This window comes from Miscanthus floridulus, chromosome 10 (genome assembly GCF_019320115.1).
Source record: "Miscanthus floridulus cultivar M001 chromosome 10, ASM1932011v1, whole genome shotgun sequence".
Classification (NCBI taxonomy): Eukaryota; Viridiplantae; Streptophyta; class Magnoliopsida; order Poales; family Poaceae; genus Miscanthus; species Miscanthus floridulus.
In genome coordinates, this window is record NC_089589.1 from 122462984 (window position 1) to 122534694 (window position 71711).

Sequence of the window (71711 nt, forward strand, 5' to 3'; positions counted from 1 at the left end):
GACCGGCAGCTGAGCCTTTTGAGACCAAACACAACAAGATCCTTAGGTTTCCATCAAACCTTCGCAGGATCGGTACAGAGAGAGACTACATCGTCCACTACGGGATACTGATTAATTACCGAGTGTGATAAACACTCGGCAAATATGGAGAAACACTCGGTAAATTGTTTACCGAGTGCCACACTCGGTAAACATGACTCGGTAAACAACGACTCGGTAAAGTTAGTTTACCGAGTGTCAACTAACGGGGCACTCGGAGAATAAATCTTACCGAGTGCTAAGCCGGCACTCGGTAAACAACTACGACGTGACGGTCGTCAGTCCCCAAGCTTGCCGTTAACGGCGTCGTTTACCGAGTGTTAGACATAGCACTCGGTAAACAGATAACCATTTTCATGATTAAAACAATTCCGCAAATATTTTTCCCTAATATAGTTTACCGAGTGTACCAGTAACACTCGGTAAACATGTAACTCGTTAACCGAGTGTTCCACTCGGTAAAAAATGGCACATATATCCGAGTGGGGTTGTGGCACTCGGTAAAAAATGGCACCACTCGGCAAAATTAACAGAATCAGAACCAATTTGGTTCTGTTCTCTGTTTTACCGAGTGTAACACTCGGTAAACATGACCATTACCGAGTGTAACACTCGGTAAAACTTGTCCACAGTATTTTTTTTGTTTGTTTCAGTGCATATCCAGCCACAATTAACAACAATTATAACAGAATATCACAGTTACCAACAGATAGACAATATATATCACATATATGTCCACAAATGTCACATCCACTCATTATAACCAACATATAGCTACAACAAATGTCACAAGCACAATGCAAAGTCCACAAACACCATCAACATGTCCAAAGTCCACAAAGTTCAACCCACTTCTAAGTTCAACATACAAACAAGTGAAACATGGTCCTGTCACATGGTCGGAGCCCTACCGAGAAACGGAGACAAGTCCAAGTCTTGATCGTTGTTCGATCCAGCTGTAGAAGGTCCCTGGAATGAGGGAGCAAAAGAAAATAAACATATTTGTCAATTAATCATAAGGTAGTATGCCAAATTCAAATATTCCTTCGAAAGACCAGTTAACAGTGACATCAATATATAGGCATATAATAGATAACACATATCAAGTTAGTTGCTGTTTAGGTCTCCTCTATGTGCAAGATATCGTCACACATGGTCGAGTAGACTGAACATGAATTGGGCAAACACCTATGTACTCATGTAGAACCTAACATGATGCCTTTCAAGGTCTGAACAATATTACTAATAATCTAACTTATACATGTATGTATCCTACTCTCTTCTAGGTTCTAACATGATAGTGTTGACTGTAGCACAATCTGAACTGAAAAAGCCTTTCAAGATGAAGAGTGACTCACAGGAGTGCCGTCGCGCGGAGGTGGAGGCACCAACGGTATCATCGGCGGCGGCGGAGGCGGTGGAGGCTGGCCCATGCTCTGAGAAAAGCTGGCCATGTACTCGTACCAGGCCTTCTGCGACTGCTGGAAGGCCTCAAGCTGGGCCTGCACTCGCGCCCTCTCCTGTGCCAACTCGGCCTGGTGCGATAGCTGGAGGGCCTGAAACTGGCTCTGTGAGGCCTGCTGTGACTCCTGCAGGGCTTCAATCTGGGCCTACAATTATTTATCACATAGTTAGAATGCAAATAAAGAACGGGTAGAAAATGAATGGACAACGAATGCAACAGAACTAACCTGGAGTGCTACCACCTGGGGCTGTGAGCGTGGGCGTATGGCCGGGCTCGAACTCGTGCTCCGGGCTCTAATCTGGGCGAGTGTCTGAGTGTTGGCCGTGTCTATGGTGCTGTTGCCCATATAGTACCTCCCGTGTGGCTTACCTGGTCCCAACCTCATGACGATGTCACCCTCGAGGTCAGCGGTGCTCGGATCAAATTCTGGCCCATGGATCTCTCTCGCCATCGCCGTGTACTCGCTGAGGCGACTGTGCACGCTCAGGTTACTGTATGCCTCGGGCGGGTCCTCCGGGTTGTAGACGAGGTCGGGGTCCTTTGCCTTGCCCTTGTGTGGAACCGCGTCTGCAGGAAGAAGCACAACAATAAGATATTATGCATTCAGAAGTTAGCGTAGCAACAACGAAATGAAATCCGCGTACATATCTGGCTGCATATTCCTTGAGGGTAGTGGGCCCTTGTTTGTGCGAGGAACCCCGCATCATCGCACGGCAACGTGAGCGTACGGCGTGATATTGCTCGTACTCCTCACTCAACCACGTGTCCACAATGGCCTCCCAGCAGTTGTCCATCCCCGCACACCAAGCAGGAGGCACCTGCACGTACACGAGCACATGACAAATCATAAATCAATTTCAGTGCAATTAATCACAGACGATGTAATCTCATGTTTACCGTCAAGTATTGCTCCTTAGTTAGGGGCAGGTGCACTGCCTGCGCTCTGGTGACTCTGTTTCCTCTGCGGGCATGGTAAATTCTTCTGCACAGGAGCTTTGTCTCGTAGAAGAGGTCCTGCACTCGGTGAACACAGACTCTGTTCACCACGTCATCCGCGTCCTCCCTACGTACTCCCTCCGCCAAGGTGTAGTAATCCTACAAGCAAATACAGTCACTAATATACAATTAATATGATGTTATTATCAGCATAGTGCGATGAACACGTACCCACAGCTCTTTCATCACCCGGTCGGCCTTGCTGTTATAACACCTACCAGCTCGATCAGTCTGATCGCTGGCGGCGTGCCAGTGGGACCACTTCATGGCGGGCTGCACAACACCATCGATCCTCACCATCCCGGGGTAGTTTGCCCTGCACAGAAGACCCAGGATCCCGTTTACTCGGCGAGAGTGACTCCCTGGGATCACCATTTCCCAATCCCTGCACAAAGTTATTGAGATTGAATATTAGTTTCTGTTATAACTTAAAAACCTGTGAATTAGTGTTAACATTCAAAAATTACTTACTTAGTTCCGGATGGTCGAATCACTGGCCGTCTCTGTATGGGTAAGTCTGGGAGGCGCGACGACCCTCGCATCCAAACCGTAGGCACCCCATTTTCCTCTGCCACCAAGTCGGCATCCTCCTCGCGCTCAACCCGCTCGGAAGCATCCTCCCTCCGTGCCTCCTCCACCGCCTCCGCTATCTCCTCCCTGGTCTCCTCCTCCTCCTCATCCTCCTCCGTGGCCGCTACGAACTCGTGGTCGTCGTCCTGTGGAGGAGGTGTCGGCTCTCGACGCCCTCGTCGTCGCCGTCCTCCTCCTCCACCCTGGGCTCCTCCATCCTGGGCTCCACCTCCCTGGGCACGCCCTCGTCGTCGTCCTCCTCCTCCTCCCTGGGCACGCCCTCCACCCTCAGTCTGTGCACGCCCTCCTCCTCCACCCTGGCTGGACCCCTCGCCACCAGCCAGTAAGGTCATAACCGACCTAAGCTTCCTGATTCCACCGCCCACCATCAATCACCTGCAACAAAAGGAATAAACTATCAGTACGCATATACAAAAGTAAATGTATCATACATGTATAAAAGAGATGCAAAATAAGTAAATGTATCATACATGTATAAAAGAGATGCAAAATAAGTAAATATATCATACATGTATAAAAGAGATGCAAAATAAGTAAATGTATCATACATGTATAAAATTGCCATAAGTACTACAGATCTTACATGTACTAGAAATAATCATCAAGATCATCGATAGGTGGGCCAAAAATCTCATCATCGCTATTGTCGACGTAATTATGATCGTCTCTCAAAGTCTCATCACTAGCGACACTGCCTGAATGGTGTTGCTCAAGTAATAACAAGTCCTTCGCGTTGTGAACCTCCTCTCCATCATCCCCGTCAACAATGATCGTATCATTGTCTACTTCCATTGCGAGATCTACATCTAAGACAATCTCAAAACTCCCTTCTAATCCTTCTTCTTGAAAGAACTCTCCATCATATGTGTTTGCATCGATGTTATAATCATCATCGTTTGGGACGGGTACTTTACCATGCGGCGATACCTTGTACACAACATCATACGCCTTAAGACGGTCTTTGGTTTGGCACGGGTATGAGAGATAATAAACTTGCGTGGCCTGTTGGGCCACAATGTACACGTCGTCTCCTAACAAGACGGATGACTTTAGAACTTCGACTAACCCAAGCTCAGGGGTCTTTATCACTTCTTTGGGATCAAACCAATGGCATTTGAATATGACAGGATGAAGAGGTACACAACCAGGAAACTTGAGTTTGTATATTTCTTCAATTATTCCATAGTAGTCCAACCCATCTGTGCCTGGCGTGAAAACACCGGTATTTGTGGTTCTTTGATTCGGCCGACTCTGCTCATGCCGAGTTGTGTGAAAGCGATATCCATTGACATCGTACACAGAGAATGACTTGACCCTAAATTCAAATCCATTGGCAACTTGCCTCAACTCGGCACTCATAGACATGTCAGTTTTGGCCTGCTAGTTCAAGTAGGATGATTCGTTATATATTTGTCAAGTTGAGAGTTAAGTACAAACAACAAATGAAATTGAACAGTACCTCCTCCTTGAACCAACAAATAAAAGTGGGATTTCGTTCTCCCGCGCCATGTCTTAGAAGGGTTTCAACTTCCGCTTCGGTGGGTTCCCTCCGTGATGGACGATGGTAGAGGAGAACAAATTTGCTGTAACGGACGTTAACAAGAGGGTTGGATGGGTGCATGCGAAATACTGACAAGAAAAGAAACAAGTTTGTGTAAAACTTACGCAATGTACGGGCCAACCTCTTCAAGGTTCCGCAACACATACAGCTGGATAGAGCGCCACTCTTATAGGCTCAACATCTTCAAGGTAGGTTCACTTGCACTTCCGAGTTGCCCTCGGAAAAGGCTGAGGGTCGACTGATTGTCGGCAGCATTGTAACGTGGGGGTGGATTATGCACGTTAGGAAGGTTGTCGGCATAGTATCTTGTTGTGAAGTATGACACCTCCTCCACAATGGATGCCTCTGCACAGGAAGCTTCAATTTTGCATTTATTTTTGCATTTTGTTCTAAGAACCTTTAGGCATCGCTCAATTGGATAGCACCAACGGGCATGCACAGGGCCCCCCATTTTTGCCTCATATGGTAGGTGCAAGAGCAAATGTTGCATCGGATTGAAGAAGCCGGGGGGAAAGATCTTCTCCAACTTGCAGAGCAACACCGGGGCCATTCTTTCCATTTCTTCAATCTCGGTCCGAGATATCTCCTTAGCACATAGCTTGCGGAAGAACATGCTCAACTCAGCCATCACTCGCCAGATGTGATCAGGGAAATAGCCACGAACCATCACCGGAAGAAGGCGCTCAATCCATATGTGGTAATCATGACTCTTCAGCCCTGTGATTCTCATGGTACTTAAGTTCACACCCCTCCTCCAATTCGCTGCATACCCGTCAGGGAACATCAACGATTGGAACCATTGAAGAACTTCTTTCTTTTGGGCCCTCGTTAGGACGAAGTCGGCCTTAGGCTTCTTCCATGACTTCCCGCGAAAGGGAGGCAACATGTTTAGCTTTGGTCTATCGCACAGCGTTGCTTGATCCAATCTAGCCTTGACATTGTCCTTTGACTTTTCCCAGTCCATGATTGTGTGAAGGACCGCCTCGGCGAAATTCTTTTCAGTGTGCATTACATCAATGTTATGTGGAAGAAGGAGGTCCTTAAAGTAAGGAAGCTTCCACAAGCACGACTTGTGTGTCCAGGCATGCTCTTTTCCGTATCCCACGAAGCCCCCCTTTTTATTGTCGACCACAAGACCATCTAACATCTCAAAGACCTGGGCACCTGTCATCATTTCCGGTGCAGAGTCTTCCACTGTGACACCTTTTCGAAAGTTCTTCTTGTCTCTCCTGAATGGGTGGTCAAGAGGGAGGAATTGTCGATGTTTGTCAAACGAAGAAAACTTGCCCCCCTTCTCCAACCGAAAGAACTCCACAGCTGACTTGCATATCGGGCATGGCATCTTCGTGTGAACACACCAGCCACAAAATAACCCATAAGCCAGGAAGTCATGCATGGAATAATGGTACCAAATATGCATTCTGAAGTTTGTCTTTATGAATCGGTCGTATGTCACTACCCCTTCGTCCCATGCACGGACCAAATCGTCTATCAAAGGCTCCATGTACACACTCATATTAGCCCCCGGGTGTCCTGGAATTATAAGTGACAAGAAAATATTTTGCCGTTGAAAGGCGACGCCAGGTGGGAGGTTGAGAGGGATGACAAATACGGGCCAACATGTGTATGGTGAAGAACCCATACCATAAGGATTGAACCCATCAGTTGCCAGTGCAATGCGTACATTACGAGCCTCGTCAGCTTTGTCGGTATGCTTCCGATCGAAGCTTTTCCATGATTCACCATCGGACGGATGTATCATCTTGTCAGTGTATCGGTGTCCAGTTTTGTGCCACGTCATCTGTTTTGCGGATTCCTCGCTCATGAAAAGTCGTTGGATCCTCGGTATGAAAGGAAGGTACCTCAGGATCTTTGCGCCGACTTTTGTTTGCGTCTTCCGACCATCACCAGATTCTAACTCAATGTACCTAGATGCCTTACACTTCGGACAGTACTTATCGTCAGCATGTTCTCCCCTGAATAAGATGCATCCGTTCGGACAAGCATGTATCTGCTCGTACGACATCTTGAGTGCACGAAGGATTTTATTTGACTCATACGTGTTCTTTGGCAGAACGTGATCATCCGGAAGTAGGGTGCCAACTACTGTCAACAGTTGATCGAAGGATTCTCTACTCCAGCTAAACTGGGACTTCACAGCCATTAGACGTGCAATGGCATCCAGTTTAGAAACATTGGTGCGCCCGTGAAGGGGTTGTTGTGCCGCATCCAACATGGCGTAAAACGCCTTTGCAGTTTGCTCTGGCTCCTGCTCTGCACTTCCTTCATCGAAAGCCATGTCATGGTCATTTAACATTTCTGCCACCCCGGCTTCAGAATCAAACTCCTCGATCCGTTGTCTCACGACCTCTTCTCTCGCACGATGGCGTTCACCATGCATGGTCCACCGGGTATAGTTCTCTACAAATCCATTGTTGACAAGATCTTTACTCATCTCCTCATATGTTTTCATTGCCTTGTTCTTACACTTCCTACAGGGACACCAGGCATGTCGTCGTACGTTTGCAAATGCCTTCGTCATGAAATCATTGGCCTTCTCAATCCATTCATTTGTGTATTGACCCCTCTTCTGATAGCCCGTGTACATCCACTGACGGTCATCCATCCTAACATATAGACGATATTGCAGTTTAGAGCAATAAAACTGGAAATAAGATCAATGGGACCTAAAATGATCATAGTCACCTCTCAGTATAGTCAATGTACCTATACTTAATAAATTTGGATACCAAAAACACATGGAAAATTTATCAGCTTTGCATGTGATGGAATATATGTGGCCTTTCCAGGATTGGATTGACATAAAGAACGCCACCAATCAGGATATAACCACAACTATCTAGAATAGCATGTCGCGTCCGAGCCATTATACAAAGAGGAACAGAGACATCCTCCAGAATTGGTAATGGACGCATCTAATGGAAAAAAAAGGAAAAAAAATATCTACATCTAAAATGACAAAGATATTGCTCACTTGTTAGATGAGTTCAGACAGCCAAGGGTTTGGTCTTCAACTACCACAAGTAGTATCAGAAACTCTAGTCCAAAACACAATTGCTCATCACCACTCAAAATCTAACTTCTCAGAGCAGGAAGTAAAGAAAAATGTATATAAACTAATAATAAAAAGGTTGAGAACTGGTACTTAGGAGCTCAGACAGCCAAGGGTTTGATTGTCAAATACTACCATGATAATATCTGAAACTCTAGTCCCCAAAAGTTGCTCTTCACCACTCTCATTTCAAATGAACCATTGTAACCACACAGAAAAGAAGACACGAATCCAGTCTATGATGCTGCCTGGAACAAAGAGAAAATAGCATCTACTTAGGATAATGAAATCCAGTCTATGATGCTGCCTGGAACAAAGAGAAAATAGCATCTACTTAGGATAATGAAAATAGCATCTACTGTAGCTTTCTTAAGGCTCAAGCAAGCTTTCTTAAGGCTCAAGCAAGCTATCCTATATGTATCCCAACCCTGCCATAGTTGTGGCATGGCTAATGAAATCTGAAATTTAGCCCCAAACCTGTGTTTTGGTTCTAACAGTAGCCACTAACCAGGCCAACCTAGCAAATAATTCCAATGATTTCTATACAAGCTCAAATCAATTTGGTCAGTCCTGTTATAAATACAACTAGTCAATAGAGGGCGTGAGCTACATGCAAAGGCAGCCAAAACTACAGAGGTTGTACATCAGACAGATGAATTAGTCTGACATATAAGTAGCTAACTTCCTTGTTCTGAAGGCTGAAAAAATAATTATGTTGCAACGAAAAGGCAAAATATGTGGCTTAAACCCACAGAAGTAAACAATCTTGTGCTGTTATTTAACTCCCAGCTCACAGTACAGAGCCGAAGCTGATGACAACACACACTCTTCGAGTTTTTCAGCCTCAACACAAATCAGAAAGCACTAGTGCAAGGATAGTTAAACTCGGTTCCGATTTACCCAGTATAATTATTTGAGAGAAATAACTAAACTACAATACTATTACTAAACTGCAAATGCATTTGGACACCGCCCAGTCTTGTCATGCGGGTGCAGCAGCTCCAAGTAGGAGCTACGCAGGAACTTGAGCCGATTGCAGACTCCAAACACTGGACGACTTCATGAGTGGCCAATGGGATGCAAGGTTTGCACCAAGAAAAATTCTCAAGTTGGACTTTGAGAAAGACTGACAAACAGAATTGAGACTTCCTTTTTGAATGTCTCAAGCAAAGAGGTTTTGGTGTTAAATGGTGTGACTCGATTAAGTTAGTAATGAGCTCTGGCACTGTTAGTGTCAAGGTGAATAATTCTAATGGAAGTTATTTTAAATCTGGTAGAGGGGTTAGACAAGGGGATCCCCTGTCTCCCTTCCTTTTCAACATAGCTGCTGATACTTTGGCTAAAATGATTTCTCTTGCTCAAAGTAATAATCTGATTAAGGGGTTGGTTCCTGAATATATTGAAAATGGGGGTAGCAGTTCTTCGGTATGATGATGACATGATTCTGTGCGTCCAAGATGATAAAGAGCAAGCTGCTCATCTCAAACTTCTTCTTTACCTTTATGAGAAGATGTCTGGTCTGAAAATTAACTTCTCTAAGAGTGAGGTCATTAGATAAGTCAAGATGACACTAAAAGCCTGGAATTTTCCAATATGTTCAACTGTGCAATTGGTAAATGGCCCATTAAGTACTTAGGAGTTCCTATGGCTAGCTGTAGACTCAAATCAGGCCTTAGTGGTGAACATATATCAGTTGTGTCATGTAGTTGTAAACAAAGGTTCCTTACATTCAGGTTGAACAAATCATGACCTACTTAGAAAAAAAGGACACTCAATCAAATGAAAAGCATCACGGCGCCATGATGTTTGCAGCCATCTACTAATACTAGTTGCATCACGGCGCCACCAGACGGAGGGGAGAGGTGGGCAACAGGGCAGGTACCTGGCGTCGACGGGAGCAGGCAGGGGTCCCTTGTCGCCACCGGTGCGGCGGGAGCACGTACGGAAGGGGAGGCCGCGGTCAGGGGAGGGGAGAGAGTGCTCGCCGTCGCCGCTGCTGCTGGGGCCCACCCCACCCCACCTCGCGGGAACGGGAGCGAAGGAGGGAGCACGGGGCGGCGTCGGCGGAGGGGATCGTCGTCCGGTGCGCCGGTGCCGCTGTCTCTCTCTCCGTCTCTCTCTCTCTCCGTCTCTCCGGTGGCGGCGGCTGTGGGGGACCGCCCGGTGGCGGCGGTGGTGGAGGGGAGGAGGCGGCCGCGGCGGTGGGGAGGCATGTGCGGTGTGTGTGTGAAAGTAGGAAACGATTTGAGGGAGAAACGGCTTGTTGAATGCTTCTGTTTACCGAGTGCCTAGATGTACGACACTCGGTAAACTCAAGCACCGCAGCCCTGGTACATGTTTACCGAGTGCCCCGATCTACGGCACTCGGTAAACATAAGCATGGCAGGCAGGTGGGCCGTGGCTAATCTTTACCGAGTGTTTTAGGTCACACTCGGTAAAAGTCTCCATTATTTCATGCAAAACAAAAATGAAAAAATGCCAATTATTTCATGCCCCGAAATTGCTTGTTTGAGGCCCTAAATGAATTCAAATCAAAAAGTGGTCAACTACAAAGTTTCATAACTTTTTGAGATCTACAATTTTCATTTAGTAAGTTTTTCCATCCGAGGTCGTTTGAAAAATTTGAATTTTAAATTTGAGAGATTCAAACGTAGTTTTGCATGATAAGATGATTTCAAATCAAAAAGTTGTCAACTACATAGTTTCAGAGTTACATGAAACTATGTAGTTGACTACTTTCAGAGTTACATGAAACTATGTAGTTGACAACTTTTTGATTTGAAATCATCTTATCATGCAAAACTACGTTTGAATCTCTCCAATTTAAAATTCAAAATTTTCAAACGACCTCGGATGGAAAAACTTACTAAATGAAAATTGTAGATCTCAAAAAGTTATGAAACTTTGTAGTTGACCACTTTTTGATTTGAATTCATTTAGGGCCTCAAACAAGCAATTTCGTTTTTTCAATGGTACACAGGTCATTTTGAACTTTTATAATGGCACACAGGTAAAAAAGGTAATTTTTACTCTGGTTCGTAGCCACCTCCGTTAGAATTGAACGGCAAGCTGACGGAAGTGGTATACAGAGCAAAAGAAATTTCAAAGAGGGTATTGGAGAACCTTTTCAAATTTCAATGGTACACAGGTCATTTCAATATTTTATAATGGCACACAGGTAAAAAACTCAATATCATATGTGGATAGAGGGAAAAGAATGAAGGGAACAAACAAGAAATTTGGTTGAATTTTACCGAGTGTTGCTACAGTACACTCGGTAAAAGATAGTGTTTACCGAGTGTTGTGAACTTACACTCGGTAAAAGATAGTGTTTACCGAGTGTTGTGAACTTACACTCGGTAAAACTGTATTATTACCGAGTGCAAATACTTCTACACTCGGCAAACATGTCATGCCGTGACGCCGTTTAGCGCACGGTTGGTACACTAGGAGACGTGGCAGCTCAATACCGAGTGTCTCTTTTTACCGAGTGCGCCCCTTCGGTAAAATTGTAGTTCTACCGAGTGTTTGAGGTTACCGAGTGTTCGGACTCGGTAAAGATGTATACTACCGGGTGTTTATGTTTTCCGAGTGTTGGCACTCGGTAATAAAATGTTTTCCGAGTGTCCCGACTTTTGACACTCGGTAATTATCTGGGCACTCGATAACTATACAGTCTCCGGTAGTGGTCCCAAGAACCGTAGCTTTGGGTCCATACTACCATGGTGTGCCCGAGCTCCAAGCAATGGAGGTGATCAAGCACAGTGCTGTCGACTACTTCTTCGAGAGGCTAGCTACACCGCGGGAGGAAATCTACAAGGAATTCATCCCCATCGCACGTGCAGCCCGCAGTTGCTATGTGGATGTCAGTGCGTTTACAGGTATCACCGATGATGAGTTCTTTTCCATGATGTTTGTGGATGCAATATTCTTAGTGCAGTTCATCGGCAGTCTTGGGTCTGATCATCGGCTAGATAGTATGGTCAGCCCGTACTTGGTGGACATCTGGAGGGACATCTTGCTCCTCGAGAACCAGATCCCCTGGTTGGTGACCCACTTCTTCATGGCCCTGTGGCCCTTATCGCTGGACGTCATGATCGGTACTCTGATGATCTCAATGACTGGCTCCTTCTTAGAAGAACCCCCAGCGGTCGACCTCGGCGAGAGTTACATGCCATCACATCTCCTTTGCCTCATCCGGACCTACAGAGCTGGCCGCAGCGGACGTCGTCCTATAGTGGAACCCAAACGCCTCTCTGGCCGGAAGTCGACCACCAGTGCAGCGGAGCTCACACAGATGGGCATCAAGCTTCGAGTCGGCAAGACGATGGCCAAGTTTTCGGACATGGACCTCGTCAGAGGCCACTTCTTTGCGGACCTCTCCCTGCTGCCGCTGTATCTGGATAGCGTCACGGCTTGCTGGCTTGTCAACATGGCGGCACTGGAGACGTACACGGAGAATTTTATGACGGGCGGCGACTGCTCCATCACCTCATACCTTACCTTCGTCTCGACCCTGATGAACCGGGAGCAGGACGTGCGCGAGCTGCGCGCCAGGGGCATCGTGGATGGTTTCAGCGACAGACAGACGCTCGAGTTCTTCGAGGGCCTGGCCTACTTTAGAACAATCCTAGCCATTCACGAGTATACGCAGGAGCGGCGGCTGTGGACAACCGTCTACAGGTTCCTGTACAACAACAGGAAAATCATTGCTACGGTGTTGCCCATCATCGGCGTGCTCGTGGGAATCTTTAAGACGCTCCTTTCTCTCAAGCAACACTAGCATGCTTAGTTGCTAACCCAGGAACTATACTATATTTGCATGTAAGCTAAGCCATATTGATCTGTCCTAGATATGTTCCCATCATGAATCATGTGTGTGCTATGCTGTGATGGTGTTTGGTTTAATTTTGTTGTACTTATTACCTGTACTTTGTTTCCATATATCACATGTTTATTTCATGGTTAATTGTTATGTTCGCAGTAAGAAATATATGGATAAGGATTAGTTCACTAACACACCACGCTCTACATCATTCACTACATGAATGGTAGAGTTCTCCTAGCTAGTGCACTAAGTAGTAATAAGAACACTCCCACCACTCCTAGCACATGAGAATTCTCGCTAGGAGACATTTGGTAGGGAAAAGCTCATACTAATGCTAAATGATAAACGCTAGAACCCCACATCACTAGGAGAAGCTGCAATTTCTCGTTGTGATTATAATATCGCCAACCATATATACACTCCATGACCTTGAGCCAATATCGTTTTCATGTACATCTTGCTATTCTTTGTCTATAAAGTAGACGAGACAGCCCCGTCTAGTTGGGCCTCTCGAGTAGCCTTCTTGATTTACCCCGTCCCATTTGGGTTGTCTTCCATTCGGTGAAGTACCCTGGGTACTTATCACACTGACAGTAGTCCCCAAGCCTTCGTGCTATTTGGACAACCGGGCAGATGGTTAGTCGCTTGATTGAAATCTGAATGCAAGCACATTTTTGTTTGAATGCTCTCTTGCTGCCATAGTCGATCAGATCCACGCAGTGGACCCGGTGGGTCTAGCCCTCGAGCCTCCAAGCAATTTGGAGAATCAGACAGACAATAAGCTTGAAGCTGTTGTCATCTTCTAATCCTGAGCACGCGTCGAGCATACCCAGTGACAATGCGGGTGAATCCTAACGATGGCGTGTCCAAGCAGTCATGGTCGAGAACATTGCAACTGGCCATGTGATCTGCTCGAGGGAGTCCAACGGTGGCTTGCCCGAGCTGTCGTAGTCGATGAGGTAACTAGACACGACATGACCAATGGTGGCATGCCCAAGCTGTCATAGGGTGTGTTTGGTTAGGTGGTCAACCCCTGACCTGGTTCCCTGGAGCTAAGATGGGCTTGTTTGGTAGGCTGTAGATGGGCTGGGGCCTACTTTTAGGGAGCCATCCGTACACCCCTGTCCTGGCCAGGAAAGAACACACGTGGAGGTCATTTTTCTGGGGCCTAGCTTGGCCAAGCCTGTATCGGTTCGCGTCACCTTCCCTGCGGTGCGCGCCGCCGCTCTTCCTGCTCGCGCACTGCCACTCTCCACCTCACTTATCTCCACCGGCTCCTCATCCTCCTCCCCTGCTCCTCCCGTCCTCCTCCCCTGCTCCCCTCCACCGGCGGTGGCCCTGCTCCCCATCCCCGGCGGCAGCGTGGATCCATGGCGAGGAGGAGCAGAGCCTCGGTCCATGGCATGGGCGGAGGACTCCTCCCCGCCGGTGGTAAGGCCTGACGTGCTCCACTTCAAACACATATCCTGAGTGGATGGGGCCACGAGCGCACTCCACTTCCGCTTGCCCTGATCCCCGCGCGGCACCTAGGGCACCATGAAGGCCGGCGTGCCGCCGATGATGGGGGCACATGGAGGCGGAGGCAGAGCTGGAGCTGCCCACCGCCTTGGCGCACTCGAAGTCCGCGAGCTTGGCGTGGCCGTCGGTGCTGACCACAATGTTCCGCACCTTGACGTCTTCGTGCAAGAGCGCGCCCGAGGCGTTGGCGGCGGCGAGCGACACCACCGCGCCCGACGCGCCGCAGCCGAGCATGCGGACGCACGTCCACTGGCCGCTGATGACCGCTGTTGTTGCCATGGCGCTCGGGCTCTGCTTATCTCCTGTTTTTCTCGGCGCTCGTTTGTTCGAATCAATTGGCTCGCTTCGGCCGATTTCATTTTGTGCGATTTGCTGCCCCAAGATGGGCTTGTTTTCGCTCGTTTGCTGCCGGTGGTAATGCCTGACAAGGAGCTCAGCCGCGTGTAGTGAGCAAGCCAGCTGTTCGATGAAATGCCTGACAAGGGTAATCTTACCAGAATGGAGAAGAGGTAATCCTATGCAAGGCAAACCAGACAACCAAACATACCAGATGCTAGCTAGGCTTAGACAATGCATCCAACCAAACAACTATAGATTGGCTTGCTAGAGGCAGGCTTCGGCTGTCCAGGCACCAATCCTAGCTAGGCTAGGACTAAGGCAGAAAACCAAACACACCCATAGAAGCCATAGAAAGTGTCTCTCCAATGTTTTTAACTTTGATGGGCATATCCATTTGTGTCATGTACCGATCATCTTCCACTTCTTGACAGCAAACCTTCCTCGGTATTATAACCATTGTTGGAGGACATGTTGGAGGACATTTGTGTCACTTTATTGTCCTCCTCTTCTCCAAGTTTAACTTGTTACAAAACAAGACGAACTCCACATGATATGATTATAGCTATTGCAGCGCTCAAGTTGATCATATTGCTGCACAACAATAGGAGATTTTAGATTTTTTTTGACCAAATCAGCAGGGGAGTCCCCTACCTATATTTTTTCTTTTCAGAAATGCTATACAACACATGTGTGTTTTAGCGCAAAAAAACACATGGATTTTGTCTCTACTCTCTCTGTCTCCGTTCTGCTGATCCCGCCCGCGTCCGCTGGCTCCGCAACGTCTGCTAGCACTTGTTTGGTGGACCAAGCTGTGCGCCCGCGTCCGCTGGCTCCGCGTCCGCTGGACCAAGCTGTGCGATACGCGTCTGCTAGCACGCGTGCGGTTAATTTGTCTTTTTTTTTGTCCTTCCATAGAAAAAAATTGTTTCTTGTGATATGTGGATCTGTGATCTTGTGATTTGTGATTGTCTAGAGATAGAAGAAGACTGAAGGTTGAAGGTAGAAGGAGGGTGGAGGCTGTTGGATCTTAATTCTATGGTGAAAAAAATTCATGTGTTGAAACTGCATAAAACACATGGTTGTTAGATAGACAGACTCTTTTCTTTTTCCATTAAATGAAAGAATGAAAGTTACAGCATGTACAAAAAGGGAGAAAGGAAGGCAACAAAGTTACAAGGCTTTGAAGCCCAAAGAAAGAAAACATTCAAATGGAATAGCTATCTCTCCAGATCCTGAGTGGGTTCTGTCTTCTGGAATTGGCCTTAGTGCACACTTGACCAAGCTCTTCCTGTAAGCACCTCTTCCATTCATTAATATTGATTTGTCCATTATCAAAGATCACAACGTTCCTCGTGGTCCAGATAACCCAGCAAGCGGTGATGCAGATCTCTCTAAAGATGTGGCTTCCAAAATTTGTTCTAGCATCAATTACCCTGTCCAGTGGTGGTAAATTCAGGTTCCAAGAGATGGGAATGGAATTCCTGCATGTTTGACTGAAAGGACACTCAAAAAACAGGTGAAAGTTCGTTTCTTCATGGACAGCATTACACAGGACACAATTGTAATAATCCAACTCCATGTTCTTTCTTCTCAGTTGGTTTCTTGTGTTCAATCTGTCTCTTAGAAGGAGCCAAAAGAAGAACTTGTGTTTTCCCAAATTGCTTGATCCCCACATCCAAGCAAAGAGAGGGAAGCTTCTGTGTGTCCAATCAGGATGTTGTAAGCTTTCTTGCTGCTGAATCTCGAATTACCCCATGAATAGCTCCAACTGTCAGTACCATTGATGTCCCAATTTGTTTCTTATACTAATTCAAGTACCTCTTCCAGCTGTGCTGCTGCTAGAGCTGTTAGTGGTAACCTGAATATTCTATCTGCATCTTGATCAAGAAAGAATCTGATGGAACACTTAGGTTTTCTGTTGAAGGAAAATAATTGTGGATACTTATCTTTGAGAGGTTGGCCTGCCCAACCGCCAGCCGAGAATAACTCAGTATTGCCCTTTATAGGATTACAAATGGAGAGGTTCTGAAACTTCTCAAACAGTTTAAGGATTTCTTTCCACCAGAAAGAGCCCACTGGACTTCTAGCCTGTGGAGGGGTTGTGTGTTGGAGTAGAAGCTGGACCATGTCAGGGATACCCAGGGAATGTTGGCATTGTTGTAAAATTTATCCAGGTGATTCATCAATAGAGCATTGTTCTGACTTTCAATGTCAATTATTCCTAAGCCACCTTGGTTTTTGGGTTTGCAAGCTGTTTCCCAAGCCACAAGACGTGAGCGTTTTCTGTTGATACCCCCTTACTCCAAAGACAATGCTTTCTATAGATGTCTATTTGTTTCACCACCTGTGGAGGAATCTTAAGACTGCACATGTAGAAAGTTGGTAGGGCAATCAAAACTGAGTTCACCATAATTAGTCAACCATCATAGGATAGGAACTTGCTGATACCTAAGAGCCTCCTTTCAATTCTGGTTAACAATGGAGAAAACTCATGGAAAGTTGGCTTAGTGGTTCCAAGGGGGAGTCCCAAGTAGGTAAAAGGCATGTCACCCAGTTGACATCCAAAGGTCCTAGCCAAATGCATGGCTCTATTTTCTGTTAGATTTATAGGAACCAAGAATGATTTCCTGAAATTTACATGAAGCCTAGTAGAGATTTCAGATTTGAACAAATATAAAAACCGCTTCATCTCGGACTCGACAACTGTAAGGTGCTGCCCCAGACTATGGCTGGCTTCTTCTACGACATCAAGAACAGCAAGCGACACTTCACCGGTGTCACCGGTGATCGCCCCTCCTTGTCCTTCTTGCCCTTCCTCATGGATAATGTAGCTATCTCAGATTGCTGCAACGGCCTCATCCTATGCTGGTGCGTTGGGGCTATTGGATACCGCTATGTCGTCTACCATCAGGCAACCCGGAAGTTGCTGGTATTGCCGCCTAGCATCTGTTCTGTTGGTGAGGCTCGATTGGGATTCGATCCGATAGTCTCCTCGCACTTTCATGTGTTTGAATATGTGGAGGAGGATGATTGTGTAATTGTGGAGATCTACTCATCTGAAATAGTAGCATGGATCTATAAGGAATCTGAATAGGGCAAGGAGATTGATGTGCTACATTAAAAATCAGCGAGTGTGTTTCTTAATGGTTATCTACACATTATGGGGTACTCTTTGATACTTGCTGTGGATATGGAGGGAAAGACATGGAGGAAATTTCGTAAGCCTCGTGGTGCTTGTTGACGGTAGTTAACAACCATTATAAACCGTCAATATAACATGAATAAGGGCATAAGTATGATCACCAACAAAGGTATAGGAGTTTAAACTAATAAATTCCACGAGTTTTGGTAAAGCTGTATTTTCTGCTAGGTTTAACCAGAAAACCGTAAAGGTGGACCTATATGTCATATTTAATTGCGCTTATCCGCCGTGAAACAGACACTGCAAGGTTCTAGATGACACCAAAGGACACCATGTCGAGGTAGAGAGGAAGAGGCTGTCGGCCCCACCTACAGGCCGCCCGGCCCCTGGGCCCACCTGTCGGTCTCTGCGTTGCAATGTCGGTTCTCCACCGCCTCCTAGGTGTAACACCTCTGGTGTTACGAGCTTGCTTAGCACCTAGGTTAAGGTCTTAGGAAAATTAGCAAAATAAGTTCTCGAGTTGAAAAATTTAAAATCACGCATGAAATGATAAACAAACCCTATGCGACCTACCTTTAGTGGTCGAGAGAAATCAAATAAATATCTAAGTTAATTTACTTAGCGCGTAAAAATGCTAATGAAAATCCTAACAAGAAAAATAGGATAAGTAGTTTTAATTGTTTGGCACGAAAAACAATTTCTATAAAAAAATAATATATAACTTGTATTTAGTACTTAAATAAAAATTGAAGTACAAGTTTAGTAGATGGAAATGCAACTTTAACTTTTGGAAAATAAATGTTGTTAACTAGTGTTTTTGGGAGCTCAAAAAAATCAAATATGAAATTAAAATCAGACCTTTTCATTGAATCGACAAGAAGTTGAACTTGTGATTGAAGTGCCATTTTTGACGAATTATATTGAGCAAAATAATTAAATAGTGCTTAAATATTTTGTTCCTATGGTTTAGTATAAAGTATGGACTATTGCATGAAGTATTTGTTGGTTGAAGTTAACAAGGTTTAGACCAATTAAAAATTACGACAAAAGAGTTAATGGCTACTTAGCCCCAACTGAAACCCTTAACTTTTCTAAGTATGGAAGGGTAGTAGACAATGCCATTTTGGCATTTAAATTCTAACTAAAATGTTTAAACACTAGATCCATGTTTTTGTACTATTAGTTGCTTCTAAGTTAGCACTTGAGCATGGTGTAGGTTGAAGTTGTGTTGGATGTCACGTTGCACGCTCTAAATTTGCCTAAACCTCAAAATGCGCTCGGTTCGCGAACCGGCGTTCAGCGTGACGAACTCATGTTGGCACCTCCCTATCTCCCTCTCTGGTCGCTCTCTGGATGTGAGGATTGCTTCGCCAATTGGGTGTTAGTATCGGCTTTAGGTTAGTGGAATTCGTTGAACTCCGGTCATGTTGATCAGCAGCCTTTACTTCGCTTTAAAACACGTGCACATCATCGGTTGCTATCGCTCGGCCTGAGTCCGCAGTCACCGTGTGCATGCAAGCGCTGCTGGCGCCGAGCTCAAGCCATGGCTGGGCTATTGCCGCTAGCCAGCTCGCACGCCCGGTCGGTGCCGCGCGGCGTCCCTAGCCCTGCATTGGCCGGTCTTGGCTGGATGTGGCCTAGCTTTCGCTGCTGCTTCGCTAGCACGCCATGCTTGAGTGGCTGGCCGCTGTGCCGCGTGTAGGGTTGAGCTGAGGCTACGACTATCGTCACTCGACCAACCTGGCGCTCGCCCCGCCCCTCGATTCAACTACCACGTTGAGCCTCCGGGCATGTGCCACTGCCGCCGCGTCTAGGTCGACTGACCCCGGTCATAGTGGCGATGGTGATGCCTCTCTGCCTCACTTTGCCTCTGCTAGCCGACGCTGGGCTCAGGTCCTACCACTACATTCCAAGGCTTCGCGCCAAGCCTCCATGTCTTGTCATCTGGGCGCACGTGCTGGTGCTGCCACCATTGAGCGGAACCACCCCATCTTAACCTGCTCGGGCTCGCTCATGTGCCCTCTCCATGACCTTACCATGCGCAGGGTCACTGCTCCTTCCCTCCTAGCGTTAGCGGGCTTTGCCGCATAATTCCTCGCTCCAGTGGGTAGCTTAGGAAGTCGGCTAGCCGTCTCTTTCCCCTCAAGCCTGTCTGAGCACTACCGACTGGCAATTTGGCATTTTGCTCGCCGCCGGTCATGTGCGCCACCGAGCGGGTAGGTTTGGGGGTAAGGCCCGTAGGGTTGATAGCAGTTTAATTGCTCATAACCCTGAACTTGCCTTGACTCCCTCTATCTGGTGCTCACGCTATTTTGGCGGGGCACTCATCGGTGATGTGGTGACGTGTCGGTGTCAGCCTTGGGACATCACCGTTGTGCCTGGGCGCACGTGTCTAGACCACCTTGGCCCTCCCCTGCTTCGACCATCGCCAAAGCGTGCACCATAGTGAGCTACTGATGCTTCTCCGCTATCTTTACCCTTTTGTGGGGGCATAGGTTCGCCAGAATGCTTGCGCCGTCATGTTAGTTGGTATGCCGATGCGAGCAGTGCATTAGCAGTCACCGTCTAACTTCTAATCACCGCCCAAGGTTTTGTCTTGGCTTCACGATGCTCGTCGGCATGCTTGTTTGATCGGTGCCTCGCTCCATTATCCGGCGTACGTGTGTAGTGTCGGTCGGAGCCGTGCTGTCATGCGCAGGGCATTGAGGACCGACTCAGTGAGAGGGTAAGGTTATTGAGGGTGCTTGATGCAAAACTTGTCTCTAGTGCAATAGTGCGCGGAGTCACCGTGTAGTAATCTGATAAGCCAGGGACCTTTTTGCTAAATGCACGAGTACGCTCGCGTAGCGGGCTAGTTGGGCCGGCCTGCTGGCGCACGGCCATGCCCTGCGCGGGCCGCAGCGGGCGGCTAGGCCGAATTGGTGGTTAGTGTTTCCCTTTTTCCTAAAGTATTTTCTAATTTAATTTTTAAGGCAAACTTGTAAATTCAATATAAATTTGTGTAGTAGACAAAAAATTGTGAAACGAATTTTGTTGGGTTCCTAAAATCACGATCTATCTCCTAGTATATCTTGTTCGCATAGTTTTATAGTATTTTTAGCAGTTATCTAATTAAATTGAGATGCTTAATATTATTAAGATATAAACTTATAAGAATTTTTATGATTAATCAGTGCTAGTGTTAATTCTAGAAATTTCACAGTAAGTTCCTAATATCATGAGGTGCTCACTATAATTTTTGTATCTCCATAATAATTAGTTTGCTAAGATAGCTAATGAGTCCTAGTTCGAATATATATTAAATCAATGAAATGAAGTAAAAGAAACACCTTGGGATTTTAGAACTAAAACATTTTTCTGGGAAACGACGCCTTACTCGACAAAGTGGATACATAGCCTAGTACGTTAGTCATAGAGTTAGCTCGTTAGCTTGAGAGGCATCAACGTATTTTAAGAGTTGCGGTTGCCATTGGTTAATTACGTTTCTACGTTGCATCCACGTGTATAATAGGAACAACGACGACTTTCGGAGTCATTTGGAGTAGTAGAAAGGATGGTGCCCTGATGATTGGGTCACCATGATGGAATGCTAACTTTTGGTTATATCTTACCTAGGCAAGCCCCGATGCATAGCCGCTATTATTCTGCACTTTATCTTATGCTTGTGCATTAAGTTTTAAGGAGTTGAATAAAATCCACTTGAATATATATATCCTTATGCTACGAGTCCTACTAGTATGTCAGGATCATGTAGATTGCTATGCTAAAGGATTCCGGTAGAAGTCGAGTGATTACCTGTCACTCGTGAGAGTTAGGAAAGACATTATTGTTCTTATTATCATATAACTATCACATGGAATATATATGGATGATAATTGGAGACCGAGCGGGACTGTGCTTTGGATTTGGATTTGGACTTGGTTAGGCAACCGAGCGAGGCTCCGGTTGCATTTGTCCCGCTTGTGTCGATTATGGACCATCCGTTGCTGTGGATGGTAGTCAAGTCACAGACTTATTAACCTGAGCACATACTTGCTTATGGGAGCGGGAAGACTTGTTGCTCTCTTGTCATGGGTTTCGGCTCTTTTCGGACCAACTTTTAGGGGTGGGTATTAGGTGGAGGTCTAAGCACCATACTGAGACCGGGTCTCAGGTGTTGGGGGCTTGGAGTCCAAGTTTGGACGGAGACCTGGACCCCTTGATAGGAGTGGAATGGGTTGGTCTTGTTTGTGCCTAGGGTACAAGCAAGGAGTGTGTTTCAGGGTATCAGCTAGGATACATTGATTTGCGAATAGCCATTTCTTTTGAGACAGTATGACTTGGCTATGGTCTAGCATCGTAGTAAGAACTGGAACATGGAAGGTGATAAAATGGTTCTAATTGCTTACCACATGCTTGAAAGTAGCATAGGTGCTTACCTAGAATGATTAGCTAATTAACTAAAAATAACTGCTAAAAACTCTGAACATAAGGTTGCACTATTAGTAATGTTTCCTGCAAATGCAATTAACCAGCAAGCCAAAATAAGCCTTGCATATCCTTGGAGTCTTTTATTTTCCTCCTATCAGGTAAGTCTTGCTGAGTACAATCGAGTACTCAGGGTTTTATTCCCCCTGTTGCAGGTGATAGGTGGATGCTGGTAGAGCTGACCTTGTGTGTGGAAACCTCCTGGTGGGCTCAGCGAGGGTTTCCTTACATTGCGAACATAGAGTTTTAATTACAACCTTCACGAATAAAGTTTTGGAACAAAAAGCTTATGATTTGCTATCCTCACATGTATATAATTATGTTTCATGCTTAACGTTCAATAGATTACAAGTAAACTTAATTTCCACTGAAACTCTAATCACGTGTTTTATACCACTATCGTAATTGTCTTGTTTATCATTCTGATGTTGTAATAAAGTGATGTAAAGAAATGCCTAAGAATGTTGTAAGCTTTATCCTCTCATTTATTATCCTGACGAAAAATGTGGATTTTTGAGTTCTCTCTTTGGGTGTGCCCGATGGAAAAACATGGTTTAGTGCACTCTCTTGGGTACTTAGGGTCTAATGGAAGACAAATACTCTATAGAGGGCATTAGATCAGGCGGTTCTGCCACACTAGGTTGCATCTACGCCGTTCCTTAAGTCGATTTGATCCAAGGGCTCACATTTGATGCTCTGGTCTATATATACCAGCCCCTGCCACCCCCTGAGGTATCAAGTCATTTGAGAAGACAGAAACCCTAATCATCCTCAGAGCTCCACCAAATTCTAGGGCATAGTTAGCTAGGTTAGGTCTAGAGGGAGGCAAGCAGGCTTCGCTTGGATTCCCGATCTTGTCAAGAGAGTGGTTTGGTATAATCCTTGTACCCCCTCTCTTTTATATCTCCATTATTTTTATATGCTTGCTATAATTGTTATGACAATATTAGTATTCATCTTATTCATGTTCTTTGTTATAATGTTCATCGTCTACTTTGATTATATACTTAGTATAGCTAGTTTATCATTATGTTTATGCATAAGTTCGCAAAGCGCTCGCTCCAAAGTACATGGGGTGAGTGGTCGACATTGTGTAAGTGTGGTGCTTATACGTTGTTTACCGGTGGATACACCCTACATTCTGGGCCATGTGGTAGATTACGGATGTGACACTCCCGTTGAGTCCTTTCTAGTCCACTCCCCGAATATAGGTATACAAGTAGGATCTAGTTACAAAGGATGACAAGCTCTGTTCTTAATCTTTCTTAGTAATATCTCTTATGTGTAGATATAAAGATGATCTTAGCCATAATTACTAGGTGTAATTGCACTAATCAATGTATGCTTTGACTTGTAATTAAGAATGACTTAGGAACTATTCCTCTAATATTCTACCTGACCATGCTAATGCCATAGAAAGGAGTACTCTGAGTGATTTATCATTATTGATGATCAATACTTATCATATATATATATATATATATCTTATCCTATGACTTACCCCTGTTATGAGTAGAATATTGGTATGGTTTACTTCTCCATCAATAGTATAAGTTATCAATACATGTCGATGCTAGACCTTCCCTGTGGTAAAAATATAAATAACGATACCTGGAATACTCTCGGGTGAAGTGCTACAATGCTATAATTATCTGTGCGCTTATAGATTCCTTTTCATTCATATATCTTTATATGCTTTCTGGTCACATAAAATGATAAAGAATTACTTAGTATCATTCTAGTAGTGATGCTAGGCAGTACCAACAAGCATCTCTGGCACCATCACTAGGGATGACAACCTAGTAAAGTAATGTTAGGAGATGTAGGTAATTAATATGTGGCTGCTAAAACAAGTGACAAGTCAATAAATACCAACAAGCATTTCTGGCGCCGTTGCTGGGGAAGGTAGCTAGACAAAGGAAGTATTGATAAACTTATACTTATTGATGTGATCAAGATAAACCACTGACCTCTGCTCAAACAGGCTTACCCTTGTTTTGTCTACTTGTGTATCTTATGGAGGGTAATGTATGATCGGTTTTAACCTTCCGACAAACTACGTTGAAGATCCCAAAGCATTAATTAGGAGAACTAGAGCCAAACTCAAGAAAGTCCCAGCTTCAGAATCGGAAGACAACCGGATAAGGCAAAGCTTAACACCTAAATTTGAAGCCATGACTGACAAGACTCTTCATGAATTCTCTACTCCAACCACTGCCAGCATCGTACTGGACCTAATGTCAATGTTGGAGACAATGGATTCGAGCTCAAGCCAGCTCTTATCAATATGGTGCAAGCAAGCCAGTTTTGTGGAAAGGCACATGAATATGCAAGTGCACATCTCCAACACTTCCTGGAGATCTATAGCACTTTCACCATCAAAGGAGTAACCAAGGATGCCATACTACTTTGCCTCTTCCCATTCTCACTTTTGGGGAAGGCGAAGTAGTGGTTCTACGCCAACAAAGATAGAAATACTACATGGGATAACTGCTCCACTGCCTTCCTAGCCAAGTTCTTTCCCATGGGCAAGACCAATGCTCTGCGTGGGAGAATCTCAAGCTTTCAGCAACAACATGATGAATCTGTCCCTGAGGAATGGGAACGCTTTCAAGACTACATTGTAGAATGTCCTCATCATGGGATGGAAAATTGGCTACTCATGTAGACCTTCTACCATGGTTAACCAACAGTACCCGTGAGACTGTGGATGCTGCTGCTGGAGGTGCATTTCTGTCACTCACGCTTCCAGCTGCAACAACTCTTGTAGAGATGATGGCCTCCAACCATGGTTGGAATGAAGAACAAGTTCAAACCCGCAAGAGGGGTGGAGGTATGCATCAACTTAAGAAGGTATACATGCTGTCTACCAAGATGGACCTACTGATAAAGAAGCTCGAAGATCGAGCTAATGAGAAGAAAGAAGTCATGCACATTCATGATTCCAGCATGACATGTGAAGAGTGTGGAAACACTAGGCATTCAGGGAACAACTGTCCTGAAATTCATGAGGATGTGATCTTCGTCAACAATAACTACTATCATCCTCAACAAAATCAAGGATGGAACCAGCAACAGAGGCTGAACTACCAAAGTAACTACCAAGGTAACCCTCAAGGTAACAATTATAATAACTTCAATCAACCACCCTTGAGAGAATTAATTGCTAGCCAATCTAGACTCATGGAACGATTATTTAAGAAGGTAGCTACCAATGATAAAATTCTAGAAAATATACGTAATAGAATGGATAGTTTTGCTTCTGCCATTAAGAATCAACATAGCTTTAATAAAATGATAGAATCACAAATAGCTCAGCTGGTGGCTGCTGTTCCTCCATCCGACAAAGGTAAAATTCTAGGGCAACCTGAAGATCTAGAAACTGCAAATCTTGTCGATATTCACAATGCAGCTTACTAGTACCCGGAGCCATCGATAGGAAGGTGGATAGATTATACCTTGCCAAAAAAGAAGGGCGATCCAGGGAGACCTGTCATCCCTATCGCCATTAGACCTCACATCTTCAAAGAAGCTGTGTGTAACTTTGGAGCAAGTGTCAACATCATGCCAAAGATAATCTATGAGAAAATCTTAGGAGATCCTTTGTTGTACACAAATATGCGTTTGTAGCTTGTAGATCAGTCACTCTGCTACCTCAAGGGAGTTCTTGAAGACGCCATTATTCGAGTGGGACAATCATATGTTCCGTAGACTTTGTGGTTTTGGAAACAAGTGGAGATAAAAGGGCACCCATCATCTTGGGCCGACCTTTCCTAAGCACCGCAAAGGCCATCATCTACGTAGATAGTACAAAGATCTGCTTCATAATCAAGGACAAGAAAGAGAAGTTTTCTTTCAAGAATCGTATCCTGCAATCTCCTAGACATCCGCAGACACCGTACCCATCCAAAGAGACAACAGTGACTAAGAAGAAGAACAACAGAAGATGAAGGAAGAACAAGGTCAGGCAGCCACAAGAAGAATCAGTTAAAATGATCAACACACTCAGATCAGAGTATGACGACCTCCTCGCTTCACCATTCCTTGCCAAGAAGGATGATCCTGGTGTACCAACGATCGAGTGTACCATTGGACAAAGAATCTTCCACAAGACCTTCTGCGACATTGGATCGGGTGTCAACATAATATCCAAGGTAACATATGAATATTTATTTGGTAACGAACCCTTGTACCCTACATATATCTAGTTGCAGATGGCAGACCAATCAATCCGATTACCGGAAGGAATAGCAAATGACATTATGGTAAGAATATACGACCACTTTGCCCCTGCCGACTTCATGGTTTTGGACATGGGAGAAGAAGAAGACGATACACCCATCATCCTAGGGAGACCGTTCCTCAACACCACCAACGCGATCATCTACGTCGGATCTGGACAAGTCCACTTCTAATTCCCTAGAGACAAGGTATGTTGTTATTGTTGATGGTAGTTAACAACCATTATAAACCATCAATTAAACATGGATAAGAGCATAAATGTAATCACCAATGAAGGTTTAGGGGTTTAAACTAATAAATTCCATGAGTTTTGGTGAATCTATGTTTTCATGAGGGTTTATCCAGAAAACCGCCAAGGAGGACCTAATCATCAAAGGAAATTATAGAATTTCGCCGTGGTACCTACATGGGAAGACTCTAGAAGGGTCTAGAAGGCAAATCATCGAAGTGGGGCTTGACCCACTGCCATGTGGGGTTGACCGACCTGTAGGTGGGGCCGCTCGGCCCTTGTGGGCATCACCTATCAGCCTACTTCATATGTCAGTTCCCCACTGCCTCTGAGGATGCATCTAAGCCATTGCTTAAGTCGGTTTGATCCAAGGGCTCATGTTGGACCCTCAGGGCTATATATACCAGCCCCTGCCCCTCCCTTAGTAGAGATCCTCAGAGATCCTGAAACCCTAATTTATATTCTCCTCATGAGGATCAGAGCTAGCTATCAAGAGAAGATTGGACCTCCATATGATCTAGTCTTTAGAAATAGAGAGATAGAGAGTGAGGGAAGAGTTTGGAGGAGATGCCAGCCTGTTGGTGCTCTCTCTATGGTTTGTACCTTGGTGGAAGTCATCCTTGCATCTGAGATTTCTCTGGTAATCTAGTTCTGATTTAAGTAAGTAACATGTTTATATTGTTCTTCTGGTTTGCGAGTGTATTTTGAGTGCTTTCATCTAGTAGCCTTAGGTTAAAGTATTATTCATAGTGTAAGCATGGTGCTTAGATTCGGGTAACTCGTGGATGTACCCTACATTCCGGATCAGTGGTAGCTCACGAGGGTGACTCTTATAGCCTCGTTGAATCCTCTGTAGTCCACCTTCCGTTTGTAGGACTAGTAAGATTTAGTTATTATAGGAAACATACTCTGTCTATGTTTCCCTTAGTAATATCCCCAGTCGAACAATAGAAGACATAGCTTATCGAGATTAGAACTAGAAGACCTTAGCGGTCTCGTCTACACTCCTGACTTTCTTAGGCCATGTTGCTACTCTAGGTTAAGTTGGACCATAGTTAACCTCACATGTTTTCCTATGGATACGATACTTGGAATACCTCCGGGTGAAAGCTACAGCAGTATCCATGCGCTTGCGGATTTATCTATGTGTGTTAAAATATACCAAAAGTTATTTCAATAGTTATATTACTTATGAGCAGCCGAAGAAGAACCGCTCCTAGAGGAGACATTGATCATCCTGATGTCAATGGAACCAACCCCTGTGGAATGAATGGGAGGAAGATGAACAACCTAAAGAATTTGTGAAGATGGAACCTACACCGCCTAAGGCAAGCCCACCGGCCAAGCAGGTGCGGAAGGAGAAGGTCACATCATCAGAATCACAAGGGGTGCAACCATCAGGGTCTCCATCACCAAGATCGGATGATGCACCCGAAGAATGAATAAGACTGGAGTAAAGTCCTGTCCGGAGGACTTAAAAATCCGAACCTTTGTTGTGAGGTAATATCGGTAGTTATCCATATTTATTTTGAGTGTTGCATGAATTGTTCTTACTTTAGCATATGTACTTTTCTACATTAGCATTGCATTTGTTAAAAATATATGCATACATCTAGTTATATTTCATTTTTTGCATATAAAGAAAAATAAAAAAGTTTTATTACTGCAGATCATCATCGCATAGGAAAAGAAAATAAAAATATTATTGCGCCCTTAAGCCCCATGTGAATAATTGTCATGGTGTAACAAGCCTAAGGAATATTCACCGTGGTGGCATAAAAATAATATATATATATATATACATATATATATATACACTATGCCTACATATTTTCTTTCTTGCATATAAAAAAATAGAAAATCCAAAAATATTAGATAGACATCCTGTTAAAATTCTGCCATTAAAAAATCTCGCCTGAAAAAAAGAGAACAAAGAAAGAGATGAATATGATAGCCCATGTTTTCTTGCAAGGTTATGTTTCCAAATTCCAGAAAAAGAGATAAGTTTTCAAGGAGCAAAGTAGAATTAGGTTAGCCACCATATATATACCATACATTCACAGACATGCACATCTTGATTTGATTGTATGACTCAACTCTCTTTGGATCCGAGGTTTGACTTCACGATATATGTATTGCAAGTATGCTCTTTCATGCTTTTTCCACTCCTATGAGCTCCGTATAAGCTTTAGTTGTAGGAAGAGAATGGCATAACATCACAATTGCCTTTGGTAAGGATCCAAAAATACCACATATATTGAGAGACTTGAGAGTGTCATACAATGAAAGCTCTGAGTTTTATTTTAAAAACTTACAAAAACTCTAGAATACTGGTTGAGCAAAGAACTTGAGACATAGTGCTTGACTTGATCGTTCTATCTTTCAATTGCTCAAGACCCAAGTGAAGGCTAAGAAGTCCCATGGTTTAAGGTAATATGGGTGAGTTTGAAAGTCAGATCGGTTTATTCTAATCCAGAGGAGAATTCTTGTTTGAACGCACATGTACTTTTGAGGAGTGAAAGCAATGAAGTAACTCCTAATCCAATTTTTGCTAAGTTTAATTTTGCTAAGGGACTAGCAAAGGTTAAGCTTGGGGGAGCTTATTGATGGTAGTTAACAACCATTATAAACCATCAATATAACATGAATAAGGGCATAAGTATGATCACCAACAAAGGTATAGGGGTTTAAACTAATAAATTCCATGAGTTTTGGTGAATCTGTATTTTCTATAGGGTTTAACCAGAAAACCGTCAAGGTGGACCTACATGTTAGATTTAATTGGGCCTATCAACCGCGAAACAGACACTAGAAGGTTCTAGAGGACCCTAGAGGACACGACGCCGAGGCAGAGAGGTAGAGGCTGCCAGGTGGGGCCGGCCGGTTGCACCTCTAGGCCGCCCGGCCCCTAGGCCCACCTATGAGTCTCCATGTTGCAATGTTGGTTCTCCACTGCCTCATAGGTTGCATCTACGCCATTCCTTAAGTCGGTTTGATCCAAGGGCTCATGTTTGATGCTCTGGGCTATATATACTAGCCCCTGCCACCCCCTAAGGCATCAAGTCATTTGAGAAGACAGAAACCTTAATCATCCTCAGAGCTCCACCATATTCTAGGGCATAGTTAGTTAGGTTAGGTCTAGAGGGAGGCAAGCAGGCTTCGCTTGGATTCCCGATCATGTCAAGAGCGTGGTTTGGTATAATTCTTGTACCCCCTCTCTTTTGTATCTCCATTATTTTTATATGCTTGCTACAATTGTTATGTCAATATTAGTATTCATCTTATTCATGTTCTTTGTTATAATGTTCATCGTCTACTTTGATTATATACTTAGTATATCTAGTTTATCATTATGTTTATGCATAAGTTCGCAAAGCGCTTGCTCCAAAGTACATGGGGTGAGTGGTCGACATTGTGTAAGCGTGGTGCTTATACGTTGTTTACTTGCGGATACACCCTATATTCTAGGCCATGTGGTAGATCACGGATGTGACACTCCTGTTGAGTCCTTTGTAGTCCACTCCCTGAATATAGGTATACAAGTAGGATCTAGTTACGAAGGAAGACAAACTATGTTCTTAATCTTCCTTAGTAATATCCCTTATGTGTAGATATAAAGATGATCTTAGCCATGATTACTAGATGCAATTGCACTAATCAATGTATGCTTTGACTTGTAATTAAGAATGACTTAGGAATTATGTCTCTAATATTCTACCTGACCATGCTAATGCCCTAGAAAGGAGTACTGTTAGTAATTTATCATTATTGATGATCAATATGACTTACCCCTGTTATGAGTAGAATATTAGTTTTGGTTTACTTCTCTATCAATAGTATAAGTTATCAATACATGTCCATGCTAGACCTTCCTTGTGGTAAAAATATAAATAATGATACCTGGAATACTCTTGGGTGAAGTGTTACAATGGTATAATTATCTGTGCGCTTGTAGATTCCTTTTCATTCATATATCTTTATATTCTTTCCGGTCACATAAAATGATAAAGAACTACTTAGTATCATTCTAGTAGTGATGCTTGGCAGTACCAACAAGCATCTCTAGCACCATCACTAGGGATGACAACCTAGTAAAGTAATGTTAATTGATGTAGGTAATTAATAGGTGGCTACTAAAGCAAGTGACAAGTTAATAAATACCAATAGTGCTCTACCCTCCATCCATCAAGCTCAGGGTCACTTGTGTGTATGAACCGTTGGTGGTCGCAGTATACTAATAAATGGACATTGAAGCATATTGTCAGCACATTGAAGGTGTTTGGAAAGGCTAATTGAATTTGGTTACGTGGATTGTGATGTGGACTATACAACAGTTATAGTTCACCCATAATGGAATTTGATTTTCTTTTTTGGGGAGGAAAGAACAATCATCTCATATGACATGGACCACAGAAAAGTTCATGTCATCTCTGCCCGTGTCATTCGGTATGGTAGACGTAGCGTCCTGACGGAGTTCATCAGCAGACCTTACTATCTTCCTTATGTTCCCTTGTTCTCGGAGTCATTAGCATTGCAGTAAATAAAGCTGCATTTGATGTATCTCTTTATCATGACATGTTTAAATGGACCAATGTTGTTTGATTGTCTATGGACATGTTAATTTCCTCTAGGATGGATGTTGTTATTATTGCAGTAAACTAATGTGCCATCTTTGTTTTGTTTGGAAGTTGGATTATTTCTCTAGCACGAACAATACATTACGGTGGTGTTATAGCTCCCGTCGCCGTTTCATATGGTGATTCAGCATTAGTGTTGGATCGCCTAGAGGTCCATGCCCTCCTTTGCGAGGAGGAAGAAGAAGGACTACGAGACAATGAAGAAGGAAGAAGCACTGTAGTAGAATACTTATATTGATTTCTAATGATATGGGTACATGGGGAATGCTGATGAGGGCACTCCAAAATACACAAAAGTAACACCTCAAAAGCACTACAATGCACCCACCATTGTACTACTGGGCTAGGCTACTAGTACTAATTAACTACACCTAAATGTGACTTAGTCTTGCTCGACAGCGCTGCCCTCACCATTGCTAGAGGAGGATGCCTCCGACGTAGTGTCATCGCTCGAATCGTCATCGTCCTCCTCGTCATCATTAGACACGATCTCGATGGGCAACAATGGAGGGATCTATTGGTGGTCCTTAACAACTATTTTTAACCACCAACTTTCACACAAAATCCACTAAAATTAACACTAGACTTAGAATTAGGGCTTATGACTAACAAGTTCCATAAGTTTTGGTGATTTTATCATTTGCAGGAGGACATTTGTGAAAATACATAAAATGCGCTAAGAAAAGAGGAAGAAAAGGGAAAAGGCCACTTACCAAATGACCCTAGGCCCAAGCACTCGTGAATGGGGCCTAGGCCCAGCATACACCCCACCAAACAAAGGTGGCTGGGGGTGGCCTTTCCTGGGGTCGGCCGACGATGCGCCTTGGCCCCATCTCCCACGTGGCGGTCTAGAGTTATTACCTAAGGGCGGTGTGGGGGTGTATCCAAGGAATATTCCCCCCAAACCATCTTTGGAGCACTATATAAGAGGGGGAGCTCTCTCTCACACAGAGTAAGACACAAGAGCAAGAGAAGAATAAGAGCACCACTCCAAGGGCATAGTCCCTAGCTAGCTAGAACTAAGAGATAGGGAGAGATGTGAGTAAGAGTACGGGGAAATGCCAGGATTGTTGGTAGTCTCCCCAAGATTGTACCTTGACAAACACCTACTTTGTACCTCAATAGATTCTTCCTCTAAGTAAGTGTTCATGATTCTTATGGTGGTGAGTCTTTTTGGTTATTTAAGCTCTATTCTTATTTATTTGTGGGTTCATCGTCCATTCTAGTGGCGAATGCTCTAGTAGAGGACTCCTAATGAAGACAGAAGTTCCTGTATGACGCTAGAGTAGCAATTGATAGCGTAGGCATGGTATCTAGGCAAGAGGTTACCTTGGTTTATCTCATTCCCCATGGTTGAGGGGTAGACAACAGGTGGTGATAGCCCTATCCATCCTTTGTAATCCCCGATGTTCGTGTTCGGTGTAGGGCTACAGGCCAGGATCGCTTGGTAGACTAGGTGCGGTACAATGCCTGAAGTAAGCGAGTAAAAGTAGAGTTTATCGTTCCTTAGACCCTAAAGCCATAAGGATCCATCTCTATCCTTGCCAGCTTATCCTTGTGTTGTCCTTGGACAAACTCGCTAGAAGAGTACACACATTCCCTGTGGATTCGATACCCTTGAATACTCTAAGGTGAAAGCTACAATGGTATCCATACGCTTGCGGATTTATTCGTGACGTAAGAAATACCAACAAGCTTTCTAGCGCCGTTGCCAGGGAACAGTTGCCGTTGTTGACACCAAAATTTGGTTCGGGGTGTGAAAATCCTAAGTTTCAGGGTTTATCAAGGAAAGCCGAGATATTTAGCAAGATCAGCTAACCAAATTACCATCAGGATCAGTTGGGTAAGGTGACATCATCTCAAGGGGTAGGCCCTATCAAGAGAGGTGGCATGGCATGAACCAAAGAGACACATCAGACTTCACAGAAAGGAAAGGATTGAAGTCCAAGTTATCTCAATTTAGAGTATTTTATTTTCCAAGTTTTGTAACTGGTCTTGTTCGACCAGGACTCATAGTCAAGCCTCGGGTATAAATATTGAACCCTGGCTATTGTAATAGACATCTCTCATTGATCAATCAACCAGTACCTTTACTTTTTGGCTTACGCCACCCCTTAGGAGTAGGAGTAGAGTAGATTTCGGTGAGTTCTTCGGGCAAGCAGGGCTGCATCGGTTAGGTCCGACCTCTAGTTTGTTTGTGAGTATCCGTCACGACTTATACTTTGTTTACAAGGTTGCATCGGTACGTCTCGACCTCTTGTAAGCTTTGCATAAGTTAGTTATCATCAGTTATTGTAAGGTTGCATCGGTCCGGCTCGAATCTCTTACAATCTCTGATATAAGTTACCCTCGGTTCTTATCAAAATTTGTACTGTTGCATCGGTCCGGCTCGATCTCATAAAATTTTGACACGGATTAGTTATCGGTTGAATCTATTAAGATTGGTAGGGTTTCCTTGCTGTTTTTAATAGATTCGCTAGTTATCGATCTTGTTATAATTAGTACTCTTACTATTTATAACAACATCACCCCTTGCCCGATTAAGATTGAAATGGATCGGCTTTATATCTCTTTGAACTATCGTCTTGTTGGTTTATCCTGTTCATATCCCACTTTGACAATGGTTCCGACTAGATTAGTCATTTTGTCCCAATATTGATCGAAGATAGCATGTGATCAGGGCATGCTTAACCCTAAATAAGCTTGCTAGTTGATGAGATCGAGTCTAGAACTGCTATTATGGCTGTCATCGACCTGGTCGACCCCCACTGTTAGCACTGTAGATTGGAAATCATCAATTAATAAGTCTTGTTTATGGTCAAACATAGCCTCTAGCTGCATGCTATGTTCGCATCGGCTATTTAGCCGATCACCTATGCTTTTACGATCGTAACATGGTTTCATGATTCTGTTAAGTGTGGATAGACTCATATTCTCTAAAGGTTTAATCTGTTATCTTTATTATGGCTGTCATCGATCCGGTCAAACCCCACAGTTAGAGATAATATGTTAGATTTGATAGGTTTATGGATCTGTCTATGTTTAATGGTCGAGTGTTTGCATGTTATGAACCTTCTTTCATCGGAATCGACTATTTTTGCCGATGGCCTGGTTATTGAGAATTCATTGGCTATTCACATGATTGTACTTGGTTTTATCCTAGTTAAAAGCTAGTATGTTTTCTCAATTAATATAAATGCTTTCATGTTTATCCATCACACTTTTGCATGTTCTCATGATCATTGGCTGTTAAGATCTATACATTTAAATATTTGATAATTACCGATATGCTTATTTTATTCTTTTCGCATCATGGACATGCTGGATATCGACTCTCTAGTCGATAGCCTTATCTCATCGGCTATTCAGTCGCACATTTGGAACTGTCTGGAGCAACACCAGCATGTTCCACCTTTAATTACTGATCAATCTTTCCTCCTTGTCAATTGCAGGGTCAAATTGACTAGCATGCCCTAGGTCACGACCATCCAGTTTGGTGTTTCCCTAAGCCCGAGGAGAGCCCGGGATCTACTCCACGCGGTTTCTCTCGGTTTGCTTGCATGTGCATCCCGGCGGTGAGGCGACCGACCGTTTTCGCCGTCAACAACTATATTATCTTTGAACCTAGTTTGTCCTCATATCTTTTATCTTTTCTTTTCATTAAAAAATATATTTTCATTTATCCTTTTCATCATGAAGCCAACACCAATTCAAAATCTTTCCACTTCAATGGGCGAGTTGTCTTTGCCACCACCTTTATTACCAACCCTTTCATCTAGCTATGAACTCCACCCTGGCTTAATAGCCATGGTTTGGGTACAATCCTTCTCTAGGCTTGATAATGAAGACCCTTGTCATCACCTACAAGAGTTCGAGGAAATGTGTTCATACTTGAGCATCTCTGGCATGACACAAGAAACTCTAAAGTGGAAATTGTTTGCCCTCTCTCTCATAGAGAAGCCAAAGCAATGGTATGCTCATGCCGTAGGAAGTGCAAATGGGGATGGGATGAACTTAAAGACAACTTTTGTCTTGTGTTCTTCCTTATATCTCATATCGTCTCTCTACTCAAGGAGATTCTCAACTTTGAGCAGTACGAGAAGGAGTCTATAGGTGCAGCCTAGTGAAGGCTCTAGTTTGGTTTTGGTGAATTGATGAAACCCTATGTGCTAATCTATTTACTCTAGTGATTATGAGATAGGTGGCACATTCTAAGTGGTGAAGCAAATGGTGTAGATCATGATGATGATGTGACCATGGTGATGATCAAGTGTTTGGACTTGGAAAAGAAGAAAGAGAAAAACAAAAAGATCAAGGCAAAGGTGAAACTTGATAGGAGCTTTTTGGTTTGGTGATCGAGACACTTAGCGAGTGTGATCACATTTAGGATCGATAGCCGTTCTATTAAGAGGGGTGAAACTTGTCGTGAAATGTGGTTATCAAAGTGCCACTAGACATTCTAACTCATTGCATATGGATTTTGATCTAGTGGAGTGCTAACACCCATGAAAATGTTTGTGAAAATATGCTAACACATGTGCACAAAGTGATACACTTGGTGGTTGGCATATTTGATCAAGGGTGGCGAAGTTGGAGATGTGTTAGTGCTGTTTAGCATTGACCGGATGCTGGACACAAAGTGACCAGACTCAGGTGGTGAGCGTCCGGTCAATTTTAGCGAAGGCGGCGCTCGGGAGTGTCTGGTAAATGATTGGACGCTGCACAGTCATTGTGACCGGATGCGCAAGGCTTGCGTCCAGTCAGACTGTGACGTACGCTGACGCAAGCACTGAGAAGAGGAAGTGAGGACCAGATTGGGTGTGGCGTCCGGTTGAGCTCGATCTTTGGTTGCAGTTTTGGTGCTCTAGAACCTCTCTAGAAATGACCTGACACCGGGAAGCCACGGGGAGCGGCGCGTCCAATCACTCATTGCTGGTGTTGGCACGTGCTGGTGCCGACTGTGGATCAGCGTGTCTGGTCTCCCTAGCCGTGCGTCCGATCATCACTTAACATGAGGAGGAGGGCTGCCGACCGTTGAGATCGTGTGGCTATGGTTGAACGTGGGGGACGCGTGGCAGCTGATGCGTGACCGGACGCTGGGGTGTTTGCGTCCGGTCATACCGATCGGCACGTACGGTCACCCCGAGAATGCTGCTGACAGAGACCCAATGACTCTATTTCGAGGGGGCATCTATTTAAGCCCCATGGCTGGCTCAAGCTCACTCTCTTGGCCATTTGCATTGACATAGCAACCTTGTGAGCTTAGCCAAAGCCCTCCCACTCATCTCCATCATTGTTTCATCATCTTTGTGAGATTGGGAGTGAATCCAAGTGCATGGCTTGAGTGATTGCATCTAGAGGCACTTGGTGATTGTGTTTCACTGTGGGATTCACTTGTTTCTCTTGGTGGTTGCCGCCACCTAGATGGCTTGGTGCAGTGAGGATCATCGAGCGGAGGTTGGTGATTGTCTTCGGCTCTGATCGTGGTGATTGTGAGGGGTTCTTGACCTTTCCCCGGCAGAGAGCCAAAAGGTACTCTAGTGGATTGCTCATGGCTTGTGTGATCCTCATCTTGTGCTAGTTGTGCGGCACCCTATTGAGGGTTTGGCGTGTGATGCCAATTAGCATGTGAACCTCCAAGTGAGTGAATCGCCACGAGGACTAGCTTACCGGCAAGCAAATGAACCTCGGTAAAAAATCTTGTGTCATCTTGTCCCGAGGATTTCTTGATATTCATTGTGATTGATTGTCATCATCTTGTGATTGGTTCATTCCTCGACACGCCGGTATAATCCACTATCCTTCTCGTGTATTTACTTTCCTAGTGTAGGTAAGCTCTTTAGTGTAATTAGTTTTGAGAGCAAGCTTGTGTCGGGTCTAGTGGTTAGTGATGCTCTTTAGTTAGCCTTTGAGAGCTCACTAACTTAGTGTTGTTGTAGAAATTTTTATAGGCTATTAACCCCCTCTAGCCATTAGGACCTTTCACCTAGGATAGGTTCTCAGTTTTAATACACTCTGGCCCAGACTTGTCTTTACCCGATAGCGTGTTGTTGCATCTCTTTTCTTCGGATCTTGACATAGAGTGTGATCTATACCTCAACGTGACCGCCGGAGCTAGATTTACACATAAAACTATGACAGAACAAATGAAATTCCTTGAACACTTCCAAGAAAAATACACTTCATCATAGAAACCAAACCCCTCTAGGAGAGAGTCATGTCAAGCTTTGAGGAGCCCTCATTAGCCGAATCCAAACCCATACCTTCCTTTTCCTTAGATTCAACTCATGAGCCCTCACCTGAACCACGAACACCGAATAAAAGATTAATTCATCCTTCGGAGCTCTCTATTGAATTAAAGGATTATGGAAAAACCTCGAATCACTTTTGGCACAAAAAGCCTATGACACCTCCTCTCTCTTATCCTTCTGATCTTCACGAGGAAACTTCCCCAAAGTGGAACCATCAAAGGAACGGTTAATGGAAGTAAAATGCTCTTCTAAAGCAATTCAGATTCTTTCACCTTCCACAACCATGCCTTGTTTGTTAAGGGGAACTATCGTAGAAGCCCTTCACACCCCACTATCGAGGCTAATATCATATCGGATTTCCTTGCAGAAACTCTCTTGAGAAACATGCCACTAGTCTTGACCAACAAACTCTTCAAAAGTCCCTCGGGACTCATATTCGAGTGTTGTGGGATTGCTAGGGCCATGTGTTGGCATTTCTTAGCGCAATCACCAAGTGAGGAGGTTTTAAGTTCATCACCGACAACGGTGCCAGAAATGCCTGTTGGTATTTCTTAACACCATTACTAAGATTGAGTTAATCTTAGCACGCCACCAAGAAACACCAACTATGATAGTTCTTTAACGATTACAGAAAATATCCGCAAGCGCACGGATCTATTATTGTAGCATTTCACCCAGAAGTATTTAGGGTATCATTATTTATATTTTCCCAAAGATGGGCAAGGAATGCAGAGTCTAGCATGAGCATGATTAAGATTACACACATGCATAGTGGACCATAGTTAATGACAGGGGTAAAAACAGTATTCAAGGATAGTGGACACACATCTAGGCCAACCTCAAGGATAAAAGGAAAACAAAGAATGAAAGAATATTCCTACATGGAGCCGGCATGTTCTAATATAGCCATGCAAAGAACAGTAAATGATCATACAAGTTATATGATTACAGTTAGAGCTAAGTTTAAGATGGATGGGGAGATCTCCGAGCACTGGTCTGCCAGTAAGCGCGAGAGACTTTAAGACTCCTACACAATACCTAAATGTGGGGGATTACAAGGGACGGATAGTCTATCACCACCTGCCACCTACCCCTCAACCGTGGGATACCGTCATATCCGAAGGTTCCTGTGCACCCGAGCACCACGCCTGTGTACAAGGAAACTACGTATATCCCCCCGGGACTCCAACCCTACGGATTGACAAGCAAGAATATATGCAAACCCAAAGGAACGACAAACCGCCACCTCAACCCTAGTTCTACTTCTACTCATACAATTTATATGAATGATTAAGCATAAAGTTGGACATGTTAAGATCATAACACACAAACTATATGCTAGTTCATATATCATGATTATAACATGAAAACTATACTCTAGTTCATATGCACTACTATATAAATGATATGAGAGCATGACTATGGAAGAGCTCCTCATAGTATTATCCATACCAAAGTTGCTCTTCTTCCAAGGAGACAAGCTCTCCAAGTAGCTTTTGCCTTGCACACAATACTACTAAAAGTAAAAGTACAAGAGGTGGTAGTGAGGTGTAGCTCCAAATGATGGTGTGTTGTAGAATGAGCTCTAGCCCTCAATTTATAGTGGAGTGTGGTCGGTTTGGCGTCAATAAAATAGGAAACACCCGAGAACCGCCTATGCATGGCGGCATGCAACCGCCAAAGAAAGGTGGGGCCGAGAGGAGGCGGCGGGGGTGCGGTCACACCCAGGGTGCGTCTGCACCCTAGTGGGCCCGCCTCATGACCGCCTTCGCCTGGTCAGTTCCTGGGTGCGCCTAGACCCTGTCCACGTCGGTGCCTGACCCAGAATTGGCTTTTGGAGGGCTTTTGCTTGGGTCTTTGGCATTTGGTTACACGAATTTGCTTTACGCTTCTTGAATTGCGCCTTTTGCTTGGTTTTCCACTTGTATTTGAATGTGTGTCCTGCAAAACATGTTTTCTCCAATACACGTGGAACTAGGTCAATAGTAAAGGCATGTGTTAAAAGTTTGTTTATTTCTCCTGTTTTGGACTTTATTTGGCGATCGGATTTGATCGTTAGTGGCCGCCAACAAATCCCCCAAACTTAACCTTTGCTCATCCCGAGCAAATAGTTAAGTACTTGGTTGTTGATCAGGAGTTGCTACTATGCCAATTCAATTCACAAGTGCCATGCCTATAACAAAGTATTCTTCCACAATTTAAATAAGTTGGCATTTTATCCACCCTTTACCTTGATCCCTATGGGGCGTATAGCTTTTCCAAGTTCTTGGGCGGTTGCAAGATAGAACGGTTGTAACAGAATCACCAATCATTCATTCCTTGATTAACCATCTATCCGGAGGTTTTATGAGTTTTTGTAAAACAAATGTAAGTTCCTCAAATGATTATCTCGATCGCTCAATGTGTATGAAACCTCACCAAGACATTTGATATTTTGCCTTCTTTTTCATATCCTACCACTAAAGCTTTTGAGTGGAGTTTTGGGTAGGTATGAAAGTGGGGCATACTTGCATCATATATTTTGCTAAGTCAAAGACTGGACCTCAAGGAGATGCAAGTCATACACTTTGATCAAGACGTGGAAGTATGTGAATTTTTTTCATAAAGTCCTAATTCTAAATATTTTTGGTACTCCTTGAGTCATGACTCTCTCTCTTTTGGATGAATGCCTTTATTCGAGAGTATGGGCTATCTTTCTTTCTTTCTTTCTTTTTCTTTTCTTTTCTTCATGTTCTTTGGCATGCATTTTTTTTCTCTGATGCCTTTTGGCATGGATATTTTTCTTTTCTTTTCTTTCTCTCTTTTTAGCATAGCCCATACTATTTTTTTGGCATATGAAATTTTGAGAGAGACACATGATAAATGAATAGAGTAATTATTTGGTGGATGGAAAAGCATATTTTTTCATAACTCTCAGAGTAAGAGTCAATAGTTTATTTGTGGGTCTACGCGAGTCTTGATCATGGGTGCATGATGAGAATCTCAACAAGGGTCACAACAATTTGACAAAGCTCAATGCAATAACAAGTAGCATATGACTAAGGTTTGAGTTTGAATCATGTCATATGGCCTTGGTAGGTATTCATAATCATTGAAGAACTTTTGATTTTAGCATTTTTGAAAATAAAATCTCGGGATATCAAGTTTCTCTTAGAACAAAGTCATAGTAAATTTTATTTGTACCATATCATAACTCGCAACAACTTAGAAAAGGAGCATGCATTTGCAACCCACAAGTTTTCAAGTTTTAGGATGATACAGTTTTTAGCCATCAAACTTAAATCTTGGGGATTACTAAGTTATAACCTAGGCACAGATGAATTGTAGACAGAGCAACTATTCATCATTTCAACTTAGGAGAAACTAAACATTCTTAAAACACATATGAGAGTGGAATTCATATTTTTGGTGTTTTTATCATATTTTATTTTTTTAGATTTTTTATATGCTAATAAATAATAAATGTAGAAATTAAAATGCAAAAATTAAAAAGATACAAGGGTACCTCTGCGGGGGTCCTCCCCAAAGCTAGCTCTAGGCCTATGGTCCAGGATTGCTTGGTGTTGACTCCGAAGAAGGTATATTATTTTTATTTTGTTGAACTCATCCATGTTTATACTCAGCAATTTTAGTTCAATGATCAAATTAATTTGATCAAGGTAGACTAATCAACCTAAGCACCATGCTTAATTTGAAAAGTCTATGCAAGTATGTACAATAACCATACTTCAAACCAAATCATACTTGTATAAAGCATGGACAAAAAACTAGGATTTATTTAAGAGGGAATATATGGATGGATGAACTAATCTATATTATTATTATTTTTGTTTTAGTATGTATATTTTATAGATTTTATTATATAGAAAGTCTAAAATATAAAGGATAACTACCGATTTACCTTTGACAAGGACTCATCATTTTAAGTCCAATGAGCAGGACTCTCTTTCACTTCTTGCTTGATGATGGGACATCCGTGCCTGGAGGAGTAGGCGAGGATGATTGCACCTTCTTAGGTCTCCACACCATTTTGTTTGATTTGGGTGGTGTGGAGGTGGACTTCAGAGCTTCTTGCTTTTGTTTCCACACCTTTTTGTCCTTCTTAGGCGGTGCAGGAACAACCTTTGGGGTTTCTTCCTTTTTCTTTGGGTTGTTCTTTTTCTGCTCCGGCCTCTTTTTTATCTTCTTTGTTTTCTTGGCGAGGCTGTCCACTAGTTGAGGTTGTATCTCAACCTCTTTTATGCTTTGTGGATTCGGCCCATACTTGATTCTGAAAGGAGCATTGCTCCTGTCGGGGCCGAAAGTCAAACTTTTCTTCCTTGCCGTTGATGTTGAAGCAGATTTCTCTAGCTCCAACATCAATTTGAGCTCCTGCGATGCTAAGGAAAGGTCGCCTAAGGATGAGGGGCGATTCTTTCGCTGTTTCCATATCTAGCAGCACGAAGTCGATAGGGACGAAGTAACCCTGGATTTTTACCGGGATATCTTCAGCAATCCCTACCGGGTAACGAACCGTGGAGTCGGCTAGCTGGAGCATCATCGGCGTAGGTGCGAGATGAGTGAAATTCAACTTGTCAAAGAAGGTCTTGGGCATAACGCTTACGCCTGCCCCAAGATCACACAAGGCATGATCAAACTGCTGGGTGCCAATGGAGCATGTGATGATGGGACACCCAGGGTCTTTCTTCTTTTCTGGTAGACGGTTGAGTATAGCAGCGCTACATTCTTCCGCCAGCTTTACGACCTTCGTGGATGGCAATGACCATTTGTTGTTGATGATGTCCTTGATGTACTTTGCGTAAGAAGGTACATGTAAGATGTCCATTAATGGTACGCTCACATGTATCTTCTCTATCATCTCGATGAAGCGAGCAAATTGCTCATCCACGACTTGTTTTCTCTTCCTTGTTGGGAACGACAAGTAGCTTGTATCAACAAAATCTTGTGGTGCCATTTCCTCATCTTCTTCTTGATCCTTTTGTGTTTTTGTTGATGCTGAAGGTCCTTCCTCCTGTTGCTTGTGTGCTTTTCTTGCTTTATTGTTAGGATTTGGTGGATCACGAGTGGACTTACCACCCCTCGTGGTCACCGCATTAACCTTTTCAAGAGAATTCTTGGGTTGCCCCGGGATCTTCCCTTCATTATTAATAGGAATAGCAGCAGTAATTTGAGCTAGTTTTGATTCTACCATTTTGTTAAAGCCCAATTGATTTTTAATAGAGGAAGATAAACTACTTTCGCCACTTCTATCTCTCGCCTAGAAATTCCAATGGCAAAGCATCATCCCAACCATGACCCATTCGAGAAGGTGAAGTTCATATCCCCGTTCATTTCATCTAAGCTTACTTCTCATCCTTATGAAACAGAACGTCCATCATTACCCTCACTTGAACTTAAGCCATGTCCCTCTGGCCCTCAAAACATTGTTCTCGATAGTGGTCAAGAATCAACCTTGATCCCACACAATGTATCTCTTGATCGAGTGTTGTTGCGTTGATCGGGTGGTGACACCACTTTTGTCGAGAACTTGGTTCCCGATACGTTTGGATATGCCGTGTAAGCTTCAGTTGTTGCGCATCATTGAGTCCTACTCACAGAATGGATTGGTAGATAGGGTTGTTCGTACCGCTTCAATTTTCTCATGCAACAATGTTTTAAATCGACTGATTTCGAGATGACCCGATTCGGGTTGATGTTTGTCAAATGCCAAGTGCTTCATGTTTTTCTTCGTAGCACGCTAAGCAGCGAGACCTCTAATTTTTGTGGGCATCTTAGCGGAAAGTGCGAGGCAAAGTCTCATAGCCCAGAGGCCAACATAGCAGTGTCCCAGGTCGGGAACCACCGCGTGCGAATAACGAACGCGTGAGCAGCTGTCGGCAGTTGCGTATGTTATTCTTTGAACTAATAGTGGGTAGAACGAGTGAGCGTCCGCGTCCAAATGAATAGGGGAGACAGGACCAAGCCTGACCATCATGGGTGTTGGCGGTCGTTATTGACCATATTTGACCGCCAAATAAGGGGAGAAACTAGCATGATTACACACATATGTTATTCATATTAACCGGCCAATTCCACATGTCTTAGAGAAATAGTGCCTTGCAGGGTACTTAGATCAAAAACATGGAAATGGAGGTCAAAAGTGCGCAACCGAGGAAAGCCTAAAGCAAATCAAGCAAAGAAATGAAGAAAAGGCCCTTTTACCTAGAGATTTTGGGCCTCAAGCGCACGTGGATGCAGCCCAGGCCCAACCAACAGCCCGCCAGCCAAAGGCGGTCGGAGGAAGGCGCCAACCAGGGGTGGCCGCACCCCTGTTGCTGCGCCTCAGGCCTACCTCGCGCGTGGCGGATGGCTGAGGAGGGCGGTTTGGGGTGATTCCCTTGAATATTCCCCCAAACCGCCATTAGCTTAGTATATAAAGAGGAGGAGAGCTCTCACACCACACAGACCTCACTCAAGAAGCCTCTCTCCCTCTCATTTGTACTTTTACACTCTTAGTAGTACTTTTGGAGCTAGGCAAGACTCTTGTGAAGAGCTTGGACATCTTGGCAATTCTTAGTATGAGAAATATATTTGATTCCAATATGTTCTGGCTCTCATTTTAGCAAAGTAATTATGCTATAGAACTAGAGAAAAGTTCTTATGTTATATCAGCATCTTAGAAGAGAAAAAATAGTATACCAAAACACTTAACGATGGATGTCCATGTCTGTTAATTGAGGTATTGGAGAAAACCAAAAACCATTTAATGTTTTAAATCTAAAACATTCAATAGAATATGTTTCAATGTTGCTTCCATAACCACCAAGTGATTTTTAGTATGACAAGGTATCGATGAGCCTCATCATACACAGAGAATATAATGTGATTAATATCTTGTTTGTCATCTCTCCTAGGTTATGATAAAGTTTTTTGTAAATTGAATTTTGTTGTTGTTGTAGTGGCCGAATTTAATTAGTCAGTCATGATGAAATCAACATTTATCTTTTCATGATTGCTCAGTGAGTATTCATCTTCTCCTGACTGCCCAACCACTATTTTAAACAAAGAGTGTAGCTTTTAAATTTTAATGACAACAAAGAACACTAAGAGAAATGCAGAGTTGTGTCTTGTTCAACTTAGTTTTGTAGGTCTCTGTGTGCTATGTCAGTTAATGAGATGTACGAGTAGAAGTTTTAGCAGATTTGATCAATTGTTTAATTCATATATGATATAATTTGATTTCTAAAGTGAAAACAAATGGAGCTTTCACTTCCTCGCCAGTCACTGACTACAGATGCAGAACATTGGAGCTTGGTCACATCCACTATCAATGGGGATAGAGAAAAGCATGGATAGACATTGATTAATTGTTGATGGCCTGATGCCACATCGAGGGGAAGTACATGGATGCGTGACTGGTTGCGAATGTGTAATGCAGACGTTGGATGGGTAGGAAAAGACGCCGAGGATCGAGCGGGTTTCAATGTAGGAGACGCACCACAACCCCACCACCATAGTGCCATCACAGTCAGCGTTGGCGGCTGAATTGTCTGTTTATATGCCATTGTAGCAATCAAAGGCGCAACCTAAAACCTAAAATCTAGATTCTTAGCCAAATCTAAAGAAAGGATCTAGAACAAGATGTTAACAAGCACTAGGATCTTAAGGGTTTGTTTGGTTAGAGCTCCACTCCTGGATTCATAGTTCTAGTCTCCTTGATTCTTTGATGCAGTAATTCTGGTGGGGACCAAGGTGGAGATTAGGTGAGAATTGATTCTACAATGATTCTGGTTGATTGAAAAGGATGCAGTGAGAAGCGGTTTTTTATCTCCAAGCTCTCAGTGTAAATGGAGAAGTGATTCTGTGCAGAGAGCATTAGCACAGGCTGATGGACCAATTTATATAAATAATGAATATGACACTTTTTTTTTTGTAAAATTGTTGTTTCATGTTTTTTCCATCTATATTTCCCATATTTTGTCATTTACTCTAACGCTTGAAAATAATAACAACCATTCATTTAGCAAGATCTAATGGTTAAAAATTAGGAGAAATAACGGTGCTCTTATATAAGAACAAAATAATAATAAAAGGACATTTCCAGCTATTTCAAACACTAGTTGGGGTTGGGGGAAAGTCTTACTTGTTCTGTTCCAAATTATAAGATATTTTCTCTTTTCTAGATACATTGATTTTACTATGTATCTAGGAATTTTCTATATCTAAGTTCATAGCAAAAGTTATGTATTTAGAAAAGTCAAAACATCTTATACTTAGAATAGAATGGAGGGAGTACCATTCATTTAGATTACAAATATGGCGATCTAAGTCTGTGAAATGTTGTTTCTTGAGTTTTGCAACCTTTCTCCTCTTCTCTCTTTTATTTTTAAGTGAATTGCTCAATAGGCATTGTCCCTTTTCATTGAAGAGTTTATTGTGTGCACCCGAGACTAGTGCACCCTTTACTTTGTGCAACAGTAGTTAGCGATTCAGCACATGAGCCCTTCTGCATCCTTTGCTCCATGCATGAAAGTTCAGGGCTTCCCTCCTTTGGCCATTTTAATTAAGCGATACCAAGCTTCCAATGATGAATGCACTGCATCTAGGAAGAGTCATACTGCAGGACTAGCCTCACTGTATGGCGGTGTCCTGAATTGGACAGTTTGCTATCCTAGTCGAATATTTTATAACAAGGAGCCAAGGACACATGTAAATTTCTTCATTTATTTGTGACAAATTTTGATATACATCACTCCAAATAGTTGTGGCTGTGGAAGTACCACTATATATTTATAACTTAAGAATGTGACTAATATTATCGTAAAATGTTGTTTCATGTTTTTTTTTCTCTCATATTTCTCCTCTATTTTCCAATTATTATCAAAGGAATTGCTCAAAATATGCTTGTCCGTTTTCATTGAAGAGCAGGAGATAAAAGAAAATTTGTGGTTTCAGTATTTGTGTGCCCGAGTCTAATATACCCTTCACTTTTACCAACAGTGATCCACAATTTATATTATGAGCCTCGCTGCATCCTCTGCTCATGGGTTAGGTGTTGGTGAGCTATTGTGACTGAACATGTGAAATAAATGCAGACGGTTGCAATTCACGGGTTAGTTGGAACTGAAACAAACCTATGAATTACCACTCCCTCTGCTCATAACCGTATTCCGGCCACTGGCAGACGTATAACAACCAGCCCAGAGTAGTACTCCTCATCAGAACTCTGTTTGCACACAATCAATGATCTGCTAGGGCGAATTCATGTGAAATAGATGAGCTTGTGTGTACCTCTTCTCTATATATCTACCTCATGCTGCTACTCGAGGTTACTGGTTTACTGCTAAAGGGGTAAAGTTCATACCATGATGAGAGATCACATTTCCGGCTGAGATATTAGAGGAGACCAAACTGGCTACTGCAATTCTCTTAGCTTCGACTGATAGAAGTAAGGATGCAAAATGTACTCCGGGTGTGCATTGAATTGCACTAGGGGTAAAAATTCAATCTCTCCTATCTGTCTAGTCAGCGCGCCTGGCTGGCTGTGGTTCTGAGGGCTGAGGCCACGACTATGGGAAGCCGTGAAGTCAAAGATTTAAAAACTAGAGAAATTTAGGGTGCTCTTATATAACTGAAAAATCCAATAGAGTTTCCAGCTGTTTCAAAACACAAAAGTTGGGGCAAAGTACTACCATTCATTTATATCACAAATATGGCGGTTAAGTTTGTGAAATGTTGTTTCATGAGTTTTCCAATCTTTCTCCTCTTCTCTGATTTATTTTTAAGTGATTGCTCAATAGGTACACTGTCCCTTTTCATTGAGTTTATTTTGTGTACCCCAGTCTAGTGCATCCTTCATTGCATGCAACAGTGGTCGGCGATCGAGCGCATGAGCTTTGCTGCATCCTCTGCTCTCCCTTGGCCATAGTAATTAAGCGACACCAAGCTCCAATGATGAATGCAGTGCAGCTCAGAAGAGTTGCACTGCCGGGTGGCCTCACTGTACGTTAGTGACCTGAATTAGAAAGGTTGCTATCCTAGTCGAGCATATCATGGTAAATTTGCTAATTTATTTGTGACGAAAAAATACATCAGTCCAATAGTTGTGTCTGGGAAAGTAATGTTATTTATTTACCTTAAGAATATGGCTTTTGTTTCAGGGTTTTTGTAGCACCCGGTTTTAAGAACAAAACCAAATACACACCATATGTGAGCCCAGGAAGTCAAATCTCATATATATAGCTATAAATAAGGGTAATATCAAAAGACAATGCTTAAATACATAGAGTATTAGTATAAAGATTATAACCTCAGAATATAGACAACGGAAAGACAACTCCGATCTTCAGGCGAAGACTCCAGTTCCACAGAGACAACTGACTGGTTGATCACAAGCCTAATTCCTCCAAACTCTAGCAATCTGGTACCCATCCGGGATTTTTCCAAAGATTTAAAAAGTAAAGCAAGCGTAAGTACATGTCGTACTCAACAAATACAACATGGGGTTCATGAGGCTCAAAAGGCTGAGACTGGTTTACTGCAATCAGCTTTTAATGGTCACAATTTTAGCAATTGAGTAGCAACAAGTTTATCACAAGCCCATAAACACATGATCAGGTATACACGAATAATGAATAGCATAAACAATCAACCATTAGTGAGCATCTTCATCATCAGTATCATCTGTGTTCATCATCTATTCCGTAAATGTTCCAAGGCCGCTCGTGACCGTGAGCACGGCTAATATACCAGTTTTACACTCTGCAGAGGTTGTACACTTTCACTGTGAGTCGTGATTTACCCTTTCGCCCGAGGTGATCAGCCTCTTGACCTACTACCAAGAAAGGTCGGCAGGGTTCACTATGAAGCCTTTCAAAGGTTCGTCTAACAAGTTAGGGTCATTAGATTCACTCAGCAAACAGATGTAGGAACCCCCCCTTCCCGATGGCACTATGACACGCAACCTATACACAAGGGGATAGAGGTTGTCCTATACCCTATTCAGCAAGCCATTCTTACGCCAATAAAGGTAACCTCTAACAAGCTAGAAAAGGTCCTCATACTGAGCTAAAGCCAGAGCCATGTAGCCCTCACAGCTGTAGTGTAAGTCCCGGATGATCACTTACAGATAAGTCCTTAGGGAGAGGAATCTAGAGCACCATGAAAATAGCCCAATGCTCTAGCCTCCTTATTCCATGTCACTAAAAAGCATCTTTTAATGTTTATTGCATATACCATTAGTCAAGTTACAAGATCATGGTTGTCGTTGAGCACTAGCAAAGCTACCCAATGCAATAACCCAAAGGTATCAAGGTACAAGTACAAAGTACTAGGAAATTCTTAGTGGCAGTCAAGGTAGACACATGCAGTATGAATTAAATGATTAAATGTGTATAGGACAACAAGGAAGATCCCATGCTATACTTGCCTTATACACCGATCCTTCGGTAAGCTTTAATCTTCAACGTTCTTCTTCTTCTTGATCACCACGTATATCTCACCGACTGGACGTAATCATAAAGCACCACACAACCATCCATACAATCATACACGAAGCAAACAATAGATCTAAATCAGAACAGTACACCAATTATAAAATCAAGAAGAAAAGTTTATAAAACAAATCTACGTCTCACCACGAACACACAGACGTGAAAAGCACACTAATCGGAGCTATGGTGAAAAAGATACATCTACCGAAAGATTTGCTTTATACGTGGAAAAGAAAACTATAGGCTTCATTTATTTTAACTATATAAAAATGATATTTTATAAGTATTATAAATTGAATTAAGTCAAATTCATATTTGATTTATAAAACTAAAATCAAACAAGTCATATTTTATTTATAAAATCCAGTTGCATAATTATTAATCAAGAAATGATTTAAACCATGAAATTCCAGAAATAGCGACATGGTAACCACCGTTACTAACGCGCAGATCTCGTCGCTATGAATCTAACGCAACTTGAATGGGCTAAAACGGAGTTAAAACATAGAAGATATGATTTAAACAAGATTTCCTTTAATAAAATAATAGATTAAACCTAACCTCGAATTTTAAAAGTTGAAAACATACATAACAGTAGTATGAACATGTAGATTATGAAATTACGAACCTAACGCAAGTTGAACGGATCATTTCGGAGTTAAAACGGAAAAGTTGTGGCCCAAACAAATCTAGTGGCAAAACTGTGAATAGCTGAAAACGTATTTTCAACCTAACCGACGCAAAGTACGCTTTCAAAAGAAGAAAACGAAATCAGAAAAGGCGCAATGGACCGCGGGTTCTATTATTGAAAAAAGGAGGGGTTCTTTTGAAATTTTACCACGCGAAGGGGTATGAGCTATCTCGGCCGTTGGATGTTCACTGGTCGGCTTGGATTAGATCTGAGGAGAAGGGAGTGAGAAGAACCGGCCGGAACAGTACCTGGACGGCGGCGCCATGGCCTGACTTCGCCGGCGACGTCGGCTTCGACGCTCCCGGTCACCATAGGGCACGGGAGGAAAACGGGGAGAGAGAGAATCTCGAGGCGAGCTCGATGTAGGGTTCGGGGAAAGCCGCGACGGCACGGTGGCGGCCTCGGGCGCGGTTGGGCGGCGTGGAGCTCGTGGCTGCGATGGCGTAGCGATTCGGCGAGGGCGAAAACTTGCTGCGAGAAGGGATAGGGAGGCGGAGCGGGATCGGCCAGCTATTTATGAGGCGCGGGGACTTGAACGGCACAGCACCGAGGCGTAATGGAGCCGGACATGGACACCGGCGAAGGAGTTCGGCGCGTCTACGTCGCAAGGTGGAAGACGCCTGACAGGTAGGGCCGGGATGTCAGTGGCTCAGGCGCGAGAGAGAAGAGGGCACGGGCGACTGGCTGGGCCTGGCCTTGGCTGGGCCAATTGCTATGCTGGGCCACGCGATGGAACAAGGGAGCGGGCTGCGGCCAAATGCGAGGTGGGCTGCTGTTCGACACCGGGCCGCGCAAGAGAACAGGCGGCCCACTTGGGATAGAGAGGGAGATGAGAGGGTAGGCCAGGGCAGGCCGGCCGCTGGGCTGCGCGGGAGCAAGAGAAGCAGGCCTTGGGGCCTAAATAGAGGAAGAGAGATTTTTTTTCCTTTTTATTTTTCAAAACCAATTGAAATGTAAATCAAATCAAATTTGAATGGGGTTTCAAATACACTTTTTCAATTCAAACATAAATGAGAAGTTTTGATAAGTTTTCAAAAATAAAATTTACACCTTTTAAATCTTTCTATTTTCAAATTTTCTTTTCTTTCATTTCAAACCATTTTTAATTTCTTTCCAAATGCAATTCGAATCATTTTAAATTTTCAACCACTCAACCAAATAAACCAAATGCAAGGGCATGTATGCTCAAACATGTTGGTATACCTTATGATGAGTTTTAATTTAATGAAAAATTTTATTTTCCTATATTTTCATGAGCACAAAATTCATAATTACCTTAATTTACACCTATTTCCAAAAGAGCAAATTTTAGGGTGTTACAGTTTTGCCCATATTTCTCCAATATTTTCAATTATTATCAAAGGAATTAGTCAAGATGTCCATGCCCATTTTCATTGAAAAGCAGGAGGTAAAAGTTTTTTTTTTTGGTTTCAGTATGTATCTGTGTGCGCGTGTCTAATATACCCTTTATTTCACTTTTAGAAATAGTGTCTGGCAATTTATAATACGACCTTCGCTGCATCCTCTGCTCATGGGTTAGGTGTTGGTGAGCTATTGTGACTGAACATGCGAAATAAATGTACACGGATGCAATTCATGGGCTAGTTGGAACTCAAACCTGCGAATTACCACTCCCTCTGGTCATAATCGTATTCCGGCCACTGGCAGCCAGTAAGCACACCACTGAAGATGTCAGTGGAACTCAAATCTATGTATTATTACTACTACTCATGAGAACTCTATTTGTAGACAATCACTGATCCCATTCACATGAACACACCATGCCACTGTGGTGATCTGCTAGGGAGAATTCATGTGAAATAGATGAGCTTGCATGTACCCCTTCACCTCTATATATCTATCTCATGCTGCAGCTTAAGGTTACTGCTAGAGAGGTAAAAAGTTTACCATGACGCTTTGAGAGATCACATTTCGGGTTGAGAAATTAGAGGAGACCAAAGTGGCTACAACGGTTCTCAGCTTCGATAAAAGCAAGGATGCAAAATGTACTCCAGGTGTGCACTAAATTACACCATGGGATAAAAAGATAAATCTCTTGCATCATCGTATCTATACGACTCACGGCATGAGGTTTGAGGGTACGGCTGGGGGAAGCCAGCAAGGCAGTTGTGCGCCTAGCAACAGGGAGGCCAGTGGCCAGCTACCTGAGCTCCGATCAGCTCGATCCGGGAGGTAGCAGCCAGCACCTAACGACACCGAGAGTTCAAGGCAGGAGTAGCTGCACAGATTTGTAGGTGGTCCGATTGTTTGTAGCAAGCACCATTCCACTAATTGTGAATTGAATTTCTAAGTAAATTTGAAATTTATCATGTTTTTAAAGATTTCTTAACTTTTTAGTTTTAGGTGTTGCCACTTTGACATGCTAAACAATTGATACTTTTATAGGTTATAAGCAATTTCAAGTTATGCCCAATTCTATGAATATGATGCTTATGTGAAATATTTATTATATATATATATATATTATATAGTTATTGTTACATGGTATTATACATGCTAAATATTGGTCTTTAGGCTGCCAATTTTTAACAACCCTTCAAATTCGAAATATACAATCTCAAAGCGCCCTAGTCCCGCCCCTGTTTGCTTGGGGACATTTATTATCTCCCAACAACATGTTGAGCGCATGAATGAGAAAAATTACCTTCACATTGAGTTTAGTTGGGACTAGAATATAGCCTTTCATTGAGTAGAAGTGGTTTTACATATTCCACATATCATTATCAAGCATCAAAACACTACCATGCATATAATCCTTTTAAACTCATGGTTGAAACCGATTTCTAGAGGGGGGAGAGGGATCTTTGATATTTGAATGCATCTAGGCCCCAATTTGGTAGTTTGGGGTTTTGGTGATTGATGAACACATACAAGTGCCTATGGCCTAACATGTGCTTTGTAGTGGATAATCATTGGTTAGCACAAGAATGGCCACTGCATCTTAGCCTCGAAGATGTGCTGGCACAAAGGATATTCATGAAGACTATGGACTTTAGGGTGAATGTAAGCTTGGTGCTCAAAGACATTTGTTGTAGAGTGCATTTGGAATTAGTTTTCTTTTGGCCATACTATTAAGTGGATCCAAGGCATGCATCTTGAGGGAGTTCAAGTCAGTATTTGGTATACACATAGGGCTTACTATCATTCAAGGTTGAAGGCATAAGTGGCCATATTGGATAGGTTCTAAGTCAAGGATCTCAAAGAGGTTGATTTCATCGACACCAGTCTTAAAATAGGCTTTGAAAATGCAACAGAATATGCATCACAACACTAGTAGAGAAACGACCTTTGATCCAGCTCAAAATTTGGCTTTAGTCCCGGTATTTTTCGCGCCCGGGACTAGAGAGACCTTTAGTCCCGGTTTGTAGCTCCAACCGGGACTAAAGGTCCCTGCCCAACGGCTACTACGGCAGGCTTTTGCTGCAGGGGACCTTTAGTCCCGGTTGGAGCTACTAACCGGGACTAAATGTTAACTTTTACTCCCGGTTGATCCCTCCAACCGGGAGTAAAAGTCTACTCCCGGCTGGAGGCTCCGTCTGGGACTAGAAAGGGACCTTTAGTCCCGGTTTCTGTCTCCAACCGGGACTAAAGGTCCCCTCCTATATAGCCCTTGTTCCTCCCTGAGCCCGAGCCACTTCGAGCTCAGTGTTCTTGCTTCATCGCTGGCCTCTCTTCTTTCCTCATCACCGGTGTATCACAAGATTTCTTCCATTCCTCCATCGATTCTTCAGTTCTAAATGTTACCAACTTTATACTCTCATGTTTCATCAGTAGCTTATTTCATTTTGTGGACTAGATATATGTGGTTTTTTTATGGTAGATTTTTTTTATTTGTAAGCCATTAAACTCAATCACTTTAAAGTTTGCGTATTTGGATGAAGGAAGGTTAAAGTAGTTATTCAAAATTAGTATTGAGTTTTCATTTCTAGCATGCATAGCACACTTCATGGTTTAGAGATATAGAGAATTTTAGAGTTTTTTTAATTTTATTTGTTTATAAAATGAGAAATTTATATTATATTAAAAATGAGTATAGAGAGTAGATGGCAACTGCTTCCGGGTCCTCGGCCTCTCATCGGGTTCCAAAGCGACTGAGGCCGGACCTTCCTCTCATTGCATGCGGCAAGTGTGAGGAGAAGATTGTGATGGAGTACCAGGTGAGGAAGGAGTGTCCCAACAAGGGCCGTATCTTCTACAAGTGTCCGGATCGCAATGTGAGTTATTTTGTCGCATTTGATGATTATGGTTAATTTATACTTATTTTCATGATGATTGTGATTAAAGTTCTAATTTTTTCTTTTAATTTCAGTGGGATGGCACTGGATGTTCAGGCTGGTACTGGGAGGAAGAGTATGTTGAACACGTGCAAAACTCTCTTGCACAGGCGGCTACAGCGGCTGATGAGGCAGTGATCCTGCGAAAGAAGCCCATATATGTTGAACAAATGCATGATCTATCTGTTTTAGTTGGGATTGGTCGCGAAATCCTTATGCTGCTGAAGTGCATTTTAGCTTTAGTTTTTTTAATGGTAGTTGGGATTGTCTACATTGTAGCGAGACTTTCATAAATTAATACCTTGTGTGGTAGCATGCATGTCGTATAATTAACTAATTATGTTCTAGGTTTTAATATGGTATGTATGTCATGTAATGCAGATGAGCCGGCATTGGATGTACAATGCCGATCGCCGCTCCCAAGAGTTCATTGAGGGCGTGCATTCTTTCTTATGTGTGGCCGAGGCAAACAAACTCGATGGTTTCATGTGCTGCCCATGTGCCATATGTAAGAATTTGAAGGAATATGCTAGCTTAAGGAGTCTTCATTCACATTTGTTGAAGTCAGGTTTCATGCCAAACTATATTTATTGGACGAAGCACGAAGAAACCGGGGTTGTAATGGAAGAAGGAGAAGAAGAACAATGGGATGACGATGACATTATTGGTGAATATGGTGCCTTCAATGATACTGCAATGGGGGAAGCTGAAGAAAAGGTAGTGGCAGAAGATGAGCCCGCTGATGATCTTGGTCAGGCCATTCATGACGCACAAAGAGAATGCGAAAGTGAAAAGGAGAAGATCAAGTTCAAGCGCATGCTAGAGGATCACAAGAAATTGCTATACCCAACTTGTGATGCGGGACAGAAAAAGTTGGGTACCACACTGGAATTGCTGCAATGGAAGGCAAAGAATGGTGTATCTGACAAAGGATTTAGGGAGTTACTGAAAATCTAAAAGAAGATGCTTCCGAAGGATAACGAATTGCTCGTCACTACGTACGAAGCAAAACAGACAGTCTGCCCTTTGGGATTAGAAATCCAGAAGATACATGCATGTCCTAATGACTGCATCCTCTACCGTGGCGAGGAGTACGAGAAGTTAGATGCATGCCCGGTATGTCATGCATCGCGGTATAAGATCAGGCGAGATGACCCTGGTGATGTTGAGGGTGAACGTCCCATGAAGAAAATCCCTACCAAGATTATGTGGTATGCTCCTATAATACCACGATTGAAACGTCTGTTCAGAAACAAAGACCATGCAAAGTTATTACGATGGCACAAAGAAGATCATAAGGTAGACAATATGTTGAGACACCCTGCTGATGGGTCCCAGTGGAGAGCAATCGATAGAGAATTCCCAGAGTTTGCAAATGACGCAAGAAACTTAAGGTTTGCTTTAAGTACGGATGGTATGAATCCTTTCGGGGAGCAGAGCAGTAGTCATAGCACTTGGCCTGTTACTCTATGTATCTACAGCCTTCCTCCCTGGTTATGCATGAAACGTAAGTTTATTATGATGCCAGTGCTCATCCAAGGCCCAAGGCAACCTGACAACGACATCGATGTGTACCTGAGGCCACTAGTTGAAGAACTTCTACTTTTGTGGAACAGACCAGGTGTATGTGTGTGGGATGAGCACAAACAGGAGCACTTTGACCTACGAGCATTGTTGTTCGTAACAATCAATGATTGGCCTGATCTAAGTAATCTTTCAGGACAATCAAACAAAGGATATAATGCATGCATGCACTGTTTCGATGACATTAAAGGTATATTCTTGAAAAAATGTCGAAAGGTCATGTACCTTGGCCATCGTCGATTTCTTCCTGCGAATCACCCCCTAAGAAAGAAAGGCAAGCATTTTAAAGGTAAGGCAGACCACCAGACCAAGCCGGGCAACCAAACTGGTGAGGATGTACTCAATATGGTCAAGGATGTGAAAGTAGTATTTGGAAAGACACATGGCAGTGAACCTGTTCCGAATGACGCCGACGGTCACGCACCCATGTGGAAGAAGAAGTCCATATTTTGGGAGCTACCCTATTGGCAAGTCCTAGAGGTCTGTAGCGCGATCGACGTGATGCACCTAACGAAGAATCTTTGTGTGAACCTGCTAGGCTTCATGGGTGTGTATGGGAAGCCTAAGGACACACTTGAAGCACGACAGGACCTGCGATGTTTGAAAGAACGAGACAACCTATATCCAGAGAAGACAGATAATGGACGCCATTACTTAAGTCCTGCCAGCTACACTCTTAGCAAAGAAGAGAAGGAAAGCATGTTTTAATGCCTAGCAAGCATCAAGGTACCATCTGGATTCTCCTCGAATATAAAAGGTATAATAAATGTGCCAGAGAAGAAATTCCTAAACTTAAAGTCTCATGACTGCCATGTGCTCATGACGCAATTGCTTCCAGTTGCGTTAAGAGGAATTCTACCTCCAAATGTACGTCTAGCCACTATGAAGCTATGTGCATTCCTCAATGCAATTTCTTAGAAGGCAATTGATCCAATGGATCTAGCTAAACTACAGAATGATGTGGTTCAATGTCTTGTTAGCTTTGAGTTGGTGTTCCCTCCTTCCTTCTTTAATATCATGACACACCTCCTAGTTCACCTGGTCAAGGAGATTAGCATTCTCGGTCCTGTGTTCCTGCACAACATGTTCCCCTTTGAGAGGTTCATGGGAGTCCAAAAGAAATATGTTCACAACCGTGCTCGGCCAAAAGGAAGCATCGCCACGGGCTATGGAATAGAGGAGGTCATTGAGTTTTGTGTTGACTTTATTCCCGACCTTGACCCGATTGGTGTTCCTGAATCGCGACACGAGGGGAGACTAAGTGGAAAGGGAACACTAGGGAAAAAACATATATTGGTACGCAGGATAATTATTTTAATAAAGCTCACTACACAGTTCTGCAAAACTCCTCCTTGGTGGATCCGTATATCGAGACACATAAAGAGTTGCTCCGATCCGAGTTTCCAGGGAAGTCTGAAGCTTGGATTACGTGTCAGCACATGGAAACTTTCAACGACTGGTTGCGAAAAAAATGTCAGGGTGATGAGAGTATTGATGAGCAACTGTATTTGTTGGCTAGGCAGCCATCGTGGCATATCCTCACATACAAAGGGTACGAGATAAATGGGAATACATTTTACATAGTAGCCCAAGATAAAAGAAGCACCAACCAAAATAGTGGTGTCCGCATAGATGCCACCGACCCTAATGGAAATAAGCAAACATATTATGGCCACATAGAGGAGATATGGGAACTAAACTATGCACCTACTTTTAAGGTACCTTTGTTCAAGTGCCAATGGGTAAAGGCGACTGGAGGCGGGGTTGTAGTCGACAACTAGTATGGAATGACAACCATGGACCTCAACAATATTGGGTACAAAGACGAACCGTTCGTCCTTGCCAAGGATGTGAATCAGGTGTTCTATGTCAAGGACATGTCTACAAAACCGAAGAGAGGGAAAAACAACAACGACCCAATCAATGAGCCAAAGCGCCACATAGTTCTTTTAGGGAAAAGAAACATCGTCGGAATTGAAGACAAGTCAGACATATCAGAAGATTATGAAAAGGATGACCAAATTTCACCCTTCACAGTGAACAAAGACCCAAGCATCCAGCTAAATGATGAGGACATTCCATGGTTACAGCGCGATCATAACCAAGGGATATACGTTAAGAAGAAGTTCACTACTGTGCCCGCTTGATATATATAGTGATGTTTAATAGTGTGTATTAGAGGTATTATGTAATAATTGTGAATTCAGAGATGTTTATTAGGTGTTTCCTTTTTTTCTATATTCAGATTAAATTTGTGTTTGATGGTGGGATTTTCATGTCGCACAAAACAAAAAGCAAAAGCAATGCATCTGATGTGAAAAAATTAGTGAAAAAATTGTTTTAGTCCTGGCTTGATATGGTGATGTATTAGACCTATTATGTAATAATTGCGACTTCAGATTTTTTTGTCGTGTTTTCATATTTTCTACGGTTTAAATGAATTTTCAATGTCAATAAGATGTGAAAACTAATTTCCTGTCCAATAGCAATAGTTTTAATGATTTTAATTAAGTAGTACATTTTTGCATGGTGAAAATTATGATTATTATTTACACTATGTTAAATATTTATACGGTAAAACAAAAGAGTTTAGGTTACAGATTTTTCTTATGTACAATAATGCAAAACCAGGTCCATGAATTCTTTTTGTAATTTTTTTGCTAATATTTTATTTAATAGGCAATTAACAACTCTCTGCATATTTATATAAAACAAATATATAAAAAGGAAAAACTTGTTGAAACCAACGGGAAGCCAAACTGCAGCCCACCTTTACTCTCGGGTGGATCAACCACCCGGGACTAAAGGTGGGCTGCGTTTTCGCGGCCCGCCAAAATCACCTTTACTCCCGGGTCGTGGCTACACCCGGGACTAAAGCTCATACCTTTAGTCCCGGTTCTAACCATCACCCGGGACTAAAGAGCCTTTAGTCCCGGTTCTAACTATCACTCGGGACTACTAAAGAACCTTTAGTCCCGATTCTAACCATCACCTGGGACTAAATGTCTCCCTTTATAAACCACGCCCTTTTCCCTTCTCTTCCTCTCTGTCTCCGCCACACCGTCGCCTCTCTTCTCCACCAGATTGATCCGATCCAGCAGCGCCGCCGCCCCCAGGCGACCACCAGAGCGCGCCCGAGCCTTCCTCGCACTGTCGCACCTTCGAGGACGAGGAGCCCTAGAGCCTTCCCCGCGCTGCCTCACCGGAGCGCGCCCGAGCCTTCCCCGCCGCCGCCCCTAGGCGACCACCGGAGCGCGCCCGAGCCTTCCCCGCCGCCGCCCCCAGGCGACCACCGGAGCGCGCCCGAGCCTTCCCCGCGCGCGCTGCTTCACTGGAGCGCTCCCGAGCCACAGCATCTCTATTATGGTAAATTGAGGAACCGACCTCCCATCCGGCTAGCTCGCTAGTGTTCATCATTGTACTAGTATTGGCTAGATTCAGTAGTGTATATAGGGTTGATATTCCCTTGATGATGCCGTCGTCGGTTCATATAAACACTTCTGCTATTGCTGTCTACTATGTGTACCCCCTGTGATCAGTTCTGACCGATGATGATGCAATTGAAGCGAGTTTGTCATTTTGCAGTACTAGGATCGCGTTATGTTTGACAGGAGTTTAATATTTACATCTTTGCTGCAGTCTTTTGAGTCCATAGCATTTTTTACTAATTTAGAAACAACACATGAAAAATGAAGAACATTCGCCACTTTGATTCATTATTATCTATTGCAATAGTACAGAAATATTTAAACTGAGAAAATTGCCCTACTAACAGCAAACGTAACAAGCACAGCAGCACACACTGCAAAACCATATTCCATATTCCAAACATGCATATCTGGTTCTCTAGTTCACTAATCTTATAGGTTCTTGCAAGTTTGTTGATCCTAACAGTTAGCTATTGTAATCTCCTGAAGCTTCTCATTTGCTTCACAAAGTGCACACTGCATCTTGCGCTATTGTAATCTCCTAAAGCTTCTCATTTGCTTCACAAAGTGCGCATTGCAGAGTCTGACCTTTACCTCCTCAAACTCTTAATCATTTTTTAGACCAAAGGCACATTGGCCCAGCTTCTATTGAAAGCTTAGAGGGTACGGCTGGGGATGCCAGCTTTACAGTGTTCAAGCATCAAGCAACTAGAAGAGAAAACAACATCCTCAAACACCGACATCTTAACCTCCTAAGTCAACAGATAAAAACATAAAAGGTTACAACCATTTCCAACAGACACCTATACATGAACTAGAGATGCCAAAAGAGGATGAAACATGATAGAGCTTTCGGGGGACATCCTATTCTTCAGAAAGCGCATGTCACCATCTTGAAAAATAGATAATTATTTTCTAGCCTTTGCATTTGGTGCATACTTCTGTTTATATGTTAGGCTCCTTGGTGCTAGAATGTGGGCGACTAAGGCCATGAATTCATACTGATATTTATGCTTGTGTAATGTCTAAGTCTCTAACATATTATTACTGTTTTTTAGTAAAGTCTAAGTCTCTAACATGTTTTTTGGCTGCAGGAGTTGGACCTCGCGTTTGACACCTTGGATGTGAGCCACCGCCGCCACCATATATAATCCGTTTATGATGGATTAATTGCTCCAACCTTTTGTAATCGGATGGATGCGTGTGCCGAGCCCTCGTGCCGGCAATCTTGTAATGCGATTTTGCGCTGAGCCATCGAGCTCAGTGGAGCACGGGCGCGGCCCGGTGTCTCGTCGTTTCCTCCTTTTTGCATGGTAGCTTATGACGACTAGTTAGAAAATTGTAGAAAATCCGTACTAGTTGAACTTGCATGTTCTTAGATGAGTGGTAATGGACGTCAAGGAGGAGCTTTGATTCTACGAGGGAGAGCGGCAACGGTCGTGAAAGACCATGTTCCCTTCCTCATAGAATTGGAGCTCTTCCGTGGCCAAGTACGGTGCCGTCCGGTGGAGAAATGCCCGCCGAGATGATCACATAAGCAAGGTCAACTAGTACGGATGGTTATTTATTCACACGTCCCGATATCGTCGTGGTAGTCTATCAATCACCGTACCCAAACGTAGTATATATATAAATATAAACGATAAACGATTATTATGTGTGTACACTCCCATTCTTCTGTTAACATGCGGAAATATCATGTGAATTACTTACCTACCACAATGACCGTGGCCACAGCCATGAAAAATGCCAACGACACAACACTAGCAACCTTGTCGGTAAGCACCATTGTGTTGTTGGGGACGAATTACTATATGGAGAGAAGTACTTGTTCCTCTCTGTCTGGATGGGTTCTTGTTCATTCATTTCTCTCCTTTTCCCCGCCGGGTTATATATACCTAGAGTGCTATTATTACATTTGTTGCATCAATATCTTACTTTTACCAAAGTGTTAAACGCTCTGGAAACCTTTAAACTTTGTCAGTTAAGATTTATGCTAGATTCTATCACTAGTATAGATACAAAAATGATTTTTACAAATGTTACTATCCTTGAGGTGGCACGTCCTGCAGGAGTTCATTTTATAGATATAGTTTTTATTTTTTATAGATATATCTGGTGGTGTAAAAGCTAGATGGCTGCCCCGAGAGACAACATGGATGAAGAAACGATGAATATTATCAACACCGGCACTCAATTTGCCAATGGTGACCAGCAGGATGTAGATGACGGGAGTCAATACCTGGCTCTTGAAGATAACCAAGAAAATATTGTGCATGAAAATACTGGCGAGGTATATATATTTATATATATATTTGAATATTATATATATATATATATATTTGAATATCTATCATCTATTATGTGTACACATGATATTGATTTATTCTTTTTTATACGTAGCCCTCTGGATCGACGACCACAACGGCGAAAAGCAAAAAAATTCGAGGCCCAAAAAAGCCATTGGAGGGGCGCTACATAATATCGGAATTCAATATCGAGACAGGCGAACCACTTGGTCCACATGCAAAGAAATTCGTGCAACACTGTGGGTGCCTTGTAAGGGACAGACTTCCGATCAGTGCCCGTGAATGGAAGCAAAAGATCAACGAGCCTCATGTTAGTTTTGTCTCTGATCTTGATAAGAATTTAATTTGGGATGATATCCTTCAACTTTTCATGTTGCAAGCGGATGATTATGATGCTATCAACGATGATGAATTGAAGGAACTAGTTCGAAAGTGGGCTATGAAGAAGATGGCCACACAATTTCAGACTTGGAAGAAATCCCTATACACGAAATACGTCAAGAAGAACCTAACGCCCAATTTCAATACTAGCGGCCCGTTCACGAAGTTGAGGCCCTACTGGAATGATTTTGTACAGTACAAGACATCAGAAGAGGGTGAGGAACGGGTGAGAAGGAACCAAGAGAATGTCCCACAGAAGATATACCACCATGGCATGGGATCAGGTGGCTACGCGACTGCCATTCCCAAGTGGAAGAAAATGGAAGCGGACATTCTTGCCAAGGGTATCACACCAGAATCACTCAATTGGCCCAAACGCGCGAAGAATTGGTTTTTCGCTCATGGGGGAAGACTGGACCTATAGACCAGGAAGATGGTTTATGGCCAAAAACTCGCAAGAGCAACACAAAGATTTTCTTATGCTCTACAAGCTAAAACTATTGGTGCGTTCAGGCCCAATAGAGAGAAGGATGAACTGACGTATGCCCTCAGGACCGCTGAACAACACAGTGGCCGAACGAGAGGTTTAGGATGAAACATTTCTTAGGAGCATTGTTTCCCTGATGACAGAGATACCTACAGAAGCCGGCAGAGAAGGAAGGATGAGGATGCAGCGCGGATCAGCAGGTTGGAGGAATTGGTTCGTGAGTCACGGGAGGCGTTGCTTCAAGCACAGGAGCGCGAAAAAGACATGCAAGCTAGAATGCAGGACGAAATCATAAAGCAAGTGCAAATAGCAATGAGTGCCCAAAGGCAGACATCAGATCCAGGAATCAACATTAATATTAGCCCCCCTGATCTGTTGAAAAGCAGTTGCGCTTCCACAGAGTTGCCAAATCAAGATGACGCAATGCTACGTTTCCCCGTGGAGGACATCACTGCACCGTTTACATCATGTGAGCTACATATTCCAAAAGAGAATGCCACAATCATGGTGGCTCTCGGTGTTTTTTCTCCTCCAGATCCTACCAAGACACCAAGAATCCATGGGGCAATAATACCACCTAGATATGTTAGCGTCTTAGTGGATAGAGTTAACAAAGGTTTTAGTGTTCTGCCTCTTGACATTCTAGGAGGTGATGGGGAGAAGACTCTAGGAGAAGCAGAGAAGACATTCATACTATGGCACAAGCGCTACATCATTATTCCTAGGGTCTCTAGTCCACCGCCGCTTCCTCAACTGCCAGACAATAGGTGCGGACAAAAATGAACGAAACAATTTTTTTATAAATTTTCTATTGACATGCATGATTAATAATAACAATTTCTTATTCCTAATTATTCTTTTTTGTAATCACACAGCAGGGCCTCCGCCAACCTAAGTGCAATTATTCAATCTCCAGATCATCATAGTGCTCCGGGCAATGATTATGCAACGCCGCCACCGTCGCCACCTCCAAGGAGGTCTCCAACGCCTCCAAGGAGGTCTCCACCGCCGCCACCTCCAAGGAGGTCTGCAACGCCTCCAAGGTGGTCTCCAACGGCTCCTAAGAGGTCTGCCCCGCAAACGAAGCCATTGGCCCACCAGCCGGCAAAGAAGAAAGCCTCCTGTAATCCAGTTATTCCCCAAAAACTGTCTTACGAGAAAAGTGAAAAGGAATTAAAGGATGTAGTACAAAAAGATGTGAAAAGTTTCTTCAAAAAAGTAAGAAAGCAACGAGAAGCGAGGGAGAACCTGGAGAAACCGTACTTCTATCTAGCTCCAGATCTTCTAAGAAAGAAGGTGGACCAGAAAAAGCGGGAATCTCAAAAGACCCGGCCAAAATCGGACTACGACCGCTCTCTCACCAAGTCATTTGAGGCGACACAGAAAAAGACTAGAGCAGGGAAAGGTGTTGCACAACTCGGACAGCAATCGCAACAATCAGTCCCCCCTCTTGTCATTCGTAATGAATATGGTTCAAACTTAGACTTACCGGACGTCGATTTTGAGGAACTGGTTCGGTTTTACGTGGATACAGGTTTGGATCTTGCCCAAGTGCTCGCTGAAGGACCATCTGCTCCGAAAGTGGATCCTTGGAAGAAATTTGAACATGGAAAGAGTCTATACAACCCTAAGGCCTTAGGTGAACTGGGTACGCAAATGTACTTGCTAAATAAGTGGTACATGGAGGCGTGTAAACGGGGAGAGAACTTTGTTTCTGTTAGAATTAGAAACCAACATTACTTCCGTGGCGATGACGTTATATATGTCGAGTTTGGAGAATTACACCAACTATGTCACCTGGACTCTCTCGATAAAAGTCTCATTAGCTGCTATTGTCTGTAAGTGTGATTATTTTCTACTATTAAAGTGTGTATATATAAAGCTACATGTATATATATAAATTATATATCCTCACACTATATTTTTATATATGCAGATATGAGATGACAGAACTCAGAAAGAGATAGGATAATGATGTTGGTTTCGTTGATCCAAATATCGTATTCAAACACCCTGATCCCCCGCCTGGATGGAAAGCTGAACTTGAGAAAAATCTCGTGAGGTTCTTAGTGAACTAACAAAACAAGGACATACTATTCCCCTACAACTTCAAGTGAGTGTTAAATAATTAATGTCAATCATATGGACATTTGTTCAATTATTTGCTTACTAGCTAAGCTATCTCCCATATATACATATGTTGACTCTAGTTAATGTCGATCATATTTGTGTATAAAAACATATGCAGCAATCACTAGATATTGATGGTCATCGATATGGCCAATAGTCGGTTGAGCATCTTAGACTCGTTAAGAAAAGAGCAAACAGAGTACCAAGATATGATAGATATTATCCAAGGGTAATTTGGTCTCTCTAGCAACTATATATACCCCGATCTCTTAACTGCAACAATTATTAAAGACCAAATTAATTTTTTATTTTATTGGGTGCAGTGTTTGGAAAAGTTTCATTGAGGAACACCACATGAAACATTGCAAAGCGCCACTGGATGTAATCGCACACAAAGTAAGTACTAGCTACATTTATATATATAATTCAATTAACACCATGCATGCTTTCAATTCACCGGATCTTTTTTCTCGTAAAAGTGGGTTCTGAGGCAAGAACAGGGGAACAACTACTGCGGATACTATGTTTGCGAGTTTATCATGGCATACTAAAAAAGAACTTCTGAAGAGAACCTCAAAGTACGTTATATAAATATATTCATATATTTACAATTTCTTTTATTGCTCATATATATAAGTAATCACATGACCAACACACATATATATATTAATACTTTTCCTTTAACTTTTATTGAAGACTCTATGGTTGAAGGAAAAAGTCATATGACGTGACCAACTGAAAGCAATTCAAGAGACCATAGCAGGATTTCTTAATGACCAGGTCCTCAACCCCGCCGGCGAGTTCTACAATGACGTCAACGAAACATGGAAGCCAAACCAGATGGAGTGAATTTGTTATCCCAAGGATATGATAGAATATACAATACAAGCTATATTTGTAATATATATATATATATATATATATACACACACACACACATATACATATTATATGTACATAAAATAACGTACAATATATGTATATGCATGTAATATATACGTTAGTTTCATACTTTAGTTTGTACAAAATGTTCGAACATTATAAACGTGTAGAATACGTATATTATTAGCAGCGTAGAATGCGTATTCAAAAACCTATTCGAAAACCAAAATGAATCATTAATTGAAAATAGAAACAAAAAAAAAAGAAAAAAGGAAACCTTTAGTCCCGGTTGGTAATACCAACCGGGACTAAAGGGCCGCCCCACGTGGTCAGGCCGGGAGACCTCTTTAGTCCTGGTTGGTCTTACCAACCGTCCCGGGCGAGAAATCGGGACTAAAGGAGGGGCCCTTTAGTCCCGGATTGGTGCTCCCGATTGGGAAACCGGGACTGAAGGGGTTTCCCAACCGGGAGTAAAGCCTGTTTCTGTACTAGTGCAAGATATGGGTGATGCCTAGTGGATCATCCAGTGGCACAACCCAATGCAGACTTAGCCCACATAACTAAGTTGTCACCATATGATTCAGTATGCCTTTTTGGCACCCAGAAAATCATATAGTAAGGCTTTTCCTTGGCTATTAACAAGCAGTCGTCCCAGCGATGTGCACCATACGATCAGGTGGAGATTGTGTGACTTCCCAGCAAATTATCCGGTTGGGCAAGCTTGACTCTGTGACATGGCCAAGTCTTGGTACTACACTATATGATCTTGTGATGTTGGTGAATGTTGTCTATGTATCATGAGTAGCGAATCTGAGGGGTAGAACAGGGGACATAGATTTATATTGGTTCAAATACAGTGTTAAAAGAGCTTCCTTCCTTGTTGTGCGCCATGTGATGAATCCAGGGGTGCTCATGTTTAATGGCTAGTTCTTCCTCTTATGCTAATTAGGGGTACCCTACACCTCCTTATATAGTGTTGAGGTAGCGTTTATAATGGAAAGGCCTGATCGACTAGGTCAGTTTCCTAGTTTGTTACAAGAAAATCAAGTCAGATCTTTACATATGGAGCCAACTTCTAGGTTATCATGTGATGCCTTGTTTATAAAGTAAATTAGGTATCCCCATCTGGTTGGGCCTCCCGAGTAGTCCAATTGGGCCACCCCTCATGGTTGGGTGATTTTCCTAAAGGTGAGGATACCGAGGGCCCATGTACTTGATAGTAGCACCTGAGGCCTTCATAAGGAGCTTTTTAGTCTTCCCTGTTGTGCGGATTTTGCCTTCACTACCGGAGACGGCTTCTTTGCCGAGTGTCCTAGAATTTACCGAGTGTGTTTTATCGGGCACTTGGCAAAGAGGCTGTTTGCCAAGTGCCAGAGAGAAAGCACTCGACAAACAACTGGCACTCGGCAAAGAGGTGGTTTGTCGAGTTCTGAGCACTCGGCAAACAATAACACTCGGCAAAGATATGGTTTGCCGAGTGCTCGGCACTCGACAAACAATAACACTCGGCAAAGAGGTGGTTTGCCGAGTGTCAGGATAAGACACTTGGCAAAGGGCCGCCTCCGTTAACGGCCGGTAGACGCCGTTAATCCTTTGTCGAGTGTCTTATCCTGACACTCGACAAAGAGGCTCCTTTGCCGAGTGTCATTTTTTTGACACTCGGCAAACCATATTTTTTTTTCACTTTTGACCTCCAAACTTTTTCTGCAGTCCTCATACAATACCTGGTACTCCATGTTCCAATGTGGCATATTTCTCAGACTTTTTTTATATTTCTTTAATTTATTTCATTTAATTGAATTTTCTTGGATAATTCAAATTATAACTGCTAGTCATTCGAATAATGAAAAAAATGAATGGAAAAATGATATTCATGTTATTTAGTATAATGTAAAGCCGTATCCAGGAACAGACCACCAATTTCGAACATCTTGTTCACGAAACATGACCATGAACTTGCGGTCGAGTTGTTTTTAAATTCTATAAAAAGCAAACGAAGTCCAAAAATCATGAAACTTGTCAAGATGTCAAGATATCACATGTGGAGGTTGTGATAAAAAATTACGAAGGTTTCGCACAAGTTGTCATGTACGATGCTTGCAAACCGAAGAATCTCCGAAGAAGTTTCATGATTTCATGAAGAGGGCGACGAGGTGGTAAGCATTGTACATGACAAACTTGCGCGAAACCTCCTCAATTTTTATCACAACCTCCACATATGATATCTTGACATCTTGACAAGTTTCATGATTTTCAGACTTTGTTTGTTTTTTATAGAATTTAAAAACAACTCGACCACAAGTTCGTGGTCATGTTTCATGAACAAGATGTTCGAAATTGGTGGTATGTTCCTAGATACGGCCTCACATTATACTAAATAACATGAATATCATTTTTCCATTCATTTTTTTTCATTATTCGAATGACTAGCAGTTATAATTTGAATTATCCAAGAAAATTCAATTAAATGAAATAAATTAAAGAAATATAGAAAAAGTCCGAGAAATGTGCCACATTGGAACATGGAGTACCAGGTATTGTATGAGGACTGCAGAAAAAGGTTGGAGGTCAAAAGTGAAAAAAATATGGTTTGCCGGGTGTCAAAAAAATGACACTCGGCAAAGGAGCCTCTTTGCCTAGTATCAGGACGGCGGGCACTCAGCAAAGATTTTTTAAAAAATTAAAAAATACTTTGCTGAGTGCCAGATGGGGGCACTCGGCAAAGAATTTTTTTTTAAAAAAAATTAAAAAAATAAAAAAAACCTTTGCTGAGTGCCAGATCGGGGGCACTCGGCAAAGAATTTAAAAAAAAATTAAAAAAAACCATTGCCGAGTGCCAGACCGGGGGCACTCGGCAAAGGGGGAATTTAGCCCCGCCGGCTGGGCTGGCCCACACACACCGCACACACGCACGCGCCAGCACCGCCACTCACCTGCGCGCCCGCGCCAGCGCCGCCCGCGCGCCCGCGCTAACACCGCCGCCGTTGCGCGCCCGCGCCAGTGCCGCCCGCGCCAGCGCCATCGGAGGAGGAGGATAGTTGCAAATCTGAGGTTTAGCATGGATGGATTGTGGATGCATGGATTGATGTTTGTCATAAATTAATATAGCTTATGGAATATATTAGTAATGGGATACATATCCTGAATTTGTAATCCCTGATCCTTGCTTATTCTGATTACATTGCTAGGTGTTCCTTACATAATCTTGTGCATGTCGGCCATTGTGTCATTCATATATATGTGCATGTCGGCCATCATGCCATTGGTTTTCTTGCAGGTTTTGAAAACCTCACCGTGTAGGGGAGGTGCTGCCAAAATTTTGTATTGACAATTTTATGTTTCTTTTTTTTGCAGAGAAGAGCCCGTCGGAGCGGAGCCGGAGTACCTCGGCGACCCCGATCGCCTTCCTTGCCGCTGCGGGTCTGCCTGCACCGTGTCGCCTCGCCACTGCACCAACCCACCACGGCCCCGCTAGCTTGACTCCATCTCCACCCTAGGTATAGCCCCTCTTTTTGTATCATGGTCGTAGATCATGTAACCCAGTTAGGTGGCTCCAGTTCGAAAGAGATACGATTGGAAATATGCAGATATTTCCATATCTAAAACCGTATTTATTTTGAATTGTCCACATTTTTTGGACAGCCCGTGGATGCGTAGGTGGGGTTAGTTTCCATGGTTTGCTCCGATCTGAGGCAGAGTTTCAGCATCATCTCCCTTTTGTTCTCTAGATACACACTCTCCCTAGCAGGACGTGTATTTGGAGAATAGCGAGGAGGTGCTGCCGAAATTCTGTCTCGGATAGGAGTAGAGCATGGAAACTAACCTCATCTATGGATCCTCGCGTGGGATTAGGACCTATCCTCACCTATTAGATAGTAGGAACATCGTGTAGATGCAATTGATGTTTATATTACTCGTCGCTATATATGTTAGAGGATGGAGGACCGTGAGTGGATGTACACGGGCCGTGCAAGTCAGGGTCAGGTCACCAATGAATGGATCAACAAGACCGATGCTTTCTTGGAACGGACATTTGGCGTGGCAGCTAAAGGAGCGAGTAAAATTTGTTGTCCCTGCAGTAAATGTGCAAACAAGAAAAGACAAACGAAGTAGGTCATGGGGGAACATCTTTGGAAGAATGGATTTACGGCAGACTATACCCGGTGGATCTACCATGGTGAAGCCGATCGTATGAGAGAGGAGGTGGTGAGACCACGCGTCGAGGATTATGATGCTGATGCTGGGGTAGCAGACATGTTAAATGACTATCACAAGGCACAGTTCGCTGAAGGACGTACGGAGGAGGAGCTAGAGGCAACCGCAAAGGCGTTCTACGACATGTTTGCCGCGGCACAGAAACCCCTTCATGGCCTGACAAAGGTTTCTCAACTGGATGCCATTGGATGCATAATGGCGTTAAAGTCCCAGTATAGCCTGAGTCGAGCCGCCTTCGATGGTATGTTGACAGTTATTGGTAGCCTGCTTTTAGAGGGTCACCTTCTGGCAAAGAGCATGCACGAGTCACAGAAACTCCTTCATGCACTTAAGATGCCGTATGAGCAGATACATGCTTGCCCGAAGGGGTGCGTCCTATTTAGGAAAGAACACGTGGAAGCAAAGTACTGTCCAAAGTGTAAATCCTCTAGGTTCCTAGAGGTAGATTCTGGTGATGGCCAGAAGAGGTAGCTTGATATTCCCGTGACAATCCTACGACACCTTCCGTTCATATCGAGGATCCAACGGCTATACATGACTGAGGAATCCGCGAAACAGATGATATGGCACAAAAATGGCAAACAATACAATCCTGACAGGATGGTACATGCATCCGATGGTGAAGCATGGACCCACTTTGATGGCATTCATCATGAGAAAGCTAAAGAGGCTCGTAATGTACGTGTTGTGCTGACAACAGATGGGTTCAATCCTTATAGAATGATGGCTGCCCCATACACATGTTGGTCTGTGTTCGTTATCCCCCTCAATCTCCCCCCAGCGCATGCTTTCAACGACAGAACGTATTCTTGTCGTTGATAATTCCTAGACACCCAGGGAATAATATGGGTGTGTTCATGGAGCCTGTGATTGATGAATTGATCCGTGCTTGGGAGGAAGGAGTATGGACATACGACTGAGCTACAAAGAAAAACTTCAAAATGCATGTTTGGTACCACTACTCCTTGCATGACTTCCTGGCGTATGGGATATTCTACGCCTGGTGTGTTCACGGGAAGTTCCCATGCCCAGTATGCAAGGAAGGTTTGAGGTTCATTTGGTTGCAGAAGGGTGGCAAGTATTCATCGTTCAACAAACATCGGCAATTCCTCCCTCTTGACCATGCACTCAGACGAGACATCAAGAACTTTACGAAAGGTGTCGTAGTGACAGACCCTGCACCACCTATAATGACTGGTGCCGTGGTTCGTGAACAGATAGATGGTCTCGTGGTCAATCCAGAAGGTGGTTTTGTGGGATATGGAGAGCAACATATGTGGACTCATAAGTCGGGCTTGACTCGGCTCCCCTATTTTGATGACCTTCTCCTTCCACACAACATTGATTTAATGCACACTGAAAAGAATATCGCCGAGGCACTTTGGGCAACAATCATGGACATTCCTGACAAGTCAAAGGACAACGTTAAGGCTAGAGTGGATCTAGTAACGTTATGCGATAGACCAAATCAACATATGAAGCCTCCTAGTCGCGGCAAGACATGGAGAAGGCCTAAGGCCGATTTTGTCTTGAGCAAGCCCCAAAGGAGGGAAGTACTAGAATGGATTCAGACGTTAATGTTCCCTGATGGGTATGCAGCTAATCTGAGGAGGACAGTGAACTTATCTACTATGCGAGTCTTAGGGATGAAGAGTCATGACTACCACATATAGATTGAGCGGCTTCTTCCGGCGATGGTTCGAGGTTATGTCCCTGAGCATGTCTGGCTAGTGCTGGCTAGTGCACGGCTCACCTGCAGCACTGTAGCCATGCAGTGGCCGGCGTAGAGTCAGCCCTGTATGTTATCTAGTTACTGTTATAACATGTGTGCTATACTAGGACTAGATAGATATAGTTGTATAAATAGACTACCACGGCAACTTAGTAAAGCGAGTTCAGATTTATCATCTCACAGACAAGGCTTCGACCAACGCTGGTGTCTTGTATTGTGCGTACATGCTCTGTTCTCCCTTCTTCTTCTAGCATCAGCCATAGTGTGTGGGACGGACAATGCTTGTTCGTGGTCGGCACGGCTAGTGGGTGCTCGGCAACACTAGCGGGTGCTCAGCAAGACTGATGAGTGGTTCTCTCACCTGAGCCGGTGATCCTATGGGCCAACATTGAGGGGGAAGCAATACACTGTGAGGAGTGGGACACCATCAACGGGTGGTGGAATTGTTGATCCATCAGCGCATTGGAGGACATCGATGGTGTAGAGGGTGTGCCTCCTCATGATGGTGGAGGAGTGGTACTTGGTGGTGGAGGAGCTCATCAGATGGAGGGTAGTGGAGGGGCAAGCGTTCCCCTCGACAAACAACGGGGAGGTGATCATTTTTATCTCCTTCCAGGATCTGATGTACTGCTATGATATTCAAGTACACCACTTGACTCCCAATAGTATTATGCACGTCTCGGTTTTCATCACCCTATGAAAGTGCTTCCTTCGGGTGGAGCCCCACT

General features: G+C 43.3%; 4 protein-coding genes, 5 non-coding genes and 1 pseudogene across 9 annotated transcripts; 2 read left to right on the forward strand and 8 right to left on the reverse strand.

The window, feature by feature from the left end:
- Positions 1 to 868: 868 nt before the first annotated feature.
- Positions 869 to 2038, reverse strand: LOC136485716 (uncharacterized). The gene is made up of 3 exons (XM_066482558.1): positions 1731 to 2038; positions 1398 to 1649; positions 869 to 1008 (listed from the first exon to the last, which is right to left on the reverse strand). Exons 1-3 carry the CDS (start codon positions 1953 to 1955, stop codon positions 931 to 933), a joined length of 555 nt encoding a protein of 184 aa, XP_066338655.1. The 5' UTR covers positions 1956 to 2038; the 3' UTR covers positions 869 to 930.
- A 5403-nt stretch (positions 2039 to 7441) lies between these two features.
- Positions 7442 to 7577, reverse strand: LOC136490508 (small nucleolar RNA snoR80). The gene has a single exon (XR_010767786.1). It is a non-coding gene; the product is annotated as a small nucleolar RNA snoR80 (small nucleolar RNA).
- Positions 7578 to 7652: 75 nt separating this feature from the next.
- LOC136490484 (small nucleolar RNA Z157/R69/R10) lies at positions 7653 to 7747 on the reverse strand. The gene has a single exon (XR_010767762.1). It is a non-coding gene; the product is annotated as a small nucleolar RNA Z157/R69/R10 (small nucleolar RNA).
- A 71-nt stretch (positions 7748 to 7818) lies between these two features.
- LOC136490486 (small nucleolar RNA Z157/R69/R10) lies at positions 7819 to 7913 on the reverse strand. The gene has a single exon (XR_010767764.1). It is a non-coding gene; the product is annotated as a small nucleolar RNA Z157/R69/R10 (small nucleolar RNA).
- A 573-nt stretch (positions 7914 to 8486) lies between these two features.
- LOC136490502 (small nucleolar RNA snoR97) lies at positions 8487 to 8588 on the reverse strand. The gene has a single exon (XR_010767780.1). It is a non-coding gene; the product is annotated as a small nucleolar RNA snoR97 (small nucleolar RNA).
- Positions 8589 to 8693: 105 nt separating this feature from the next.
- Positions 8694 to 8795, reverse strand: LOC136490437 (small nucleolar RNA Z278; annotated as a pseudogene).
- Positions 8796 to 11470: 2675 nt separating this feature from the next.
- LOC136489480 (UPF0481 protein At3g47200-like) lies at positions 11471 to 12508 on the forward strand. Its single transcript, XM_066486100.1, has one exon. It carries the CDS (start codon positions 11471 to 11473, stop codon positions 12506 to 12508), a length of 1038 nt encoding a protein of 345 aa, XP_066342197.1.
- A 4627-nt stretch (positions 12509 to 17135) lies between these two features.
- On the forward strand, positions 17136 to 17504 carry LOC136489481 (uncharacterized). Its single transcript, XM_066486101.1, has one exon. It carries the CDS (start codon positions 17136 to 17138, stop codon positions 17502 to 17504), a length of 369 nt encoding a protein of 122 aa, XP_066342198.1.
- A 7052-nt stretch (positions 17505 to 24556) lies between these two features.
- Positions 24557 to 24665, reverse strand: LOC136490356 (small nucleolar RNA R71). The gene has a single exon (XR_010767645.1). It is a non-coding gene; the product is annotated as a small nucleolar RNA R71 (small nucleolar RNA).
- Positions 24666 to 41326: 16661 nt separating this feature from the next.
- Positions 41327 to 42569, reverse strand: LOC136489482 (uncharacterized). Its single transcript, XM_066486102.1, has 2 exons — positions 41856 to 42569; positions 41327 to 41809 (listed from the first exon to the last, which is right to left on the reverse strand). Exons 1-2 carry the CDS (start codon positions 42567 to 42569, stop codon positions 41327 to 41329), a joined length of 1197 nt encoding a protein of 398 aa, XP_066342199.1.
- Positions 42570 to 71711: the final 29142 nt, after the last annotated feature.

What these genes read in the sequence shown, in the direction of transcription:
- LOC136489482 (XM_066486102.1), bottom strand. Translation starts at nt 42,569, where the DNA reads ATGGTAGAATCAAAACTAGCTCAAATTACTGCTGCTATTCCTATTAAT. An exon ending in GGATTGCTGAAGATATCCCG is followed by an intron (nt 41,810 to 41,855) that starts GTAAAAATCCAG and finishes TCGTGCTGCTAG; the next exon opens with ATATGGAAACAGCGAAAGAA.
- LOC136485716 (XM_066482558.1), bottom strand. Translation starts at nt 1,955, where the DNA reads ATGGCGAGAGAGATCCATGGGCCAGAATTTGATCCGAGCACCGCTGAC. An exon ending in CCCAGGTGGTAGCACTCCAG is followed by an intron (nt 1,650 to 1,730) that starts GTTAGTTCTGTT and finishes AAATAATTGTAG; the next exon opens with GCCCAGATTGAAGCCCTGCA. An exon ending in CTCCGCGCGACGGCACTCCT is followed by an intron (nt 1,009 to 1,397) that starts GTGAGTCACTCT and finishes CCCTCATTCCAG; the next exon opens with GGACCTTCTACAGCTGGATC.
- LOC136489481 (XM_066486101.1), top strand. Translation starts at nt 17,136, where the DNA reads ATGGCTGGCTTCTTCTACGACATCAAGAACAGCAAGCGACACTTCACC.
- LOC136489480 (XM_066486100.1), top strand. Translation starts at nt 11,471, where the DNA reads ATGGAGGTGATCAAGCACAGTGCTGTCGACTACTTCTTCGAGAGGCTA.